Below are 62,885 nucleotides of genomic sequence, written 5' to 3' on the forward strand. Positions count from 1 at the left end.
ATTCTGTTCACTGCAAGAGGCAGACCTAACTACTGGCTGAATTCAATGAAGCATAAATGGCTCCCTCTGGACAGCGGCTGCCACACTGTGGACAGCAGCTCTACAGAAACACTGAGGAGACGGGTACCCCTGCCCGTGAGTTTCCTCTCCAAAGCACACATAAAGAAAACTCATACACCTCAACAGCAACAGCAAAGAAACAAGCCAGGCGTTCCCGTCGGGGGTCGGGGCGCAGCGGAAACAAAGCCGACCAGGAACCACGAGCTTGCGGGGCTGATCCCTGGCCTCGCTGAGGGGGTTAAGGATCCAGCGTTGCCGCGAGCTGGTGTCGGTCGCAGACACGGCTGGAGCAAAGGCGTCCCCCCCAGCACTGCCGACGCGAACGTACACTGGTACAACCACTACCGAAGACACCATGGAGGGGCCTCCGAAAACGGAACGCAGCACAGCATGCGACCCAGCAAGCCGAGCGAGCGCCCTGCAAGGTATCAGGACACACGTATCCAGGAAAAAGACACATGCCCCTGTGTGGTTATGGCGGCACCACTCACAACAGCCAGGACAGGGACGCCACCTCATGTCCACAGGCAGATGGATGGATCACGACGATGTGGTCCACATACACCATGGAATTCACGACTCAGCCAGAAAATCGAAGAAGAAACCAATGCCATTCAAAACAATGGGGGTGCATCGAGACATTCTCATACAAAGCGAAGTACGTGACAAAGAGAGAGAGCTCTCACTTAGATGTGGAGTCTAAACCATGGCACAAAGGAACCTGTCCACAAAACCCACGGACACAGAGAATAGACTTGTGGCTGTGAAGGGCACGGACTGGGAGTTTGGGGGGGGGGTCGATGCCACTACGGCACTGAGATGGAGCGACGACGAGGTCCTCCTGTTGCAGCGCACGGGGAACTAGATCCGATCTCCCGAAATCGACCGGGACGGACGATAACAGTCAAAAAGGAACCTGTGTTTATGCACACACACGCCTGGGGCATGTTGCTACACAGCAGAAAATGAAACCACACGGCACCTCAATGAACACAGAGACAAACAGAAAGGACAGTGTCTAACGAGCCACTGAATGGAAAGACAACCCGCAGAAGACGCTATCTGCAAACCTTACATTTGAAACACGGTCTCATGTCCAGAATCTGTGGGAAACAACGCCAAATCAGTTGACCCAAAGGCAAGTAACTCAGGTGTAGGTGAGCGGAAGCCTGGGAGACAGCCTCCGTCCCAGAAGACAACAGACAGCGGCACCACACGGAACGTTTCCCAAAGTCACCCACCACAACGGCAAGGCAAAGCAAAGGCACAACGAGCTATCACCTCCCTCCTGGTAGGACGCGGAGTGTTTTCAAGCGTGAAACAGATGTTTGCGAAGATGTGGCTACCTGGGACTTCTGTACGCTGTAGGAGGGAAGGTCAGCTGGCCCAGCCAGGACGGGAAACCCTATGGCAGGTCCTCAGGAAAAGCTGCCCACAGACCTAGCACGGGACCCTGCAGTCCCACTGCTGCGGGGACATCTAAAGGAAGAACCATCGGTGTCGGGTAAGAGACCCGCCATCCCAGGATCACGGCAGCGCCACCACACACAAGAGCCCAACAGAAACACAGCCCCAGTGCCCACGGGCACACAGACTGAGAAAGACAACGGGATGGATACAGACCACAGCAAGGTATTCCGTTGTCACAGAAGAAGGAAACCCTACCCATTGCAGCAGTGCACAGAGAACTGGAGGACATTACTCATCGATTCGTTCCGGGGTTTGAGGGCTGCCCCCGCGGCACACGGAAATTCCCAGGCGAGGCGGCAAATCAGAGCTGTAGCCACCGGCCGACACCCCAGCCGCAGCAAAGCTGGATACCAGCCGCGTCTGGGACCCTCTGCCGCACGCAGCTCACCGCAACGCTGGATTCTTCCCCCACTGAGCAAGGCCAAGGGTCGAACCCGCGTCCTCAGAGATACCAGTCGGGTTCATGACCCCTGAGCCTCGACAGGAACTCGCTGGAGGACAGCATTTCAAGCGAAGCAAGTCAGGCACAGAAGGACAGAGACTCTCTGATGTCATGCGCATCAAGTGTCTGACACACCACTCCTGAGCAGAGGCTGGAAGGGCGGCTGCCCAGAGTGGGCAGGGGGTGCGGGTGGAGCACAGCGTTCACAACACTCCTCGGGACACTCACAGCCTGAAGAGGCTCGAGTCCCTGCCACATGTTTGAAACAACGGTATGAGAGTCCACACAAGGCAGAGAGGGAAGCGAAGAGGAAAAGAAAGACCAACAGAGGAAGGAATGCCTTTCCCCCAAACCCTTGCTCCCAGCCGGTGCGGGCAGAACGAGGGAATGGACGGTTAGGCCTGCGGTCATCGTGAGACTCCTCAATTAGAAACTGGGCAGCTGTGTGGTGCTAAGTCACAAACGGCTCCCCACAGCACACACCCACTCACACTGATTCCCAATCACACCAGCAGGCCCTCACACGCACCACCCTCCCCCCCCCTCCCCTTGGCCCCCGACCCCTACCCACGCCATACAGAGAGCCTCCTTTCGTCCAGGGACCCTAGAACCTGGGGTGGCCCTTCTTGGGAAGTCCGTCTCTTTCACCCCATCCTTCACCCTCATTCCCAGGAGGAACCCAGAATCAGGGTGTCTCCGCAACCAAAGGAGCAGGAAAGCCCCCCCCCACCCCGCCTCCTCCCCCCCGATTCCTCAACACCTGGACTTCTCCTCAGCAGAGCCGGGCTCCAGAATACTCACAGCTTTCATCGTCCGCCCCGTCCACCTGTGAGGAGACAAGAGAAAACACGGTGAGTGTCACAGCATCCTCTGCACTGCGGCCACAGGTCTTCCTGCCGCTGGGCACCGCAGGCACGCAGACACAAGGCAGAGTTGAGTCAGTTTCCCCAAAAGAACACGGCGAAGACCCCTTTGGAAAAGGCGCCAGCTTTTCATGGAAGATCTCCCAAGTCCTCGTACATTTAACAAACATTCAGGCTTCTTTGGCGTTCCCATCGTGGCACAGTGGTTAACGAATCGGACCAAGAACCATGAGGTTGCGGGTTCGATCCCCGGCCTTGCTCGGTGGGTTAAGTATCCGGCGTTGCCCTGAGCCTCGTGGTGTAGGTGGCAGACGCGGCTCGGATCCCACGTTGCTGTGGCTCTGGCGTAGGCCGGTGGCTACAGCTCCGATCAGACCCCTAGCCTGGGAACCTCATCTCCATATGCCGCGGGAGGGGCCCTAGAAAAGGCAAAAAAAAGATGAACAAGACAAAACAACATTCCGGCTTCTTCAAAGACATATGCTCCCTACTGTACACTTGGGAACTGATGCGGTCCCCTTTTGCAAATGCCCCTTGGAAGGAGTTACTGCTTGGTACCAAACTTGGACTCGACATTCCTCCGCAGAGCAATCTGCATATATCATCGACAATGGACTTTCTCAGACTTCCATTTCTGAAGGAGGTACATCCAAGAAGAAAGGACGCGACCTTTTCCAACCTCACATCAAGAAAGGTGAGCTTACCTTGGGGCCAGGCTCGTCGTCCGGCTCAGCCCAGGCGATGGCTGGGGACTCCTGCTGGCCATTTCCACGGGGCCGGCCCGCCTCCTCCTCCTCCTCCACCTCAGGTACTGGGGCCGCCTCGTCCTCATCTTCCCCAGCCCGGGCCTCCTCCTCGGTCTTCTCACTCCCACCGGCCTCCACGACATCGTCGTGCATTGCTAGGGGGACACACAAGTCACTGTCAGCAGGGCGGTGGTGCTGCTCACGAGGTACTCTGGGCGCCCTCACCCGACTGGACATGGGCTGGGAGTCGAGGGCTGGGGGTGGGGGCGGGATGAGGCACGGACGGAGCTCCTCTTGGCCCATCCTCCTGGGGAAACGTCTTGAAGGAAGGCAGACAGCACCTTGAAAGACCTCAGAAAGGAGCCTCTGCCTCTCTTGCTAAAGGGAACCTCTCCGTGGCGTATTCCCCAGCTGAGAAATGGCCAACACGAGCATGCCGGCTCTGCTGCCACGAGAGAGCCTCCCGAGTCCTCCTGCCCATTTTCACCTCCGGCCACATTCCTCCCCACCTGCTGAAATGGCAGGAGATCATTTCGGCTTCCCTACTCTTCCCACAGGGTGCTCCTGTGTTCGCGCTCCATCCTCCGCAATGCTTCACCTCTCTTCTCTTCTTAGATACGTAATGCTGCTCTTTGGAATACTTTGGCAACAGGAGACTCAGGCAGGGGGAGGGAGAGCAGGCCTTCCCGATGCTACGTACTTTGCACCACTGTCCGTAACAACCTTTCTCGTCGTGACTCATAGGACCTCTGCACCCATGCAGGAATGACTGACTCCCCCTTCAGCCCTGCTGCCAGGTCTTAGCCATCTCTACTTTCCAGATCTGACAGTCTGCCTAGCCTAGTTGCCGCCTATGTGTTGAATTGCACGATATCTCTGTCGCTGTGCTGCCTGACTTCACCATTTTTTTTTCTTGTAATACTTGTCGCTTCCTTAGGGCCACACCCATGGCACATGGAGGTTCCCAGGCTAGGGGTCTCATCGGCGCTGTAGCTGCCGGCTTACGCCAGAGCCACAGCAAGGCAGGATCCCAGCCGCATCTGCCACCTACACCACAGCTCACGGCATCACCAGATCCTTATCCCACTGAGCGAGGAGGCCAGGGATCGAAACCCAGCAATCTCATGGTTTCCAGGTCGGACTCACTTCTGCCATGCCTCGATGGGAACTCCTCACTACTGTTAAACAGTGTTTTATTTTGGGTCCCCCATGTGATAACATAGTTAATAGTTTAATTTTGTTTCTGGTACAACACTGTTCTCTTCTGGGTACATAGCGCGTTTGATCTCTCCCCGATCTCGTCTTGTCCCTTGGGATTGGTTTCACTTTTTGGCTGTCGGGAATAACGCGCTGCTACAAATGGGAGTGTACACGTTCTCTATGGTAACATCCTGGGGACTCCTAATATTGCGCATGTGTCCAACCTCAACTAACGTCACAGCACAAAAAATGAACCTGAATGTACACGGGGAGCTTTTCATTAATTAAAACTGTATGACTCTTTTGCCGCTCAGTGTACCACGAGTTCCCCATTCAGTGCCGGACGTGTCAATGGTGGAAACTGGAGGAATGGGTTAGGGGAGCTTTCTGTGATAACTGTTCACCATTTCCTCTTAGTATGATCTTGTTGTTCTAAATCACGTCTAGTATTGTTTTCAAGTTGGGAAATGTGGTTCCGTGGAGGGATCTAGTACAACTAGAAACATCAAATATCAGCAAACGTCAAACCTGAGCTGAGGTCACCTTTGCTTTTAACCAGGAACCAATGTTGAGTTTAAATGAATCCTCATTTCCATGGTTGTGAAATTACCAACGGAGTTATTCAATTTGCTTTTTGTTTGGTTGGTTGGTTGGTTGGCTTTTGGCCATTTTGCCTATTCTAGGCCCGCTTCCCTTGGCATACGGAGGTTCCCAGGACAGGGGTCTAATCAGAGTTGTAGCCGCTGCCCTACGCCAGAGCCACTGCAACTCGGGATCCGAACCGCATCTGCGACCTACACCACAGCTCACGGCAACCCCGGATCCTTAACCCACTGAGCAAGGCCAGAGATCAAACTCGCAACCTCATGGTTCCTAGTCGGATTCGTTAACCACTGCGCCACGGCAGGAACTCCAAGTTAGTTCATTTGGATTTGCATCATGCAGTAAAAGAAAGATATGGCTTAGCATGTGTAGAGTTTGTTCGGAAATTTGGAACACTGAATGAACTAGAATCATTGTCCATGCCTGAATGTACTGAGTCAGGTCCCACAGTACCTTCATCTGCCTCAGTGGCAACGTGCACCCTGTTGTGTGGCCACCGGGGAATTATTCTAGCCAAGCTCGCAGAGGACAAACTTGTCCTCAGACTTTTGAAGCAAGATCCTTTGCTCCCAAAGCAACAATCTGGAAAATACATGACAACAGAGAGAACAAGTGATATACTGCTTGCAGAAGGCCACAGGGAAATGACTAACAGTTGACTCCCAGGCCAAGCCCTCAGTGCCCATAATCCCCACCTGCCCAGCAGAGCCTCCAGCATCCAAGTTCTACTTAGAAAGATCTTGCTCTTTGGGGTGCACTTCCAACCGTTACCTCCCCACACAGGGTTTGTGTGAAAATGCCTCTTGGGAGCGGAGACAACCAAGACAATGACCATGCAGAATGGTCTGAGCTCAATCCCACTGACTGATCGATTGACTGATTTTCACCACTCCCAGGGCATGCTGAAGTTCCCAGTCCAGGGCTTGAATCTGCACCACAGCAGGGATCGAACACTGGACCCTTAACCTATAGGACACTAGGGAACTCCTCACATCCCCTGTAGAAGAAAAAAATACCAGGGAAGGGGACGTAGATCTCTCTGTGCCTCAGGTCCCAGGTCGGGGGCATCCAACACTGGGAAGGCCGCTTCCCTCAGGACACACCGCGAGGACACACCAGGACAGGGAGGCCAGAAATCCCAAACGTGCGGAGGGAGAGACCTGCCTTCTCACCCGCCACCTGACACTCACTGGACAAACTTGGTCTCCAGGGTCAAGGCCCTAGGAGAGGGTTGCGTCCCACCCCATCAGGTCCCTCAAGGGCAACAAAGGAAACTAAGTCAACAGCTCTTGGGCACAGCACCCTCAGGGTGCGACCCACAAAGCAAGCTGGCCACAATGGCCAGACACAAGAGCTGCAAGGAGCGGCTTCGGGAGGGAAAAGCGATTCTCCCTCTCAAAGGAAGGAGACAGGAATCGAAACGCAGCACAACAAAGACCAGGGACCCAAGTCCTCTTCGGGTTATCAACTTCAGAGGGGAAAACACCACAGCGGAGGTCCGCTCGTTAGGCCACCCACCCAAGTCCTATCCCCCTCCCGCCCTCTCCCGGCAGCAGGTGGAACCCAGGTGCTCCCAGGAACCCTCTCCCCCTCGATCCCAGCTGCGTGCTCTTCCCTACCTGCAGCCTCCTCATCCTGGCGGCAGTCGGTGCTCTCCGCCACCGAGTCTGTAGAAACACACCGCGGGGAATCGAGGAGTTAGAAGGAGTGGCCCTCCCGTTTCCCCGGCTTCCCCGAGGTGACGGCGGGTCACAGAGCATCACCCTGGTTTTTCCTCCAGGTGCCCAGACCCTCCCTCTGCTCCAGGGACTGAGACCCGTCAACACAATGTGAGCACAGACGCCAACATTCGGGCATCTCATGCCTGCTCCCCCCTCCTTAGGAAAACAGGCGACGAACATCTTTACACCCAACTTCTTTCTGTTTTTCAACTGCAGACGCACCTGCCCCACCCTCCAAGCAGCAGGCATAACCCAAGTGTCCCGGGAACCCTCTCCCACTGGCTCCTACCTGAGAGCTGTTCTTACCCTCTATCACTTCGGCAAGGTTGCTCTCAGCGGAGGTCGGTCTCACACAGTCTCTCCACGATACATGCTGCAGAAGAAACACAGACACGAGGGAAGCGAGGTAGGTGTTAGTGACTGTACCCCACCCATGTCTCCTACTTAGGGTTGATGGGGCCACACACGCACCGCCCTGGCTTGTCCTCCGTGTGCTCAGAACGTCCCCCGTGCTCTATGGCCTCAGAAGCATCAATAAAACATTAGCCACAGTGGCAAACCGTCCGAGATTGTATCAGGACACACGTATCCAGGAAAAAGACACATGCCCCTGTGTGGTTATGGCTGCACCACTCACAACAGCCAGGACAGGGACGCCACCTCATGTCCACAGGCAGATGGATGGATCACGACGATGTGGTCCACATACACCATGGAATTCACGACTCAGCCAGAAAATCGAAGAAGAAAACCAATGCCATTCAAAACAATGGGGGTTGCATCGAGACATTCTCATACAAAGCGAAGTACGTTGACAGAGAGAGAGAGCTCTCACTTAGATGTGGAGTCTAAACCATGGCACAAAGGAACCTGTCCACAAACCCACGGACACAGAGAATAGACTTGTGGCTGTGAAGGGCACGGACTGGGAGTTTGGGGGGGGGTCGATGCCCACTACGGCACTGAGAATGGAGCGACGACGAGGTCCTCCTGTTGCAGCGCACGGGGAACTAGATCCGATCTCCCGAAATCGACCGGGACGGACGATAACAGTCAAAAGGAACCTGTGTTTATGCACACACACGCCTGGGGCATGTTGCTACACAGCAGAAAATGAAACCACACGGCACCTCAATGAACACAGAGACAAACAGAAAGGACAGTGTCTAACGAGCCACTGAATGGAAAGACAACCCGCAGAAGACGCTATCTGCAAACCTTACATTTGAAACACGGGCTCATGTCCAGAATCTGTGGGAAACAACGCCAAATCAGTTGACCCAAAAGGCAAGTAACTCAGGTGTAGGTGAGCGGAAGCCTGGGAGACAGCCTCCGTCCCAGAAGACAACAGACAGCGGCACACACACGGAACGTTTCCCAAAGTCACCCACCACAACGGCAAGGCAAAGCAAAGGCACAACGAGCTATCACCTCCCTCCTGGTAGGACGCGGAGTGTTTTCAAGCGTGAACAGATGTTTGCGAAGATGTGGCTACCTGGGACTTCTGTACGCTGTAGGAGGAAGGTCAGCTGGCCCAGCCAGGACGGGAAACCCTATGGCAGGTCCTCAGGAAAGCTGCCCACAGACCTAGCACGGGACCCTGCAGTCCCACTGCTGCGGGGACATCTAAAGGAAGAACCATCGGTGTCGGGTAAAGAGACCCGCCATCCCAGGATCACGGCAGCGCCACACACACAAGAGCCCAACAGAAACACAGCCCCAGTGCCCACGGGCACACAGACTGAGAAAGACAACGGGATGGATACAGACCACAGAAACCCTACCCATTGCAGCAGTGCACAGAGAACTGGAGGACATTACTCATCGATTCGTTCCGGGGTTTGAGGGCTGCCCCCGCGGCACACGGAAATTCCCAGGCGAGGCGGCAAATCAGAGCTGTAGCCACCGGCCGACACCCCAGCCGCAGCAAAGCTGGATACCAGCCGCGTCTGGGACCTCTGCCGCACGCAGCTCACCGCAACGCTGGATTCTTCCCCCACTGAGCAAGGCCAAGGGTCGAACCCGCGTCCTCAGAGATACCAGTCGGGTTCATGACCCCTGAGCCTCGACAGGAACTCGCTGGAGGACAGCATTTCAAGCGAAGCAAGTCAGGCACAGAAGGACAGAGACTCTCTGATGTCATGCGCATCAAGTGTCTGACACACCACTCCTGAGCAGAGGCTGGAAGGGCGGCTGCCCAGAGTGGGCAGGGGGTGCGGGTGGAGCACAGCGTTCACAACACTCCTCGGGACACTCACAGCCTGAAGAGGCTCGAGTCCCTGCCACATGTTTGAAACAACGGTATGAGAGTCCACACAAGGCAGAGAGGGAAGCGAAGAGGAAAAGAAAGACCAACAGAGGAAGGAATGCCTTTCCCCCAAACCCTTGCTCCCAGCCGGTGCGGGCAGAACGAGGGAATGGACGGTTAGCCAGCGGTCATCGTGAGACTCCTCAATTAGAAACTGGACAGCTGTGTGGTGCTAAGTCACAAACGGCTCCCCACAGCACACACCCCACTCACACTGATTCCCAATCACACCAGCAGGCCCTCACACGCACCACCCTCCCCCCCCCCCCCGTGTCCCCCGACACCTACCCACGCCATACAGAGAGCCTCCTTTCGTCCAGGGACCCTAGAACCTGGGGTGGCCCTTCTGTGGGAAGTCCGTCTCTTTCACCCCATCCTTCACCCTCATTCCCAGGAGGAACCCAGAATCAGGGTGTCTCCGCAACCAAAGGAGCAGGAAAGCCCCCCCCCCCACCCCGCCTCCTCCCCCCCCGATTCCTCAACACCTGGACTTCTCCTCAGCAGAGCCGGGCTCCAGAATACTCACAGCTTTCATCGTCCGCCCCGTCCACCTGTGAGGAGACAAGAGAAAACACGGTGAGTGTCACAGCATCCTCTGCACTGCGGCCACAGGTCTTCCTGCCGCTGGGCACCGCAGGCACGCAGACACAAGGCAGAGTTGAGTCAGTTTCCCCAAAAGAACACGGCGAAGACCCCTTTGGAAAAGGCGCCAGCTTTTCATGGAAGATCTCCCAAGTCCTCGTACATTTAACAAACATTCAGGCTTCTTTGGCGTTCCCATCGTGGCACAGTGGTTAACGAATCGGACCAAGAACCATGAGGTTGCGGGTTCGATCCCCGGCCTTGCTCGGTGGGTTAAGTATCCGGCGTTGCCCTGAGCTGTGGTGTAGGTGGCAGACGCGGCTCGGATCCCACGTTGCTGTGGCTCTGGCGTAGGCCGGTGGCTACAGCTCCGATCAGACCCCTAGCCTGGGAACCTCATCTCCATATGCCGCGGGAGGGGCCCTAGAAAAGGCAAAAAAAAAGATGAACAAGACAAAACAACATTCCGGCTTCTTCAAAGACATATGCTCCCTACTGTACACTTGGGAACTGATGCGGTCCCTTTTGCAAATGCCCCTTGGAAGGAGTTACTGCTTGGTACCAAACTTGGACTCGACATTCCTCCGCAGAGCAATCTGCATATATCATCGACAATGGACTTTCTCAGACTTCCATTTCTGAAGGAGGTACATCCAAGAAGAAAGGACGCGCCTTTTCCAACCTCACATCAAGAAAGGTGAGCTTACCTTGGGGCCAGGCTCGTCGTCCGGCTCAGCCCAGGCGATGGCTGGGGACTCCTGCTGGCCATTTCCACGGGGCCGGCCCGCCTCCTCCTCCTCCTCCACCTCAGGTACTGGGGCCGCCTCGTCCTCATCTTCCCCAGCCCGGGCCTCCTCCTCGGTCTTCTCACTCCCACCGGCCTCCACGACATCGTCGTGCATTGCTAGGGGGACACACAAGTCACTGTCAGCAAGGGCGGTGGTGCTGCTCACGAGGTACTCTGGGCGCCTCACCCGACTGGACATGGGCTGGGAGTCGAGGGCTGGGGGTGGGGGCGGGATGAGGCACGGACGGAGCTCCTCTTGGCCCATCCTCCTGGGGAAACGTCTTGAAGGAAGGCAGACAGCACCTTGAAAGACCTCAGAAAGGGAGCCTCTGCCTCTCTTGCTAAAGGGAACCTCTCCGTGGCGTATTCCCCAGCTGAGAAATGGCCAACACGAGCATGCCGGCTCTGCTGCCACGAGAGAGCCTCCCGAGTCCTCCTGCCCATTTTCACCTCCGGCCACATTCCTCCACCTGCTGAAATGGCAGGAGATCATTTCGGCTTCCCTACTCTTCCCACAGGGTGCTCCTGTGTTCGCGCTCCATCCTCCGCAATGCTTCACCTCTCTTCTCTTCTTAGATACGTAATGCTGCTCTTTGGAATACTTTGGCAACAGGAGACTCAGGCAGGGGGAGGGAGAGCAGGCCTTCCCGATGCTACGTACTTTGCACCACTGTCCGTAACAACCTTTCTCGTCGTGACTCATAGGACCTCTGCACCCATGCAGGAATGACTGACTCCCCCTTCAGCCCTGCTGCCAGGTCTTAGCCATCTCTACTTTCCAGCTCTGACAGTCTGCCTAGCCTAGTTGCCGCCTATGTGTTGAATTGCACGATATCTCTGTCGCTGTGCTGCCTGACTTCACCATTTTTTTTTTCTTGTAATACTTGTCGCTTCCTTAGGGCCACACCCATGGCATATGGAGGTTCCCAGGCTAGGGGTCTCATCGGCGCTGTAGCTGCCGGCTTACGCCAGAGCCACAGCAAGGCAGGATCCCAGCCGCATCTGCCACCTACACCACAGCTCACGGCATCCCCGGATCCTTAACCCACTGAGCGAGGAGGCCAGGGATCGAACCCGCAATCTCATCGTTCCAGGTCGGATTCGTTAACCACGCCTACTCCAAGGACGTCTCCTTCAACTCATCCAACTCTGGGAACGCCCCTTCCCTCAGCACACACCGCGAGGACACACCACGACAGGGAGGCCAGAAATCCCAAACGTGCAGAGGGAGAGACCTGCCTTCTCACCCGCCACCTGACACTCACTGGACAAACTTGGTCTCCAGGGTCAAGGCCCTAGGAGAGGGTTGCGTCCCACCCCATCAGGTCCCTCAAGGGCAACAAAGGAAACTAAGTCAACAGCTCTTGGGCACAGCACCCTCAGGGTGCGACCCACAAAGCAAGCTGGCACAATGGCCAGACACAAGAGCTGCAAGGAGCGGCTTCGGGAGGGAAAAGCGATTCTCCCTCTCAAAGGAAGGAGACAGGAATCCAAACGCAGCACAACAAAGACCAGGGACCCAAGTCAGTCCTTCGGGTTATCAACTTCAGAGGGAAAACACCACAGCGGAGGTCCGCTCGTTAGGCCACCCACCCAAGTCCTATCCCCCTCCCGCCCTCTCCCGGCAGCAGGTGGAACCCAGGTGCTCCCAGGAACCCTCTCCCCCTCGATCCCAGCTGCGTGCTCTTCCCTACCTGCAGCCTCCTCATCCTGGGGCAGTCGGTGCTCTCCGCCACCGAGTCTGTAGAAACACACCGCGGGGAATCGAGGAGTTAGAAGGAGTGGCCCTCCCGTTTTCCCCGGCTTCCCCGACGGGTGACGGCGGGTCACAGAGCATCACCCTGGTTTTTCCTCCAGGTGCCCAGACCCTCCCTCTGCTCCAGGGACTGAGACCCGTCAACACAATGTGAGCACAGACGCCAACATTCGGGCATCTCATGCCTGCTCCCCCCTCCTTAGGAAAAACAGGCGACGAACATCTTTACACCAACTTCTTTCTGTTTTTCAACTGCAGACGCACCTGCCCCACCCTCCAAGCAGCAGGCATAACCCAAGTGTCCCGGGAACCCTCTCCCACTGGCTCCTACCTGAGAGCTGTTCTTACCTCTATCACTTTCGGCAAGGTTGCTCTCAGCGAAGGTCGGTCTCACACACACTCTCCAAGCTCCATGCTGCAGAAACACAGACACGAGGAAGCGAGGGTGTTAGCGACCTGTCCCCCACCTCGTACCCCTACTTAGGGTTGATTGGGGCCACACAGCACCGCCCTGGCTTGTCCTCCGTGTGCTCAGAACTTCCCCGTGCTCTATGGCCTCAGAAGGCATCAATAAAACATTGGACACAGTGGCAAACCGTCCGAGATCGTGGGCTGCAGAGGGATGGAGCTTCACACGCCTCCCTTCTAGGAGTCCGTCCGGAGGCCTCAGCCCCAGCGTGACACACCTGAACTTCCAGCCGCACGGACACCCTTGCGTGCTGGCTCGTGGGAGTGAACCATTGGCTGCTTTATTCTGTTCACTGCAAGAGGCAGACCTAACTACTGGCTGAATTCAATGAAGCATAAATGGCTCCCTCTGGACAGCGGCTGCCACACTGTGGACAGCAGCTCTACAGAAACACTGAGGAGACGGGTACCCCTGCCCGTGAGTTTCCTCTCCAAAGCACACATAAAGAAAACTCATTACACCTCAACAGCAACAGCAAAGAAACAAGCCAGGCGTTCCCGTCGGGGCGTCGGGGCGCAGCGGAAAACAAAGCCGACCAGGAACCACGAGCTTGCGGGGCTGATCCCTGGCCTCGCTGAGGGGGTTAAGGATCCAGCGTTGCCGCGAGCGCTGGTGTCGGTCGCAGACACGGCTGGAGCAAAGGCGTCCCCCCCCAGCACTGCCGACGCGAACGTACACTGGTACAACCACTACCGAAGACACCATGGAGGGGCCTCCGAAAACGGAACGCAGCACAGCATGCGACCCCAGCAAGCCGAGCGAGCGCCCTGCAAGGTATCAGGACACACGTATCCAGGAAAAAGGACACATGCCCCTGTGTGGTTATGGCGGCACCACTCACAACAGCCAGGACAGGGACGCCACCTCATGTCCACAGGCAGATGGATGGATCACGACGATGTGGTCCACATTACACCATGGAATTCACGACTCAGCCAGAAAATCGAAGAAGAAACCAATGCCATTCAAAACAATGGGGGTGCATCGAGACATTCTCATACAAAGCGAAGTACGTGACAGAGAGAGAGCTCTCACTTAGATGTGGAGTCTAAACCATGGCACAAAGGAACCTGTCCACAAAACCCACGGACACAGAGAATAGACTTGTGGCTGTGAAGGGCACGGACTGGGAGTTTGGGGGGGGGGGGTCGATGCCCACTACGGCACTGAGAATGGAGCGACGACGAGGTCCTCCTGTTGCAGCGCACGGGGAACTAGATCCGATCTCCCGAAATCGGACCGGGACGGACGATAACAGTCAAAAAGGAACCTGTGTTTATGCACACACACGCCTGGGGCATGTTGCTACACAGCAGAAAATGAAACCACACGGCACCTCAATGACACAGAGACAAACAGAAAGGACAGTGTCTAACGAGCCACTGAATGGAAAGACAACCCGCAGAAGACGCTATCTGCAAACCTTACATTTGAAACACGGGCTCATGTCCAGAATCTGTGGGAAACAACGCCAAATCAGTTGACCCAAAAGGCAAGTAACTCAGGTGTAGGTGAGCGGAAGCCTGGGAGACAGCCTCCGTCCCAGAAGACAACAGACAGCGGCACACACACGGAACGTTTCCCAAAGTCACCCACCACAACGGCAAGGCAAAGCAAAGGCACAACGAGCTATCACCTCCCTCCTGGTAGGACGCGGAGTGTTTTCAAGCGTGAACAGATGTTTGCGAAGATGTGGCTACCTGGGACTTCTGTACGCTGTAGGAGGGAAGGTCAGCTGGCCCAGCCAGGACGGGAAACCCTATGGCAGGTCCTCAGGAAAGCTGCCCACAGACCTAGCACGGGACCCTGCAGTCCCACTGCTGCGGGGGACATCTAAAGGAAGAACCATCGGTGTCGGGTAAAGAGACCCGCCATCCCAGGATCACGGCAGCGCCACACCACACAAGAGCCCAACAGAACACAGCCCCAGTGTCCACGGGCACACAGACTGAGAAAGACAACGGGGTGGATACAGACCATAGCAAGGTATTCCGTTGTCACAGAAGAAGGAAACCCTACCCATTGCAGCAATGCACAGAGAACTGGAGGACATTACTCATCGATTCGTTCCGGGGTTTGAGGGCTGCCCCCGTGGCACACGGAAATTCCCAGGCGAGGCGGCAAATCAGAGCTGTAGCCACCGGCCGACACCCCAGCCGCAGCAAAGCTGGATACCAGCCGCGTCTGGGACCTCTGCCGCACGCAGCTCACCGCAACGCTGGATTCTTCCCCCACTGAGCAAGGCCAAGGGTCGAACCCGCGTCCTCAGAGATACCGGTCGGGTTCATGACCCCTGAGCCTCGACAGGAACTCGCTGGAGGACATCACTTCAAGTGAAGCAAGTCAGACACAGAAGGACAAAGACGCTCTGATGTCATGCGCAATCAAGTGTCTGAAAGACCACTCCTGAGCAGAGGCTGGAAGGGCGGCTGCCCAGAGTGGGCAGGGGGTGCGGGTGGAGCACAGCGTTCACAACACTCCTCGGGACACTCACAGCCTGAAGAGGCTCGAGTCCCTGCCACATGTTTGAAACAACGGTATGAGAGTCCACACAAGGCAGAGAGGGAAGCGAAGAGGAAAAGAAAGACCAACAGAGGAAGGAATGCCTTTTCCCCAAACCTTGCTCCCAGCCGGTGCGGGCAGAACGAGGGAATGGACGGTTAGCCTAGCGGTCATCGTGAGACTCCTCAATTAGAAACTGGACAGCTGTGTGGTGCTAAGTCACAAACGGCTCCCCACAGCACACACCCACTCACACTGATTCCCAATCACACCAGCAGGCCCTCACACGCACCACCCTCCCCCCCCACCCCCGTGTCCCCCGACACCTACCCACGCCATACAGAGAGCCTCCTTTCGTCCAGGGACCCTAGAACCTGGGGTGGCCCTTCTTGGGAAGCCCGTCTCTTTCACCCCATCCTTCACCCTCATTCCCAGGAGGAACCCAGAATCAGGGTGTCTCCGCAACCAAAGGAGCAGGAAAGCCCCCCCCCCCCACCCCGCCTCCTCCCCCCCGATTCCTCAACACCTGGACTTCTCCTCAGCAGAGCCGGGCTCCAGAATACTCCACAGCTTTCATCGTCCGCCCCGTCCACCTGTGAGGAGACAAGAGAAAACACGGTGAGTGTCACAGCATCCTCTGCACTGCGGCCACAGGTCTTCCTGCCGCTGGGCACCGCAGGCACGCAGACACAAGGCAGAGTTGAGTCAGTTTCCCCAAAAGAACACGGCGAAGACCCCTTTGGAAAAGGCGCCAGCTTTTCATGGAAGATCTCCCAAGTCCTCGTACATTTAACAAACATTCAGGCTTCTTTGGCGTTCCCATCGTGGCACAGTGGTTAACGAATCGGACCAAGAACCATGAGGTTGCGGGTTCGATCCCCTGGCCTTGCTCGGTGGGTTAAGTATCCGGCGTTGCCCTGAGCTGTGGTGTAGGTGGCAGACGCGGCTCGGATCCCACGTTGCTGTGGCTCTGGCGTAGGCCGGTGGCTACAGCTCCGATCAGACCCCTAGCCTGGGAACCTCATCTCCATATGCCTCGGGAGGGGCCCTAGAAAAGGCAAAAAAAAGATGAACAAGACAAAACAACATTCCGGCTTCTTCAAAGACATATGCTCCCTACTGTACACTTGGGAACTGATGCGGTCCCTTTTGCAAATGCCCCTTGGAAGGAGTTACTGCTTGGTACCAAACTTGGACTCGACATTCCTCCGCAGAGCAATCTGCATATATCATCGACAATGGACTTTCTCAGACTTCCATTTCTGAAGGAGGTACATCCAAGAAGAAAGGACGCGCCTTTTCCAACCTCACATCAAGAAAGGTGAGCTTACCTTGGGCCAGGCTCGTCGTCCGGCTCAGCCCGGGCGATGGCTGGGGACTCCTGCCTGGCCATTTCCACGGGGCCGGCCCGCCTCCTCCTCCTCCTCCACCTCAGGTACTGGGGCCGCCTCGTCCTCATCTTCCCAGCCCGGGCCTCCTCCTCGGTCTTCTCACTCCCACCGGCCTCCACGACATCGTCGTGCATTGCTAGGGGGACACACACAAGTCACTGTCAGCAAGGCGGTGGTGCTGCTCACGAGGTACTCTGGGCGCCTCACCCGACTGGACATGGGCTGGGAGTCGAGGGCTGGGGGTGGGGGGCGGGATGAGGCACGGATGGAGCTTCTCTTGGCCCATCCTCCTGGGGAAACGTCTTGAAGGAAGGCAGACAGCACCTTGAAAGACCTCAGAAAGGGAGCCTCTGCCTCTCTTGCTAAAGGGAACCTCTCCGTGGCGTATTCCCCAGCTGAGAAATGGCCAACACGAGCATGCCGGCTCTGCTGCCACGAGAGAGCCTCCCGAGTCCTCCTGCCCATTTTCACCTCCGGCCACATTCCTCCACCTGCTGAAATGGCAGGAGATCATTTCGGCTTCCCTACTCTTCCCACAGGGTGCTCCTGTGTTCGCGCTCCATCCTCCGCAATGCTTCACCTCTCTTCTCTTCTTAGATACGTAATGCTGCTCTTTGGAATACTTTGGCAACAGGAGACTCAGGCAGGGGGAGGGAGAGCAGGCCTTCCCGATGCTACGTACTTTGCACCACTGTCCGTAACAACCTTTCTCGTCGTGACTCATAGGACCTCTGCACCCATGCAGGAATGACTCCCCCTTCAGCCCTGCTGCCAGGTCTTAGCCATCTCTACTTTCCAGCTCTGACAGTCTGCCTAGCCTAGTTGCCGCCTATGTGTTGAATTGCACGATATCTCTGTCGCTGTGCTGCCTGACTTCACCATTTTTTTTTCTTGTAATACTTGTCGCTTCCTTAGGGCCACACGCATGGCATATGGAGGTTCCCAGGCTAGGGGTCTCATCGGCGCTGTAGCTGCCGGCTTACGCCAGAGCCACAGCAAGGCAGGATCCCAGCTGCATCTGCCACCTACACCACAGCTCATGGCATCACCAGATCCTTATCCCACTGAGCGAGGAGGGCCAGGGATCGAACCCGCAATCTCATGCGTTCCAGGTCGGACTCACTTCTGCCATGCCTCGATGGGAACTCCTCACTACTGTTAAACAGTGTTTTATTTTGGGTCCCCCATGTGATAACATAGTTAATAGTTTAATTTTGTTTCTGGTACAACACTGTTCTCTTCTGGGTACATAGCGCGTTTGATCTCTCCCCGATCTCGTCTTGTCCCTTGGGATTGGTTTCACTTTTTGGCTGTCGGGAATAACGTGCTTCTACAAATGGGAGTGTACACGTTCTCTATGGTAACATACTGGGGCCTCCTAATATTTTCCAAGTGTCCAACCTCAACTACTGTCACAGCACAAAAACTGAATCTGAATGTAAACGGGGAGCTTTTCATTAATTAAAACTGTATGACTCTTTTGCCGCTCAGTGTACCACGAGTTCCCCATTCAGTGCCGGACGTTGTCATTGGTGGAAACTGGAGGAATGGGTTTAGGGGAGCTTTCTGTGATAACTGTTCACCATTTCCTCTTAGTATGATCTTGTTGTTCTAAATCACGTCTAGTATTGTTTTCAAGTTGGGAAATGTGGTTCCGTGGAGGGATCTAGTACAACTAGAAACATCAAATATCAGCAAACGTCAAAACCTGAGTGAGGTCACCTTTGCTTTTAACCAGGAACCAAATGTTGAGTTTAAATGAATCCTCATTTCCATGGTTGTGAAATTACCAACGGAGTTATTCAATTTGCTTTTTGTTTGGTTGGTTGGTTGGTTGGCTTTTGGCCATTTTGCCTATTCTAGGCCCGCTTCCCTTGGCATACGGAGGTTCCCAGGACAGGGGTCTAATCAGAGTTGTAGCCGCTGCCCTACGCCAGAGCCACTGCAACTCGGGATCCGAACCGCATCTGCGACCTACACCACAGCTCACGGCAACCCCGGATCCTTAACCCACTGAGCAAGGCCAGAGATCAAACTCGCAACCTCATGGTTCCTAGTCGGATTCGTTAACCACTGCGCCACGGCAGGAACTCCAAGTTAGTTCATTTGGATTTGCATCATGCAGTAAAAGAAAGATATGGCTTAGCATGTGTAGAGTTTGTTCGGAAACTTTGGAACACTGAATGAACTAGAATCATTGTCCATGCCTGAATGTACTGAGTCAGGTCCCACAGTACCTTCATCTGCCTCAGTGGCAACGTGCACCCTGTTGTGTGGCCACCGGGGAATTATTCTAGCCAAGCTCGCAGAGGACAAACTTGTCCTCAGACTTTTGAAGCAAGATCCTTTGCTCCCAAAGCAACAATCTGGAAAATACATGACAACAGAGAGAACAAGTGATATACTGCTTGCAGAAGGCCACAGGGAAATGACTAACAGTTGACTCCCAGGCCAAGCCCTCAGTGCCCATAATCCCCACCTGCCCAGCAGAGCCTCCAGCATCCAAGTTCTACTTAGAAAGATCTTGCTCTTTGGGGTGCACTTCCAACCGTTACCTCCCCACACAGGGTTTGTGTGAAAATGCCTCTTGGGAGCGGAGACAACCAAGACAATGACCATGCAGAATGGTCTGAGCTCAATCCCACTGACTGATCGATTGACTGATTTTCACCACTCCCAGGGCATGCTGAAGTTCCCAGTCCAGGGCTTGAATCTGCACCACAGCAGGGATCGAACACTGGACCCTTAACCTATAGGACACTAGGGAACTCCTCACATCCCCTGTAGAAGAAAAAAATACCAGGGAAGGGGACGTAGATCTCTCTGTGCCTCAGGTCCCAGGTCGGGGCATCCAACACTGGGAAGGCCGCTTCCCTCAGGACACACCGCGAGGACACACCAGGACAGGGAGGCCAGAAATCCCAAACGTGCGGAGGGAGAGACCTGCCTTCTCACCCGCCACCTGACACTCACTGGACAAACTTGGTCTCCAGGGTCAAGGCCCTAGGAGAGGGTTGCGTCCCACCCCATCAGGTCCCTCAAGGGCAACAAAGGAAACTAAGTCAACAGCTCTTGGGCACAGCACCCTCAGGGTGCGACCCACAAAGCAAGCTGGCACAATGGCCAGACACAAGAGCTGCAAGGAGCGGCTTCGGGAGGGAAAAGCGATTCTCCCTCTCAAAGGAAGGAGACAGGAATCCAAACGCAGCACAACAAAGACCAGGGACCCAAGTCGTCTTCGGGTTATCAACTTCAGAGGGGAAAACACCACAGCGGAGGTCCGCTCGTTAGGCCACCCACCCAAGTCCTATCCCCCTCCCGCCCTCTCCCGGCAGCAGGTGGAACCCAGGTGCTCCCAGGAACCCTCTCCCCCTCGATCCCAGCTGCGTGCTCTTCCCTACCTGCAGCCTCCTCATCCTGGCGGCAGTCGGTGCTCTCCGCCACCGAGTCTGTAGAAACACACCGCGGGGAATCGAGGAGTTAGAAGGAGTGGCCCTCCCGTTTCCCCGGCTTCCCCGAGGTGACGGCGGGTCACAGAGCATCACCCTGGTTTTTCCTCCAGGTGCCCAGACCCTCCCTCTGCTCCAGGGACTGAGACCCGTCAACACAATGTGAGCACAGACGCCAACATTCGGGCATCTCATGCCTGCTCCCCCTCCTTAGGAAAACAGGCGACGAACATCTTTACACCAACTTCTTTCTGTTTTTCAACTGCAGACGCACCTGCCCCACCCTCCAAGCAGCAGGCATAACCCAAGTGTCCCGGGAACCCTCTCCCACTGGCTCCTACCTGAGAGCTGTTCTTACCTCTATCACTTTCGGCAAGGTTGCTCTCAGCGAGGTCGGTCTCACACAGTCTCTCCACGATACATGCTGCAGAAACACAGACACGAGGAAGCGAGGTAGGTGTTAGTGACTGTACCCCACCCATGTCTCCTACTTAGGGTTGATTGGGGCCACACAGCACCGCCCTGGCTTGTCCTCCGTGTGCTCAGAACGTCCCCGTGCTCTATGGCCTCAGAAGCATCAATAAAACATTAGCCACAGTGGCAAACCGTCCGAGATTGTATCAGGACACACGTATCCAGGAAAAGACACATGCCCCTGTGTGGTTATGGCGGCACCACTCACAACAGCCAGGACAGGGACGCCACCATCATGTCCACAGGCAGATGGATGGATCACGACGATGTGGTCCACATACACCATGGAATTCACGACTCAGCCAGAAATCGAAGGATGAAGAAACCAATGCCATTCAAAACAATTGGGGTGCATCGAGACATTCTCATACAAAGCGAAGTACGTTGACAGAGAGAGAGAGCTCTCACTTAGATGTGGAGTCTAAACCATGGCACAAAGGAACCTGTCCACAAAACCCACGGACACAGAGAATAGACTTGTGGCTGTGAAGGGCACGGACTGGGAGTTTGGGGGGGGGGGTCGATGCCCACTACGGCACTGAGAATGGAGCGACGACGAGGTCCTCCTGTTGCAGCGCACGGGGAACTAGATCCGATCTCCCGAAATCGACCGGGACGGACGATAACAGTCAAAAAGGAACCTGTGTTTATGCACACACACGCCTGGGGCATGTTGCTACACAGCAGAAAATGAAACCACACGGCACCTCAATGAACACAGAGACAAACAGAAAGGACAGTGTCTAACGAGCCACTGAATGGAAAGACAACCCGCAGAAGACGCTATCTGCAAACCTTACATTTGAAACACGGGCTCATGTCCAGAATCTGTGGGAAACAACGCCAAATCAGTTGACCCAAAAGGCAAGTAACTCAGGTGTAGGTGAGCGGAAGCCTGGGAGACAGCCTCCGTCCCAGAAGACAACAGACAGCAGCACACACACGGAACGTTTCCCAAAGTCACCCACCACAACGGCAAGGCAAAGCAAAGGCACAACGAGCTATCACCTCCCTCCTGGTAGGACGCGGAGTGTTTTCAAGCGTGAACAGATGTTTGCGAAGATGTGGCTACCTGGGACTTCTGTACGCTGTAGGAGGGAAGGTCAGCTGGCCCAGCCAGGACGGGAAACCCTATGGCAGGTCCTCAGGAAAGCTGCCCACAGACCTAGCACGGGACCCTGCAGTCCCACTGCTGCGGGGACATCTAAAGGAAGAACCATCGGTGTCGGGTAAAGAGACCCGCCATCCCAGGATCACGGCAGCGCCACCCACACAAGAGCCCAACAGAAACACAGCCCCAGTGCCCACGGGCACACAGACTGAGAAAGACAACGGGATGGATACAGACCACAGAAACCCTACCCATTGCAGCAGTGCACAGAGAACTGGAGGACATTACTCATCGATTCGTTCCGGGGTTTGAGGGCTGCCCCCGTGGCACACGGAAATTCCCAGGCGAGGCGGCAAATCAGAGCTGTAGCCACCGGCCGACACCCCAGCCGCAGCAAAGCTGGATACCAGCCGCGTCTGGGACCTCTGCCGCACGCAGCTCACCGCAACGCTGGATTCTTCCCCCACTGAGCAAGGCCAAGGGTCGAACCCGCGTCCTCAGAGATACCAGTCGGGTTCATGACCCCTGAGCCTCGACAGGAACTCGCTGGAGGACAGCATTTCAAGCGAAGCAAGTCAGGCACAGAAGGACAGAGACTCTCTGATGTCATGCGCATCAAGTGTCTGACACACCACTCCTGAGCAGAGGCTGGAAGGGCGGCTGCCCAGAGTGGGCAGGGGGTGCGGGTGGAGCACAGCGTTCACAACACTCCTCGGGACACTCACAGCCTGAAGAGGCTCGAGTCCCTGCCACATGTTTGAAACAACGGTATGAGAGTCCACACAAGGCAGAGAGGGAAGCGAAGAGGAAAAGAAAGACCAACAGAGGAAGGAATGCCTTTCCCCCAAACCTTGCTCCCAGCCGGTGCGGGCAGAACGAGGGAATGGACGGTTAGCCTGCGGTCATCGTGAGACTCCTCAATTAGAAACTGGACAGCTGTGTGGTGCTAAGTCACAAACGGCTCCCCACAGCACACACCCACTCACACTGATTCCCAATCACACCAGCAGGCCCTCACACGCACCACCCTCCCCCCCCCCTCCCCTTGGCCCCCGACCCCTACCCACGCCATACAGAGAGCCTCCTTTCGTCCAGGGACCCTAGAACCTGGGGTGGCCCTTCTGTGGGAAGTCCGTCTCTTTCACCCCATCCTTCACCCCCATTCCCAGGAGGAACCCAGAATCAGGGTGTCTCTGCAACCAAAGGGGCAGGAAAGCACCCCCCCCCCACCCCGCCTCCTCCCCCCCGATTCCTCAACACCTGGACTTCTCCTCAGCAGAGCCGGGCTCCAGAATACTCACAGCTTTCATCGTCCGCCCCGTCCACCTGTGAGGAGACAAGAGAAAACACGGTGAGTGTCACAGCATCCTCTGCACTGCGGCCACAGGTCTTCCTGCCGCTGGGCACCGCAGGCACGCAGACACAAGGCAGAGTTGAGTCAGTTTCCCCAAAAGAACACGGCGAAGACCCCTTTGGGAAAAGGCGCCAGCTTTTCATGGAAGATCTCCCAAGTCCTCGTACATTTAACAAACATTCAGGCTTCTTTGGCGTTCCCATCGTGGCACAGTGGTTAACGAATCGGACCAAGAACCATGAGGTTGCGGGTTCGATCCCCGGCCTTGCTCGGTGGGTTAAGTATCCGGCGTTGCCCTGAGCTGTGGTGTAGGTGGCAGACGCGGCTCGGATCCCACGTTGCTGTGGCTCTGGCGTAGGCCGGTGGCTACAGCTCCGATCAGACCCCTAGCCTGGGAACCTCATCTCCATATGCCACGGGAGGGGCCCTAGAAAAGGCAAAAAAAAGATGAACAAGACAAAACAACATTCCAGGCTTCTTCAAAGACATATGCTCCCTACTGTACACTTGGGAACTGATGCGGTCCCTTTTGCAAATGCCCCTTGGAAGGAGTTACTGCTTGGTACCAAACTTGGACTCGACATTCCTCCGCAGAGCAATCTGCATATATCATCGACAATGGACTTTCTCAGACTTCCATTTCTGAAGGAGGTACATCCAAGAAGAAAGGACGCGCCTTTTCCAACCTCACATCAAGAAAGGTGAGCTTACCTTGGGGCCAGGCTCGTCGTCCGGCTCAGCCCAGGCGATGGCTGGGGACTCCTGCTGGCCATTTCCACGGGGCCGGCCCGCCTCCTCCTCCTCCTCCACCTCAGGTACTGGGGCCGCCTCGTCCTCATCTTCCCCAGCCCGGGCCTCCTCCTCGGTCTTCTCACTCCCACCGGCCTCCACGACATCGTCGTGCATTGCTAGGGGGACACACAAGTCACTGTCAGCAGGGCGGTGGTGCTGCTCACGAGGTACTCTGGGCGCCTCACCCGACTGGACATGGGCTGGGAGTCGAGGGCTGGGGGTGGGGGCGGGATGAGGCACGGACGGAGCTCCTCTTGGCCCATCCTCCTGGGGAAACGTCTTGAAGGAAGGCAGACAGCACCTTGAAAGACCTCAGAAAGGGAGCCTCTGCCTCTCTTGCTAAAGGGAACCTCTCCGTGGCGTATTCCCCAGCTGAGAAATGGCCAACACGAGCATGCCGGCTCTGCTGCCACGAGAGAGCCTCCCGAGTCCTCCTGCCCATTTTCACCTCCGGCCACATTCCTCCACCTGCTGAAATGGCAGGAGATCATTTCGGCTTCCCTACTCTTCCCACAGGGTGCTCCTGTGTTCGCGCTCCATCCTCCGCAATGCTTCACCTCTCTTCTCTTCTTAGATACGTAATGCTGCTCTTTGGAATACTTTGGCAACAGGAGACTCAGGCAGGGGGAGGGAGAGCAGGCCTTCCCGATGCTACGTACTTTGCACCACTGTCCGTAACAACCTTTCTCGTCGTGACTCATAGGACCTCTGCACCCATGCAGGAATGACTGACTCCCCCTTCAGCCCTGCTGCCAGGTCTTAGCCATCTCTACTTTCCAGCTCTGACAGTCTGCCTAGCCTAGTTGCCGCCTATGTGTTGAATTGCACGATATCTCTGTCGCTGTGCTGCCTGACTTCACCATTTTTTTTTCCTTGTAATACTTGTCGCTTCCTTAGGGCCACACCCATGGCATATGGAGGTTCCCAGGCTAGGGGTCTCATCGGCGCTGTAGCTGCCGGCTTACGCCAGAGCCACAGCAAGGCAGGATCCCAGCCGCATCTGCCACCTACACCACAGCTCACGGCATCCCCGGATCCTTAACCCACTGAGCGAGGAGGCCAGGGATCGAACCCGCAATCTCATCGTTCCAGGTCGGATTTGTTAACCACGCCTACTCCAAGGACGTCTCCTTCAACTCATCCAACTCTGGGAACGCCCCTTCCCTCAGGACACACCACGAGGACACACCAGGACAGGGAGGCCAGAAATCCCAAACGTGCAGAGGGAGAGACCTGCCTTCTCACCCGCCACCTGACACTCACTGGACAAACTTGGTCTCCAGGGTCAAGGCCCTAGGAGAGGGTTGCGTCCCACCCCATCAGGTCCCTCAAGGGCAACAAAGGAAACTAAGTCAACAGCTCTTGGGCACAGCACCCTCAGGGTGCGACCCACAAAGCAAGCTGGCACAATGGCCAGACACAAGAGCTGCAAGGAGCGGCTTCGGGAGGGAAAAGCGATTCTCCCTCTCAAAGGAAGGAGACAGGAATCCAAACGCAGCACAACAAAGACCAGGGACCCAAGTCGTCCTCGGGTTATCAACTTCAGAGGGAAAACACCACAGCGGAGGTCCGCTCGTTAGGCCACCCACCCAAGTCCTATCCCCCTCCCGCCCTCTCCCGGCAGCAGGTGGAACCCAGGTGCTCCCAGGAACCCTCTCCCCCTCGATCCCAGCTGCGTGCTCTTCCCTACCTGCAGCCTCCTCATCCTGGCGGCAGTCGGTGCTCTCCGCCACCGAGTCTGTAGAAACACACCGCGGGGAATCGAGGAGTTAGAAGGAGTGGCCCTCCCGTTTCCCCGGCTTCCCCGAGGTGACGGCGGGTCACAGAGCATCACCCTGGTTTTTCCTCCAGGTGCCCAGACCCTCCCTCTGCTCCAGGGACTGAGACCCGTCAACACAATGTGAGCACAGACGCCAACATTCGGGCATCTCATGCCTGCTCCCCCTCCTTAGGAAAACAGGCGACGAACATCTTTACACCAACTTCTTTCTGTTTTTCAACTGCAGACGCACCTGCCCCACCCTCCAAGCAGCAGGCATAACCCAAGTGTCCCGGGAACCCTCTCCCACTGGCTCCTACCTGAGAGCTGTTCTTACCTCTATCACTTTCAGCAAGGTTGCTCTCAGCGAGGTCGGTCTCACACACATCTCTCCAAGCTCCATGCTGCAGAAACACAGACACGAGGAAGCGAGGTGTTAGCGACCGTCCCCCACTCGTACCCCTACTTAGGGTTGATTGGGGCCACACAGCACCGCCCTGGCTTGTCCTCCGTGTGCTCAGAACTTCCCCGTGCTCTATGGCCTCAGAAGGCATCAATAAAACATTGGCCACAGTGGCAAACCGTCCGAGATCGTGGGCTGCTGAGGGATGGAGCTTCACACGCCTCCCTTCTAGGAGTCCGTCCGGAGGCCTCAGCCCCAGCGTGACACACCTGAACTTCCAGCCGCACGGACACCCTTGCGTGCTGGCTCGTGGGAGTGAACCATTGGCTGCTTTATTCTGTTCACTGCAAGAGGCAGACCTAACTACTGGCTGAATTCAATGAAGCATAAATGGCTCCCTCTGGACAGCGGCTGCCACACTGTGGACAGCAGCTCTACAGAAACACTGAGGAGACGGGTACCCCTGCCCGTGAGTTTCCTCTCCAAAGCACACATAAAGAAAACTCATACACCTCAACAGCAACAGCAAAGAAACAAGCCAGGCGTTCCCGTCGGGGCGTCGGGGCGCAGCGGAAACAAAGCCGACCAGGAACCACGAGCTTGCGGGGCTGATCCCTGGCCTCGCTGAGGGGGTTAAGGATCCAGCGTTGCCGCGAGCGCTGGTGTCGGTCGCAGACACGGCTGGAGCAAAGGCGTCCCCCCCAGCACTGCCGACGCGAACGTACACTGGTACAACCACTACCGAAGACACCATGGAGGGGCCTCCGAAAACGGAACGCAGCACAGCATGCGACCCAGCAAGCCGAGCGAGCGCCCTGCAAGGTATCAGGACACACGTATCCAGGAAAAAGACACATGCCCCTGTGTGGTTATGGCGGCACCACTCACAACAGCCAGGACAGGGACGCCACCTCATGTCCACAGGCAGATGGATGGATCACGACGATGTGGTCCACATACACCATGGAATTCACGACTCAGCCAGAAAATCGAAGAAGAAACCAATGCCATTCAAAACAATGGGGGTGCATCGAGACATTCTCATACAAAGCGAAGTACGTGACAAAGAGAGAGAGCTCTCACTTAGATGTGGAGTCTAAACCATGGCACAAAGGAACCTGTCCACAAAACCCACGGACACAGAGAATAGACTTGTGGCTGTGAAGGGCACGGACTGGGAGTTTGGGGGGGGGGGTCGATGCCATCTACGGCACTGAGAGTGGAGCGACGACGAGGTCCTCCTGTTGCAGCGCACGGGGAACTAGATCCGATCTCCCGAAATCGACCGGGACGGACGATAACAGTCAAAAAGGAACCTGTGTTTATGCACACACACGCCTGGGGCATGTTGCTACACAGCAGAAAATGAAACCACACGGCACCTCAATGAACACAGAGACAAACAGAAAGGACAGTGTCTAACGAGCCACTGAATGGAAAGACAACCCGCAGAAGACGCTATCTGCAAACCTTACATTTGAAACACGGGCTCATGTCCAGAATCTGTGGGAAACAACGCCAAATCAGTTGACCCAAAAGGCAAGTAACTCAGGTGTAGGTGAGCGGAAGCCTGGGAGACAGCCTCCGTCCCAGAAGACAACAGACAGCGGCACACACACGGAACGTTTCCCAAAGTCACCCACCACAACGGCAAGGCAAAGCAAAGGCACAACGAGCTATCACCTCCCTCCTGGTAGGACGCGGAGTGTTTTCAAGCGTGAACAGATGTTTGCGAAGATGTGGCTACCTGGGACTTCTGTACGCTGTAGGAGGGAAGGTCAGCTGGCCCAGCCAGGACGGGAAACCCTATGGCAGGTCCTCAGGAAAGCTGCCCACAGACCTAGCACGGGACCCTGCAGTCCCACTGCTGCGGGGACATCTAAAGGAAGAACCATCGGTGTCGGGTAAAGAGACCCGCCATCCCAGGATCACGGCAGCGCCACACACACAAGAGCCCAACAGAAACACAGCCCCAGTGCCCACGGGCACACAGACTGAGAAAGACAACGGGATGGATACAGACCACAGAAACCCTACCCATTGCAGCAGTGCACAGAGAACTGGAGGACATTACTCATCGATTCGTTCCGGGGTTTGAGGGCTGCCCCCGCGGCACACGGAAATTCCCAGGCGAGGCGGCAAATCAGAGCTGTAGCCACCGGCCGACACCCCAGCCGCAGCAAAGCTGGATACCAGCCGCGTCTGGGACCTCTGCCGCACGCAGCTCACCGCAACGCTGGATTCTTCCCCCACTGAGCAAGGCCAAGGGTCGAACCCGCGTCCTCAGAGATACCAGTCGGGTTCATGACCCCTGAGCCTCGACAGGAACTCGCTGGAGGACAGCATTTCAAGCGAAGCAAGTCAGGCACAGAAGGACAGAGACTCTCTGATGTCATGCGCATCAAGTGTCTGACACACCACTCCTGAGCAGAGGCTGGAAGGGCGGCTGCCCAGAGTGGGCAGGGGGTGCGGGTGGAGCACAGCGTTCACAACACTCCTCGGGACACTCACAGCCTGAAGAGGCTCGAGTCCCTGCCACATGTTTGAAACAACGGTATGAGAGTCCACACAAGGCAGAGAGGGAAGCGAAGAGGAAAAGAAAGACCAACAGAGGAAGGAATGCCTTTCCCCCAAACCTTGCTCCCAGCCGGTGCGGGCAGAACGAGGGAATGGACGGTTAGCCTGCGGTCATCGTGAGACTCCTCAATTAGAAACTGGACAGCTGTGTGGTGCTAAGTCACAAACGGCTCCCCACAGCACACACCCACTCACACTGATTCCCAATCACACCAGCAGGCCCTCACACGCACCACCCTCCCCCCCACCCCCGTGTCCCCCGACCCCTACCCACGCCATACAGAGAGCCTCCTTTCGTCCAGGGACCCTAGAACCTGGGGTGGCCCTTCTTGGGAAGCCCGTCTCTTTCACCCCATCCTTCACCCTCATTCCCAGGAGGAACCCAGAATCAGGGTGTCTCCGCAACCAAAGGAGCAGGAAAGCCCCCCCCCCACCCCGCCTCCTCCCCCCGATTCCTCAACACCTGGACTTCTCCTCAGCAGAGCCGGGCTCCAGAATACTCACAGCTTTCATCGTCCGCCCCGTCCACCTGTGAGGAGACAAGAGAAAACACGGTGAGTGTCACAGCATCCTCTGCACTGCGGCCACAGGTCTTCCTGCCGCTGGGCACCGCAGGCACGCAGACACAAGGCAGAGTTGAGTCAGTTTCCCCAAAAGAACACGGCGAAGACCCCTTTGGAAAAGGCGCCAGCTTTTCATGGAAGATCTCCCAAGTCCTCGTACATTTAACAAACATTCAGGCTTCTTTGGCGTTCCCATCGTGGCACAGTGGTTAACGAATCGGACCAAGAACCATGAGGTTGCGGGTTCGATCCCCGGCCTTGCTCGGTGGGTTAAGTATCCGGCGTTGCCCTGAGCTGTGGTGTAGGTGGCAGACGCGGCTCGGATCCCACGTTGCTGTGGCTCTGGCGTAGGCCGGTGGCTACAGCTCCGATCAGACCCCTAGCCTGGGAACCTCATCTCCATATGCCACGGGAGGGGCCCTAGAAAAGGCAAAAAAAAGATGAACAAGACAAAACAACATTCCGGCTTCTTCAAAGACATATGCTCCCTACTGTACACTTGGGAACTGATGCGGTCCCTTTTGCAAATGCCCCTTGGAAGGAGTTACTGCTTGGTACCAAACTTGGACTCGACATTCCTCCGCAGAGCAATCTGCATATATCATCGACAATGGACTTTCTCAGACTTCCATTTCTGAAGGAGGTACATCCAAGAAGAAAGGACGCGCCTTTTCCAACCTCACATCAAGAAAGGTGAGCTTACCTTGGGGCCAGGCTCGTCGTCCGGCTCAGCCCGGGCGATGGCTGGGGACTCCTGCTGGCCATTTCCACGGGGCCGGCCCGCCTCCTCCTCCTCCTCCACCTCAGGTACTGGGGCCGCCTCGTCCTCATCTTCCCCAGCCCGGGCCTCCTCCTCGGTCTTCTCACTCCCACCGGCCTCCACGACATCGTCGTGCATTGCTAGGGGGACACACAAGTCACTGTCAGCAGGGCGGTGGTGCTGCTCACGAGGTACTCTGGGCGCCTCACCCGACTGGACATGGGCTGGGAGTCGAGGGCTGGGGGTGGGGGCGGGATGAGGCACGGACGGAGCTCCTCTTGGCCCATCCTCCTGGGGAAACGTCTTGAAGGAAGGCAGACAGCACCTTGAAAGACCTCAGAAAGGGAGCCTCTGCCTCTCTTGCTAAAGGGAACCTCTCCGTGGCGTATTCCCCAGCTGAGAAATGGCCAACACGAGCATGCCGGCTCTGCTGCCACGAGAGAGCCTCCCGAGTCCTCCTGCCCATTTTCACCTCCGGCCACATTCCTCCACCTGCTGAAATGGCAGGAGATCATTTCGGCTTCCCTACTCTTCCCACAGGGTGCTCCTGTGTTCGCGCTCCATCCTCCGCAATGCTTCACCTCTCTTCTCTTCTTAGATACGTAATGCTGCTCTTTGGAATACTTTGGCAACAGGAGACTCAGGGGGAGAGCAGGCCTTCCCGATGCTACGTACTTTGCACCACTGTCCGTAACAACCTTTCTCGTCGTGACTCATAGGACCTCTGCACCCATGCAGGAATGACTCCCCCTTCAGCCCTGCTGCCAGGTCTTAGCCATCTCTACTTTCCAGCTCTGACAGTCTGCCTAGCCTAGTTGCCGCCTATGTGTTGAATTGCACGATATCTCTGTCGCTGTGCTGCCTGACTTCACCATTTTTTTTTCTTGTAATACTTGTCGCTTCCTTAGGGCCACACCCATGGCACATGGAGGTTCCCAGGCTAGGGGTCTCATCGGCGCTGTAGCTGCCGGCTTACGCCAGAGCCACAGCAAGGCAGGATCCCAGCCGCATCTGCCACCTACACCACAGCTCACGGCATCCCCGGATCCTTAACCCACTGAGGGAGGCCAGGGATCGAACCCGCAATCTCATGGTTCCAGGTCGGACTCACTTCTGCCATGCCTCGATGGGAACTCCTCACTACTGTTAAACAGTGTTTTATTTTGGGTCCCCCATGTGATAACATAGTTAATAGTTTAATTTTGTTTCTGGTACAACACTGTTCTCTTCTGGGTACATAGCGCGTTTGATCTCTCCCCGATCTCGTCTTGTCCCTTGGGATTGGTTTCACTTTTTGGCTGTCGGGAATAACGCGCTGCTACAAATGGGAGTGTACACGTTCTCTATGGTAACATCCTGGGGACTCCTAATATTGCGCATGTGTCCAACCTCAACTAACGTCACAGCACAAAAAATGAACCTGAATGTACACGGGGAGCTTTTCATTAATTAAAACTGTATGACTCTTTTGCCGCTCAGTGTACCACGAGTTCCCCATTCAGTGCCGGACGTTGTCAATGGTGGAAACTGGAGGAATGGGTTAGGGGAGCTTTCTGTGATAACTGTTCACCATTTCCTCTTAGTATGATCTTGTTGTTCTAAATCACGTCTAGTATTGTTTTCAAGTTGGGAAATGTGGTTCCGTGGAGGGATCTAGTACAACTAGAAACATCAAATATCAGCAAACGTCAAAACCTGAGTGAGGTCACCTTTGCTTTTAACCAGGAACCAAATGTTGAGTTTAAATGAATCCTCATTTCCATGGTTGTGAAATTACCAACGGAGTTATTCAATTTGCTTTTTGTTTGGTTGGTTGGTTGGTTGGCTTTTGGCCATTTTGCCTATTCTAGGCCCGCTTCCCTTGGCATACGGAGGTTCCCAGGACAGGGGTCTAATCAGAGTTGTAGCCGCTGCCCTACGCCAGAGCCACTGCAACTCGGGATCCGAACCGCATCTGCGACCTACACCACAGCTCACGGCAACCCCGGATCCTTAACCCACTGAGCAAGGCCAGAGATCAAACTCGCAACCTCATGGTTCCTAGTCGGATTCGTTAACCACTGCGCCACGGCAGGAACTCCAAGTTAGTTCATTTGGATTTGCATCATGCAGTAAAAGAAAGATATGGCTTAGCATGTGTAGAGTTTGTTCGGAAATTTGGAACACTGAATGAACTAGAATCATTGTCCATGCCTGAATGTACTGAGTCAGGTCCCACAGTACCTTCATCTGCCTCAGTGGCAACGTGCACCCTGTTGTGTGGCCACCGGGGAATTATTCTAGCCAAGCTCGCAGAGGACAAACTTGTCCTCAGACTTTTGAAGCAAGATCCTTTGCTCCCAAAGCAACAATCTGGAAAATACATGACAACAGAGAGAACGAGTGATATACTGCTTGCAGAAGGCCACAGGGAAATGACTAACAGTTGACTCCCAGGCCAAGCCCTCAGTGCCCATAATCCCCACCTGCCCAGCAGAGCCTCCAGCATCCAAGTTCTACTTAGAAAGATCTTGCTCTTTGGGGTGCACTTCCAACCGTTACCTCCCCACACAGGGTTTGTGTGAAAATGCCTCTTGGGAGCGGAGACAACCAAGACAATGACCATGCAGAATGGTCTGAGCTCAATCCCACTGACTGATCGATTGACTGATTTTCACCACTCCCAGGGCATGCTGAAGTTCCCAGTCCAGGGCTTGAATCTGCACCACAGCAGGGATCGAACACTGGACCCTTAACCTATAGGACACTAGGGAACTCCTCACATCCCCTGTAGAAGAAAAAAATACCAGGGAAGGGGACGTAGATCTCTCTGTGCCTCAGGTCCCAGGTCGGGGCATCCAACACTGGGAAGGCCGCTTCCCTCAGGACACACCGCGAGGACACACCAGGACAGGGAGGCCAGAAATCCCAAACGTGCAGAGGGAGAGACCTGCCTTCTCACCCGCCACCTGACACTCACTGGACAAACTTGGTCTCCAGGGTCAAGGCCCTAGGAGAGGGTTGCGTCCCACCCCATCAGGTCCCTCAAGGGCAACAAAGGAAACTAAGTCAACAGCTCTTGGGCACAGCACCCTCAGGGTGCGACCCACAAAGCAAGCTGGCACAATGGCCAGACACAAGAGCTGCAAGGAGCGGCTTCGGGAGGGAAAAGCGATTCTCCCTCTCAAAGGAAGGAGACAGGAATCTAACCACAGCACAACAAAGACCAGGGACCCAAGTCGTCTTCGGGTTATCAACTTCAGAGGGGAAAACACCACAGCGGAGGTCCGCTCGTTAGGCCACCCACCCAAGTCCTATCCCCCTCCCGCCCTCTCCCGGCAGCAGGTGGAACCCAGGTGCTCCCAGGAACCCTCTCCCCCTCGATCCCAGCTGCGTGCTCTTCCCTACCTGCAGCCTCCTCATCCTGGCGGCAGTCGGTGCTCTCCGCCACCGAGTCTGTAGAAACACACCGCGGGGAATCGAGGAGTTAGAAGGAGTGGCCCTCCCGTTTCCCCGGCTTCCCCGAGGTGACGGCGGGTCACAGAGCATCACCCTGGTTTTTCCTCCAGGTGCCCAGACCCTCCCTCTGCTCCAGGGACTGAGACCCGTCAACACAATGTGAGCACAGACGCCAACATTCGGGCATCTCATGCCTGCTCCCCCTCCTTAGGAAAACAGGCGACGAACATCTTTACACCAACTTCTTTCTGTTTTTCAACTGCAGACGCACCTGCCCCACCCTCCAAGCAGCAGGCATAACCCAAGTGTCCCGGGAACCCTCTCCCACTGGCTCCTACCTGAGAGCTGTTCTTACCTCTATCACTTTCAGCAAGGTTGCTCTCAGCGAGGTCGGTCTCACACAGTCTCTCCACGATACATGCTGCAGCAACACAGACACGAGGAAGCGAGGTGTTAGTGACTGTACCCCACCCATGTCTCCTACTTAGGGTTGATTGGGGCCACACAGCACCGCCCTGGCTTGTCCTCCGTGTGCTCAGAACTTCCCCGTGCTCTATGGCCTCAGAAGCATCAATAAAACATTGGCCACAGTGGCAAACCGTCCGAGATCGTGGGCTGCTGAGGGATGGAGCTTCACACGCCTCCCTTCTAGGAGTCCGTCCGGAGGCCTCAGCCCCAGCGTGACACACCTGAACTTCCAGCCGCACGGACACCCTTGCGTGCTGGCTCGTGGGAGTGAACCATTGGCTGCTTTATTCTGTTCACTGCAAGAGGCAGACCTAACTACTGGCTGAATTCAATGAAGCATAAATGGCTCCCTCTGGACAGCGGCTGCCACACTGTGGACAGCAGCTCTACAGAAACACTGAGGAGACGGGTACCCCTGCCCGTGAGTTTCCTCTCCAAAGCACACATAAAGAAAACTCATACACCTCAACAGCAACAGCAAAGAAACAAGCCAGGCGTTCCCGTCGGGGCGTCGGGGCGCAGCGGAAACAAAGCCGACCAGGAACCACGAGCTTGCGGGGCTGATCCCTGGCCTCGCTGAGGGGGTTAAGGATCCAGCGTTGCCGCGAGCGCTGGTGTCGGTCGCAGACACGGCTGGAGCAAAGGCGTCCCCCCCAGCACTGCCGACGCGAACGTACACTGGTACAACCACTACCGAAGACACCATGGAGGGGCCTCCGAAAACGGAACGCAGCACAGCATGCGACCCAGCAAGCCGAGCGAGCGCCCTGCAAGGTATCAGGACACACGTATCCAGGAAAAAGACACATGCCCCTGTGTGGTTATGGCGGCACCACTCACAACAGCCAGGACAGGGACGCCACCTCATGTCCACAGGCAGATGGATGGATCACGACGATGTGGTCCACATACACCATGGAATTCACGACTCAGCCAGAAAATCGAAGAAGAAACCAATGCCATTCAAAACAATGGGGGTGCATCGAGACATTCTCATACAAAGCGAAGTACGTGACAAAGAGAGAGAGCTCTCACTTAGATGTGGAGTCTAAACCATGGCACAAAGGAACCTGTCCACAAAACCCACGGACACAGAGAATAGACTTGTGGCTGTGAAGGGCACGGACTGGGAGTTTGGGGGGGGGGGTCGATGCCCACTACGGCACTGAGAATGGAGCGACGACGAGGTCCTCCTGTTGCAGCGCACGGGGAACTAGATCCGATCTCCCGAAATCGACCGGGACGGACGATAACAGTCAAAAAGGAACCTGTGTTTATGCACACACACGCCTGGGGCATGTTGCTACACAGCAGAAAATGAAACCACACGGCACCTCAATGAACACAGAGACAAACAGAAAGGACAGTGTCTAACGAGCCACTGAATGGAAAGACAACCCGCAGAAGACGCTATCTGCAAACCTTACATTTGAAACACGGGCTCATGTCCAGAATCTGTGGGAAACAACGCCAAATCAGTTGACCCAAAAGGCAAGTAACTCAGGTGTAGGTGAGCGGAAGCCTGGGAGACAGCCTCCGTCCCAGAAGACAACAGACAGCGGCACACACACGGAACGTTTCCCAAAGTCACCCACCACAACGGCAAGGCAAAGCAAAGGCACAACGAGCTATCACCTCCCTCCTGGTAGGACGCGGAGTGTTTTCAAGCGTGAACAGATGTTTGCGAAGATGTGGCTACCTGGGACTTCTGTACGCTGTAGGAGGGAAGGTCAGCTGGCCCAGCCAGGACGGGAAACCCTATGGCAGGTCCTCAGGAAAGCTGCCCACAGACCTAGCACGGGACCCTGCAGTCCCACTGCTGCGGGGACATCTAAAGGAAGAACCATCGGTGTCGGGTAAAGAGACCCGCCATCCCAGGATCACGGCAGCGCCACACACACAAGAGCCCAACAGAAACACAGCCCCAGTGCCCACGGGCACACAGACTGAGAAAGACAACGGGATGGATACAGACCACAGAAACCCTACCCATTGCAGCAGTGCACAGAGAACTGGAGGACATTACTCATCGATTCGTTCCGGGGTTTGAGGGCTGCCCCCGCGGCACACGGAAATTCCCAGGCGAGGCGGCAAATCAGAGCTGTAGCCACCGGCCGACACCCCAGCCGCAGCAAAGCTGGATACCAGCCGCGTCTGGGACCTCTGCCGCACGCAGCTCACCGCAACGCTGGATTCTTCCCCCACTGAGCAAGGCCAAGGGTCGAACCCGCGTCCTCAGAGATACCAGTCGGGTTCATGACCCCTGAGCCTCGACAGGAACTCGCTGGAGGACAGCATTTCAAGCGAAGCAAGTCAGGCACAGAAGGACAGAGACTCTCTGATGTCATGCGCATCAAGTGTCTGACACACCACTCCTGAGCAGAGGCTGGAAGGGCGGCTGCCCAGAGTGGGCAGGGGGTGCGGGTGGAGCACAGCGTTCACAACACTCCTCGGGACACTCACAGCCTGAAGAGGCTCGAGTCCCTGCCACATGTTTGAAACAACGGTATGAGAGTCCACACAAGGCAGAGAGGGAAGCGAAGAGGAAAAGAAAGACCAACAGAGGAAGGAATGCCTTTCCCCCAAACCCTTGCTCCCAGCCGGTGCGGGCAGAACGAGGGAATGGACGGTTAGCCAGCGGTCATCGTGAGACTCCTCAATTAGAAACTGGACAGCTGTGTGGTGCTAAGTCACAAACGGCTCCCCACAGCACACACCCACTCACACTGATTCCCAATCACACCAGCAGGCCCTCACACGCACCACCCCCCCCCCCCACCCCCGTGTCCCCCGACACCTACCCACGCCATACAGAGAGCCTCCTTTCGTCCAGGGACCCTAGAACCTGGGGTGGCCCTTCTTGGGAAGCCCGTCTCTTTCACCCCATCCTTCACCCTCATTCCCAGGAGGAACCCAGAATCAGGGTGTCTCCGCAACCAAAGGAGCAGGAAAGCCCCCCCCCCACCCCGCCTCCTCCCCCCCGATTCCTCAACACCTGGACTTCTCCTCAGCAGAGCCGGGCTCCAGAATACTCACAGCTTTCATCGTCCGCCCCGTCCACCTGTGAGGAGACAAGAGAAAACACGGTGAGTGTCACAGCATCCTCTGCACTGCGGCCACAGGTCTTCCTGCCGCTGGGCACCGCAGGCACGCAGACACAAGGCAGAGTTGAGTCAGTTTCCCCAAAAGAACACGGCGAAGACCCCTTTGGAAAGGCGCCAGCTTTTCATGGAAGATCTCCCAAGTCCTCGTACATTTAACAAACATTCAGGCTTCTTTGGCGTTCCCATCGTGGCACAGTGGTTAACGAATCGGACCAAGAACCATGAGGTTGCGGGTTCGATCCCTGGCCTTGCTCGGTGGGTTAAGTATCCGGCGTTGCCCTGAGCTGTGGTGTAGGTGGCAGACGCGGCTCGGATCCCACGTTGCTGTGGCTCTGGCGTAGGCCGGTGGCTACAGCTCCGATCAGACCCCTAGCCTGGGAACCTCATCTCCATATGCCGCGGGAGGGGCCCTAGAAAAGGCAAAAAAAAGATGAACAAGACAAAACAACATTCCGGCTTCTTCAAAGACATATGCTCCCTACTGTACACTTGGGAACTGATGCGGTCCCTTTTGCAAATGCCCCTTGGAAGGAGTTACTGCTTGGTACCAAACTTGGACTCGACATTCCTCCGCAGAGCAATCTGCATATATCATCGACAATGGACTTTCTCAGACTTCCATTTCTGAAGGAGGTACATCCAAGAAGAAAGGACGCGCCTTTTCCAACCTCACATCAAGAAAGGTGAGCTTACCTTGGGGCCAGGCTCGTCTTCCGGCTCAGCCCGGGCGATGGCTGGGGACTCCTGCTGGCCATTTCCACGGGGCCGGCCCGCCTCCTCCTCCTCCTCCACCTCAGGTACTGGGGCCGCCTCGTCCTCATCTTCCCCAGCCCGGGCCTCCTCCTCGGTCTTCTCACTCCCACCGGCCTCCACGACATCGTCGTGCATTGCTAGGGGGACACACAAGTCACTGTCAGCAAGGCGGTGGTGCTGCTCACGAGGTACTCTGGGCGCCTCACCCGACTGGACATGGGCTGGGAGTCGAGGGCTGGGGGTGGGGGCGGGATGAGGCACGGACGGAGCTCCTCTTGGCCCATCCTCCTGGGGAAACGTCTTGAAGGAAGGCAGACAGCACCTTGAAAGACCTCAGAAAGGGAGCCTCTGCCTCTCTTGCTAAAGGGAACCTCTCCGTGGCGTATTCCCCAGCTGAGAAATGGCCAACACGAGCATGCCGGCTCTGCTGCCACGAGAGAGCCTCCCGAGTCCTCCTGCCCATTTTCACCTCCGGCCACATTCCTCCACCTGCTGAAATGGCAGGAGATCATTTCGGCTTCCCTACTCTTCCCACAGGGTGCTCCTGTGTTCGCGCTCCATCCTCCGCAATGCTTCACCTCTCTTCTCTTCTTAGATACGTAATGCTGCTCTTTGGAATACTTTGGCAACAGGAGACTCAGGCAGGGGGAGGGAGAGCAGGCCTTCCCGATGCTACGTACTTTGCACCACTGTCCGTAACAACCTTTCTCGTCGTGACTCATAGGACCTCTGCACCCATGCAGGAATGACTCCCCCTTCAGCCCTGCTGCCAGGTCTTAGCCATCTCTACTTTCCAGCTCTGACAGTCTGCCTAGCCTAGTTGCCGCCTATGTGTTGAATTGCACGATATCTCTGTCGCTGTGCTGCCTGACTTCACCATTTTTTTTTCTTGTAATACTTGTCGCTTCCTTAGGGCCACACCCATGGCACATGGAGGTTCCCAGGCTAGGGGTCTCATCGGCGCTGTAGCTGCCGGCTTACGCCAGAGCCACAGCAAGGCAGGATCCCAGCCGCATCTGCCACCTACACCACAGCTCACGGCATCCCCGGATCCTTAACCCACTGAGCGAGGAGGCCAGGGATCGAACCCACAATCTCATCGTTCCAGGTCGGACTCACTTCTGCCATGCCTCGATGGGAACTCCTCACTACTGTTAAACAGTGTTTTATTTTGGGTCCCCCATGTGATAACATAGTTAATAGTTTAATTTTGTTTCTGGTACAACACTGTTCTCTTCTGGGTACATAGCGCGTTTGATCTCTCCCCGATCTCGTCTTGTCCCTTGGGATTGGTTTCACTTTTTGGCTGTCGGGAATAACGCGCTGCTACAAATGGGAGTGTACACGTTCTCTATGGTAACATCCTGGGGACTCCTAATATTGCGCATGTGTCCAACCTCAACTAACGTCACAGCACAAAAAATGAACCTGAATGTACACGGGGAGCTTTTCATTAATTAAAACTGTATGACTCTTTTGCCGCTCAGTGTACCACGAGTTCCCCATTCAGTGCCGGACGTTGTCAATGGTGGAAACTGGAGGAATGGGTTAGGGGAGCTTTCTGTGATAACTGTTCACCATTTCCTCTTAGTATGATCTTGTTGTTCTAAATCACGTCTAGTATTGTTTTCAAGTTGGGAAATGTGGTTCCGTGGAGGGATCTAGTACAACTAGAAACATCAAATATCAGCAAACGTCAAAACCTGAGTGAGGTCACCTTTGCTTTTAACCAGGAACCAAATGTTGAGTTTAAATGAATCCTCATTTCCATGGTTGTGAAATTACCAACGGAGTTATTCAATTTGCTTTTTGTTTGGTTGGTTGGTTGGTTGGCTTTTGGCCATTTTGCCTATTCTAGGCCCGCTTCCCTTGGCATACGGAGGTTCCCAGGACAGGGGTCTAATCAGAGTTGTAGCCGCTGCCCTACGCCAGAGCCACTGCAACTCGGGATCCGAACCGCATCTGCGACCTACACCACAGCTCACGGCAACCCCGGATCCTTAACCCACTGAGCAAGGCCAGAGATCAAACTCGCAACCTCATGGTTCCTAGTCGGATTCGTTAACCACTGCGCCACGGCAGGAACTCCAAGTTAGTTCATTTGGATTTGCATCATGGAGTAAAAGAAAGATATGGCTTAGCATGTGTAGAGTTTGTTCGGAAATTTGGAACACTGAATGAACTAGAATCATTGTCCATGCCTGAATGTACTGAGTCAGGTCCCACAGTACCTTCATCTGCCTCAGTGGCAACGTGCACCCTGTTGTGTGGCCACCGGGGAATTATTCTAGCCAAGCTCGCAGAGGACAAACTTGTCCTCAGACTTTTGAAGCAAGATCCTTTGCTCCCAAAGCAACAATCTGGAAAATACATGACAACAGAGAGAACGAGTGATATACTGCTTGCAGAAGGCCACAGGGAAATGACTAACAGTTGACTCCCAGGCCAAGCCCTCAGTGCCCATAATCCCCACCTGCCCAGCAGAGCCTCCAGCATCCAAGTTCTACTTAGAAAGATCTTGCTCTTTGGGGTGCACTTCCAACCGTTACCTCCCCACACAGGGTTTGTGTGAAAATGCCTCTTGGGAGCGGAGACAACCAAGACAATGACCATGCAGAATGGTCTGAGCTCAATCCCACTGACTGATCGATTGACTGATTTTCACCACTCCCAGGGCATGCTGAAGTTCCCAGTCCAGGGCTTGAATCTGCACCACAGCAGGGATCGAACACTGGACCCTTAACCTATAGGACACTAGGGAACTCCTCACATCCCCTGTAGAAGAAAAAAATACCAGGGAAGGGGACGTAGATCTCTCTGTGCCTCAGGTCCCAGGTCGGGGCATCCAACACTGGGAAGGCCGCTTCCCTCAGGACACACCGCGAGGACACACCAGGACAGGGAGGCCAGAAATCCCAAACGTGCGGAGGGAGAGACCTGCCTTCTCACCCGCCACCTGACACTCACTGGACAAACTTGGTCTCCAGGGTCAAGGCCCTAGGAGAGGGTTGCGTCCCACCCCATCAGGTCCCTCAAGGGCAACAAAGGAAACTAAGTCAACAGCTCTTGGGCACAGCACCCTCAGGGTGCGACCCACAAAGCAAGCTGGCACAATGGCCAGACACAAGAGCTGCAAGGAGCGGCTTCGGGAGGGAAAAGCGATTCTCCCTCTCAAAGGAAGGAGACAGGAATCCAAACGCAGCACAACAAAGACCAGGGACCCAAGTCCTCTTCGGGTTATCAACTTCAGAGGGGAAAACACCACAGCGGAGGTCCGCTCGTTAGGCCACCCACCCAAGTCCTATCCCCCTCCCGCCCTCTCCCGGCAGCAGGTGGAACCCAGGTGCTCCCAGGAACCCTCTCCCCCTCGATCCCAGCTGCGTGCTCTTCCCTACCTGCAGCCTCCTCATCCTGGCGGCAGTCGGTGCTCTCCGCCACCGAGTCTGTAGAAACACACCGCGGGGAATCGAGGAGTTAGAAGGAGTGGCCCTCCCGTTTCCCCGGCTTCCCCGAGGTGACGGCGGGTCACAGAGCATCACCCTGGTTTTTCCTCCAGGTGCCCAGACCCTCCCTCTGCTCCAGGGACTGAGACCCGTCAACACAATGTGAGCACAGACGCCAACATTCGGGCATCTCATGCCTGCTCCCCCTCCTTAGGAAAACAGGCGACGAACATCTTTACACCAACTTCTTTCTGTTTTTCAACTGCAGACGCACCTGCCCCACCCTCCAAGCAGCAGGCATAACCCAAGTGTCCCGGGAACCCTCTCCCACTGGCTCCTACCTGAGAGCTGTTCTTACCTCTATCACTTTCAGGCAAGGTTGCTCTCAGCGAGGTCGGTCTCACACACACTCTCCAAGCTCCATGCTGCAGAAACACAGACACGAGGAAGCGAGGTGTTAGCGACCGTCCCCCACTCGTACCCCTACTTAGGGTTGATTGGGGCCACACAGCACCGCCCTGGCTTGTCCTCCGTGTGCTCAGAACTTCCCCGTGCTCTATGGCCTCAGAAGGCATCAATAAAACATTGGCCACAGTGGCAAACCGTCCGAGATCGTGGGCTGCTGAGGGATGGAGCTTCACACGCCTCCCTTCTAGGAGTCCGTCCGGAGGCCTCAGCCCCAGCGTGACACACCTGAACTTCCAGCCGCACGGACACCCTTGCGTGCTGGCTCGTGGGAGTGAACCATTGGCTGCTTTATTCTGTTCACTGCAAGAGGCAGACCTAACTACTGGCTGAATTCAATGAAGCATAAATGGCTCCCTCTGGACAGCGGCTGCCACACTGTGGACAGCAGCTCTACAGAAACACTGAGGAGACGGGTACCCCTGCCCGTGAGTTTCCTCTCCAAAGCACACATAAAGAAAACTCATACACCTCAACAGCAACAGCAAAGAAACAAGCCAGGCGTTCCCGTCGGGGCGTCGGGGCGCAGCGGAAACAAAGCCGACCAGGAACCACGAGCTTGCGGGGCTGATCCCTGGCCTCGCTGAGGGGGTTAAGGATCCAGCGTTGCCGCGAGCGCTGGTGTCGGTCGCAGACACGGCTGGAGCAAAGGCGTCCCCCCCAGCACTGCCGACGCGAACGTACACTGGTACAAACCACTACCGAAGACACCATGGAGGGGCCTCCGAAAACGGAACGCAGCACAGCATGCGACCCAGCAAGCCGAGCGAGCGCCCTGCAAGGTATCAGGACACACGTATCCAGGAAAAAGACACATGCCCCTGTGTGGTTATGGCGGCACCACTCACAACAGCCAGGACAGGGACGCCACCTCATGTCCACAGGCAGATGGATGGATCACGACGATGTGGTCCACATACACCATGGAATTCACGACTCAGCCAGAAAATCGAAGAAGAAACCAATGCCATTCAAAACAATGGGGGTGCATCGAGACATTCTCATACAAAGCGAAGTACGTGACAAGAGAGAGAGCTCTCACTTAGATGTGGAGTCTAAACCATGGCACAAAGGAACCTGTCCACAAAACCCACGGACACAGAGAATAGACTTGTGGCTGTGAAGGGCACGGACTGGGAGTTTGGGGGGGGGGGGTCGATGCCCACTACGGCACTGAGAATGGAGCGACGACGAGGTCCTCCTGTTGCAGCGCACGGGGAACTAGATCCGATCTCCCGAAATCGACCGGGACGGACGATAACAGTCAAAAAGGAACCTGTGTTTATGCACACACACGCCTGGGGCATGTTGCTACACAGCAGAAAATGAAACCACACGGCACCTCAATGAACACAGAGACAAACAGAAAGGACAGTGTCTAACGAGCCACTGAATGGAAAGACAACCCGCAGAAGACGCTATCTGCAAACCTTACATTTGAAACACGGGCTCATGTCCAGAATCTGTGGGAAACAACGCCAAATCAGTTGACCCAAAAGGCAAGTAACTCAGGTGTAGGTGAGCGGAAGCCTGGGAGACAGCCTCCGTCCCAGAAGACAACAGACAGCGGCACACACACGGAACGTTTCCCAAAGTCACCCACCACAACGGCAAGGCAAAGCAAAGGCACAACGAGCTATCACCTCCCTCCTGGTAGGACGCGGAGTGTTTTCAAGCGTGAACAGATGTTTGCGAAGATGTGGCTACCTGGGACTTCTGTACGCTGTAGGAGGGAAGGTCAGCTGGCCCAGCCAGGACGGGAAACCCTATGGCAGGTCCTCAGGAAAGCTGCCCACAGACCTAGCACGGGACCCTGCAGTCCCACTGCTGCGGGGACATCTAAAGGAAGAACCATCGGTGTCGGGTAAAGAGACCCGCCATCCCAGGATCACGGCAGCGCCACACACACAAGAGCCCAACAGAAACACAGCCCCAGTGCCCACGGGCACACAGACTGAGAAAGACAACGGGATGGATACAGACCACAGAAACCCTACCCATTGCAGCAGTGCACAGAGAACTGGAGGACATTACTCATCGATTCGTTCCGGGGTTTGAGGGCTGCCCCCGCGGCACACGGAAATTCCCAGGCGAGGCGGCAAATCAGAGCTGTAGCCACCGGCCGACACCCCAGCCGCAGCAAAGCTGGATACCAGCCGCGTCTGGGACCTCTGCCGCACGCAGCTCACCGCAACGCTGGATTCTTCCCCCACTGAGCAAGGCCAAGGGTCGAACCCGCGTCCTCAGAGATACCAGTCGGGTTCATGACCCCTGAGCCTCGACAGGAACTCGCTGGAGGACAGCATTTCAAGCGAAGCAAGTCAGGCACAGAAGGACAGAGACTCTCTGATGTCATGCGCATCAAGTGTCTGACACACCACTCCTGAGCAGAGGCTGGAAGGGCGGCTGCCCAGAGTGGGCAGGGGGTGCGGGTGGAGCACAGCGTTCACAACACTCCTCGGGACACTCACAGCCTGAAGAGGCTCGAGTCCCTGCCACATGTTTGAAACAACGGTATGAGAGTCCACACAAGGCAGAGAGGGAAGCGAAGAGGAAAAGAAAGACCAACAGAGGAAGGAATGCCTTTCCCCCAAACCCTTGCTCCCAGCCGGTGCGGGCAGAACGAGGGAATGGACGGTTAGCCAGCGGTCATCGTGAGACTCCTCAATTAGAAACTGGACAGCTGTGTGGTGCTAAGTCACAAACGGCTCCCCACAGCACACACCCACTCACACTGATTCCCAATCACACCAGCAGGCCCTCACACGCACACCCCCCGTGTCCCCCGACACCTACCCACGCCATACAGAGAGCCTCCTTTCGTCCAGGGACCCTAGAACCTGGGGTGGCCCTTCTTGGGAAGCCCGTCTCTTTCACCCCATCCTTCACCCTCATTCCCAGGAGGAACCCAGAATCAGGGTGTCTCCGCAACCAAAGGAGCAGGAAAGCCCCCCCCCCACCCCGCCTCCTCCCCCCCGATTCCTCAACACCTGGACTTCTCCTCAGCAGAGCCGGGCTCCAGAATACTCACAGCTTTCATCGTCCGCCCCGTCCACCTGTGAGGAGACAAGAGAAAACACGGTGAGTGTCACAGCATCCTCTGCACTGCGGCCACAGGTCTTCCTGCCGCTGGGCACCGCAGGCACGCAGACACAAGGCAGAGTTGAGTCAGTTTCCCCAAAAGAACACGGCGAAGACCCCTTTGGAAAAGGCGCCAGCTTTTCATGGAAGATCTCCCAAGTCCTCGTACATTTAACAAACATTCAGGCTTCTTTGGCGTTCCCATCGTGGCACAGTGGTTAACGAATCGGACCAAGAACCATGAGGTTGCGGGTTCGATCCCTGGCCTTGCTCGGTGGGTTAAGTATCCGGCGTTGCCCTGAGCTGTGGTGTAGGTGGCAGACGCGGCTCGGATCCCACGTTGCTGTGGCTCTGGCGTAGGCCGGTGGCTACAGCTCCGATCAGACCCCTAGCCTGGGAACCTCATCTCCATATGCCACGGGAGGGGCCCTAGAAAAGGCAAAAAAAAGATGAACAAGACAAAACAACATTCCGGCTTCTTCAAAGACATATGCTCCCTACTGTACACTTGGGAACTGATGCGGTCCCTTTTGCAAATGCCCCTTGGAAGGAGTTACTGCTTGGTACCAAACTTGGACTCGACATTCCTCCGCAGAGCAATCTGCATATATCATCGACAATGGACTTTCTCAGACTTCCATTTCTGAAGGAGGTACATCCAAGAAGAAAGGACGCGCCTTTTCCAACCTCACATCAAGAAAGGTGAGCTTACCTTGGGGCCAGGCTCGTCGTCCGGCTCAGCCCGGGCGATGGCTGGGGACTCCTGCTGGCCATTTCCACGGGGCCGGCCCGCCTCCTCCTCCTCCTCCACCTCAGGTACTGGGGCCGCCTCGTCCTCATCTTCCCCAGCCCGGGCCTCCTCCTCGGTCTTCTCACTCCCACCGGCCTCCACGACATCGTCGTGCATTGCTAGGGGGACACACAAGTCACTGTCAGCAAGGCGGTGGTGCTGCTCACGAGGTACTCTGGGCGCCTCACCCGACTGGACATGGGCTGGGAGTCGAGGGCTGGGGGTGGGGGCGGGATGAGGCACGGACGGAGCTCCTCTTGGCCCATCCTCCTGGGGAAACGTCTTGAAGGAAGGCAGACAGCACCTTGAAAGACCTCAGAAAGGGAGCCTCTGCCTCTCTTGCTAAAGGGAACCTCTCCGTGGCGTATTCCCCAGCTGAGAAATGGCCAACACGAGCATGCCGGCTCTGCTGCCACGAGAGAGCCTCCCGAGTCCTCCTGCCCATTTTCACCTCCGGCCACATTCCTCCACCTGCTGAAATGGCAGGAGATCATTTCGGCTTCCCTACTCTTCCCACAGGGTGCTCCTGTGTTCGCGCTCCATCCTCCGCAATGCTTCACCTCTCTTCTCTTCTTAGATACGTAATGCTGCTCTTTGGAATACTTTGGCAACAGGAGACTCAGGCAGGGGGAGGGAGAGCAGGCCTTCCCGATGCTACGTACTTTGCACCACTGTCCGTAACAACCTTTCTCGTCGTGACTCATAGGACCTCTGCACCCATGCAGGAATGACTCCCCCTTCAGCCCTGCTGCCAGGTCTTAGCCATCTCTACTTTCCAGCTCTGACAGTCTGCCTAGCCTAGTTGCCGCCTATGTGTTGAATTGCACGATATCTCTGTCGCTGTGCTGCCTGACTTCACCATTTTTTTTTCTTGTAATACTTGTCGCTTCCTTAGGGCCACATGCATGGCATACGGAGGTTCCCAGGCTAGTGTCTAATAGGAGCTGTAGCTGCCATTTTATGTCAGAGCCACAGCAAGGCAGGATCCCAGCCGCATCTGCCACCTACACCACAGCTCACGGCATCCCCGGATCCTTAACCCACTGAGCGAGGAGGCCAGGGATCGAACCCGCAATCTCATCGTTCCAGGTCGGACTCACTTCTGCCATGCCTCGATGGGAACTCCTCACTACTGTTAAACAGTGTTTTATTTTGGGTCCCCCATGTGATAACATAGTTAATAGTTTAATTTTGTTTCTGGTACAACACTGTTCTCTTCTGGGTACATAGCGCGTTTGATCTCTCCCCGATCTCGTCTTGTCCCTTGGGATTGGTTTCACTTTTTGGCTGTCGGGAATAACGCGCTGCTACAAATGGGAGTGTACACGTTCTCTATGGTAACATCCTGGGGACTCCTAATATTGCGCATGTGTCCAACCTCAACTAACGTCACAGCACAAAAAATGAACCTGAATGTACACGGGGAGCTTTTCATTAATTAAAACTGTATGACTCTTTTGCCGCTCAGTGTACCACGAGTTCCCCATTCAGTGCCGGACGTTGTCAATGGTGGAAACTGGAGGAATGGGTTAGGGGAGCTTTCTGTGGATACTGTTCACCATTTCCTCTTAGTATGATCTTGTTGTTCTAAATCACGTCTAGTATTGTTTTCAAGTTGGGAAATGTGGTTCCGTGGAGGGATCTAGTACAACTAGAAACATCAAATATCAGCAAACGTCAAAACCTGAGTGAGGTCACCTTTGCTTTTAACCAGGAACCAAATGTTGAGTTTAAATGAATCCTCATTTCCATGGTTGTGAAATTACCAACGGAGTTATTCAATTTGCTTTTTGTTTGGTTGGTTGGTTGGTTGGCTTTTGGCCATTTTGCCTATTCTAGGCCCGCTTCCCTTGGCATACGGAGGTTCCCAGGACAGGGGTCTAATCAGAGTTGTAGCCGCTGCCCTACGCCAGAGCCACTGCAACTCGGGATCCGAACCGCATCTGCGACCTACACCACAGCTCACGGCAACCCCGGATCCTTAACCCACTGAGCAAGGCCAGAGATCAAACTCGCAACCTCATGGTTCCTAGTCGGATTCGTTAACCACTGCGCCACGGCAGGAACTCCAAGTTAGTTCATTTGGATTTGCATCATGCAGTAAAAGAAAGATATGGCTTAGCATGTGTAGAGTTTGTTCGGAAACTTGGAACACTGAATGAACTAGAATCATTGTCCATGCCTGAATGTACTGAGTCAGGTCCCACAGTACCTTCATCTGCCTCAGTGGCAACGTGCACCCTGTTGTGTGGCCACCGGGGAATTATTCTAGCCAAGCTCGCAGAGGACAAACTTGTCCTCAGACTTTTGAAGCAAGATCCTTTGCTCCCAAAGCAACAATCTGGAAAATACATGACAACAGAGAGAACAAGTGATATACTGCTTGCAGAAGGCCACAGGGAAATGACTAACAGTTGACTCCCAGGCCAAGCCCTCAGTGCCCATAATCCCCACCTGCCCAGCAGAGCCTCCAGCATCCAAGTTCTACTTAGAAAGATCTTGCTCTTTGGGGTGCACTTCCAACCGTTACCTCCCCACACAGGGTTTGTGTGAAAATGCCTCTTGGGAGCGGAGACAACCAAGACAATGACCATGCAGAATGGTCTGAGCTCAATCCCACTGACTGATCGATTGACTGATTTTCACCACTCCCAGGGCATGCTGAAGTTCCCAGTCCAGGGCTTGAATCTGCACCACAGCAGGGATCGAACACTGGACCCTTAACCTATAGGACACTAGGGAACTCCTCACATCCCCTGTAGAAGAAAAAAATACCAGGGAAGGGGACGTAGATCTCTCTGTGCCTCAGGTCCCAGGTCGGGGCATCCAACACTGGGAAGGCCGCTTCCCTCAGGACACACCGCGAGGACACACCAGGACAGGGAGGCCAGAAATCCCAAACGTGCAGAGGGAGAGACCTGCCTTCTCACCCGCCACCTGACACTCACTGGACAAACTTGGTCTCCAGGGTCAAGGCCCTAGGAGAGGGTTGCGTCCCACCCCATCAGGTCCCTCAAGGGCAACAAAGGAAACTAAGTCAACAGCTCTTGGGCACAGCACCCTCAGGGTGCGACCCACAAAGCAAGCTGGCACAATGGCCAGACACAAGAGCTGCAAGGAGCGGCTTCGGGAGGGAAAAGCGATTCTCCCTCTCAAAGGAAGGAGAAAGGAATCTAACCACAGCACAACAAAGACCAGGGACCCAAGTCCTCTTCGGGTTATCAACTTCAGAGGGGAAAACACCACAGCGGAGGTCCGCTCGTTAGGCCACCCACCCAAGTCCTATCCCCCTCCCGCCCTCTCCCGGCAGCAGGTGGAACCCAGGTGCTCCCAGGAACCCTCTCCCCCTCGATCCCAGCTGCGTGCTCTTCCCTACCTGCAGCCTCCTCATCCTGGCGGCAGTCGGTGCTCTCCGCCACCGAGTCTGTAGAAACACACCGCGGGGAATCGAGGAGTTAGAAGGAGTGGCCCTCCCGTTTCCCCGGCTTCCCCGAGGTGACGGCGGGTCACAGAGCATCACCCTGGTTTTTCCTCCAGGTGCCCAGACCCTCCCTCTGCTCCAGGGACTGAGACCCGTCAACACAATGTGAGCACAGACGCCAACATTCGGGCATCTCATGCCTGCTCCCCCTCCTTAGGAAAACAGGCGACGAACATCTTTACACCAACTTCTTTCTGTTTTTCAACTGCAGACGCACCTGCCCCACCCTCCAAGCAGCAGGCATAACCCAAGTGTCCCGGGAACCCTCTCCCACTGGCTCCTACCTGAGAGCTGTTCTTACCTCTATCACTTTCAGCAAGGTTGCTCTCAGCGAGGTCGGTCTCACACACAGCTCTCCACGATACATGCTGCAGAAACACAGACACGAGGAAGCGAGGTAGGTGTTAGTGACCTGTACCCCACCATCGTACCCTACTTAGGGTTGATTGGGGCCACACAGCACCGCCCTGGCTTGTCCTCCGTGTGCTCAGAACTTCCCCGTGCTCTATGGCCTCAGAGGCATCAATAAAACAGTTGGCCACAGTGGCAAACCGTCCGAGATCGTGGGCTGCAGAGGGATGGAGCTTCACACGCCTCCCTTCTAGGAGTCCGTCCGGAGGCCTCAGCCCCAGCGTGACACACCTGAACTTCCAGCCGCACGGACACCCTTGCGTGCTGGCTCGTGGGAGTGAACCATTGGCTGCTTTATTCTGTTCACTGCAAGAGGCAGACCTAACTACTGGCTGAATTCAATGAAGCATAAATGGCTCCCTCTGGACAGCGGCTGCCACACTGTGGACAGCAGCTCTACAGAAACACTGAGGAGACGGGTACCCCTGCCCGTGAGTTTCCTCTCCAAAGCACACATAAAGAAAACTCATACACCTCAACAGCAACAGCAAAGAAACAAGCCAGGCGTTCCCGTCGGGGCGTCGGGGCGCAGCGGAAACAAAGCCGACCAGGAACCACGAGCTTGCGGGGCTGATCCCTGGCCTCGCTGAGGGGGTTAAGGATCCAGCGTTGCCGCGAGCGCTGGTGTCGGTCGCAGACACGGCTGGAGCAAAGGCGTCCCCCCCAGCACTGCCGACGCGAACGTACACTGGTACAACCACTACCGAAGACACCATGGAGGGGCCTCCGAAAACGGAACGCAGCACAGCATGCGACCCAGCAAGCCGAGCGAGCGCCCTGCAAGGTATCAGGACACACGTATCCAGGAAAAAGACACATGCCCCTGTGTGGTTATGGCGGCACCACTCACAACAGCCAGGACAGGGACGCCACCTCATGTCCACAGGCAGATGGATGGATCACGACGATGTGGTCCACATACACCATGGAATTCACGACTCAGCCAGAAAATCGAAGAAGAAACCAATGCCATTCAAAACAATGGGGGTGCATCGAGACATTCTCATACAAAGCGAAGTACGTGACAGAGAGAGAGCTCTCACTTAGATGTGGAGTCTAAACCATGGCACAAAGGAACCTGTCCACAAAACCCACGGACACAGAGAATAGACTTGTGGCTGTGAAGGGCACGGACTGGGAGTTTGGGGGGGGGGGGTCGATGCCCACTACGGCACTGAGAATGGAGCGACGACGAGGTCCTCCTGTTGCAGCGCACGGGGAACTAGATCCGATCTCCCGAAATCGACCGGGACGGACGATAACAGTCAAAAAGGAACCTGTGTTTATGCACACACACGCCTGGGGCATGTTGCTACACAGCAGAAAATGAAACCACACGGCACCTCAATGAACACAGAGACAAACAGAAAGGACAGTGTCTAACGAGCCACTGAATGGAAAGACAACCCGCAGAAGACGCTATCTGCAAACCTTACATTTGAAACACGGGCTCATGTCCAGAATCTGTGGGAAACAACGCCAAATCAGTTGACCCAAAAGGCAAGTAACTCAGGTGTAGGTGAGCGGAAGCCTGGGAGACAGCCTCCGTCCCAGAAGACAACAGACAGCGGCACACACACGGAACGTTTCCCAAAGTCACCCACCACAACGGCAAGGCAAAGCAAAGGCACAACGAGCTATCACCTCCCTCCTGGTAGGACGCGGAGTGTTTTCAAGCGTGAACAGATGTTTGCGAAGATGTGGCTACCTGGGACTTCTGTACGCTGTAGGAGGGAAGGTCAGCTGGCCCAGCCAGGACGGGAAACCCTATGGCAGGTCCTCAGGAAAGCTGCCCACAGACCTAGCACGGGACCCTGCAGTCCCACTGCTGCGGGGACATCTAAAGGAAGAACCATCGGTGTCGGGTAAAGAGACCCGCCATCCCAGGATCACGGCAGCGCCACACACACAAGAGCCCAACAGAAACACAGCCCCAGTGCCCACGGGCACACAGACTGAGAAAGACAACGGGATGGATACAGACCACAGAAACCCTACCCATTGCAGCAGTGCACAGAGAACTGGAGGACATTACTCATCGATTCGTTCCGGGGTTTGAGGGCTGCCCCCGCGGCACACGGAAATTCCCAGGCGAGGCGGCAAATCAGAGCTGTAGCCACCGGCCGACACCCCAGCCGCAGCAAAGCTGGATACCAGCCGCGTCTGGGACCTCTGCCGCACGCAGCTCACCGCAACGCTGGATTCTTCCCCCACTGAGCAAGGCCAAGGGTCGAACCCGCGTCCTCAGAGATACCAGTCGGGTTCATGACCCCTGAGCCTCGACAGGAACTCGCTGGAGGACAGCATTTCAAGCGAAGCAAGTCAGGCACAGAAGGACAGAGACTCTCTGATGTCATGCGCATCAAGTGTCTGACACACCACTCCTGAGCAGAGGCTGGAAGGGCGGCTGCCCAGAGTGGGCAGGGGGTGCGGGTGGAGCACAGCGTTCACAACACTCCTCGGGACACTCACAGCCTGAAGAGGCTCGAGTCCCTGCCACATGTTTGAAACAACGGTATGAGAGTCCACACAAGGCAGAGAGGGAAGCGAAGAGGAAAAGAAAGACCAACAGAGGAAGGAATGCCTTTCCCCCAAACCCTTGCTCCCAGCCGGTGCGGGCAGAACGAGGGAATGGACGGTTAGCCAGCGGTCATCGTGAGACTCCTCAATTAGAAACTGGACAGCTGTGTGGTGCTAAGTCACAAACGGCTCCCCACAGCACACACCCACTCACACCGATTCCCAATCACACCAGCAGGCCCTCACACGCACCACCCTCCCCCCCCCCCCCCGTGTCCCCCGACACCTACCCACGCCATACAGAGAGCCTCCTTTCGTCCAGGGACCCTAGAACCTGGGGTGGCCCTTCTGTGGGAAGTCCGTCTCTTTCACCCCATCCTTCACCCTCATTCCCAGGAGGAACCCAGAATCAGGGTGTCTCCGCAACCAAAGGAGCAGGAAAGCCCCCCCCCCACCCCGCCTCCTCCCCCCCGATTCCTCAACACCTGGACTTCTCCTCAGCAGAGCCGGGCTCCAGAATACTCACAGCTTTCATCGTCCGCCCCGTCCACCTGTGAGGAGACAAGAGAAAACACGGTGAGTGTCACAGCATCCTCTGCACTGCGGCCACAGGTCTTCCTGCCGCGGGGCACCGCAGGCACGCAGACACAAGGCAGAGTTGAGTCAGTTTCCCCAAAAGAACACGGCGAAGACCCCTTTGGAAAAGGCGCCAGCTTTTCATGGAAGATCTCCCAAGTCCTCGTACATTTAACAAACATTCAGGCTTCTTTGGCGTTCCCATCGTGGCACAGTGGTTAACGAATCGGACCAAGAACCATGAGGTTGCGGGTTCGATCCCCGGCCTTGCTCGGTGGGTTAAGTATCCGGCGTTGCCCTGAGCTGTGGTGTAGGTGGCAGACGCGGCTCGGATCCCACGTTGCTGTGGCTCTGGCGTAGGCCGGTGGCTACAGCTCCGATCAGACCCCTAGCCTGGGAACCTCATCTCCATATGCCACGGGAGGGGCCCTAGAAAAGGCAAAAAAAAGATGAACAAGACAAAACAACATTCCGGCTTCTTCAAAGACATATGCTCCCCACTGTACACTTGGGAACTGATGCGGTCCCTTTTGCAAATGCCCCTTGGAAGGAGTTACTGCTTGGTACCAAACTTGGACTCGACATTCCTCCGCAGAGCAATCTGCATATATCATCGACAATGGACTTTCTCAGACTTCCATTTCTGAAGGAGGTACATCCAAGAAGAAAGGACGCGCCTTTTCCAACCTCACATCAAGAAAGGTGAGCTTACCTTGGGGCCAGGCTCGTCGTCCGGCTCAGCCCGGGCGATGGCTGGGGACTCCTCCTGGCCATTTCCACGGGGCCGGCCCGCCTCCTCCTCCTCCTCCACCTCAGGTACTGGGGCCGCCTCGTCCTCATCTTCCCCAGCCCGGGCCTCCTCCTCGGTCTTCTCACTCCCACCGGCCTCCACGACATCGTCGTGCATTGCTAGGGGGACACACAAGTCACTGTCAGCAAGGCGGTGGTGCTGCTCACGAGGTACTCTGGGCGCCTCACCCGACTGGACATGGGCTGGGAGTCGAGGGCTGGGGGTGGGGGCGGGATGAGGCACGGACGGAGCTCCTCTTGGCCCATCCTCCTGGGGAAACGTCTTGAAGGAAGGCAGACAGCACCTTGAAAGACCTCAGAAAGGGAGCCTCTGCCTCTCTTGCTAAAGGGAACCTCTCCGTGGCGTATTCCCCAGCTGAGAAATGGCCAACACGAGCATGCCGGCTCTGCTGCCACGAGAGAGCCTCCCGAGTCCTCCTGCCCATTTTCACCTCCGGCCACATTCCTCCACCTGCTGAAATGGCAGGAGATCATTTCGGCTTCCCTACTCTTCCCACAGGGTGCTCCTGTGTTCGCGCTCCATCCTCCGCAATGCTTCACCTCTCTTCTCTTCTTAGATACGTAATGCTTCTCTTTGGAATACTTTCGGCAACAGGAGACTCAGGCAGGGGGAGGGAGAGCAGGCCTTCCCGATGCTACGTACTTTGCACCACTGTCCGTAACAACCTTTCTCGTCGTGACTCATAGGACCTCTGCACCCATGCAGGAATGACTGACTCCCCCTTCAGCCCTGCTGCCAGGTCTTAGCCATCTCTACTTTCCAGCTCTGACAGTCTGCCTAGCCTAGTTGCCGCCTATGTGTTGAATTGCACGATATCTCTGTCGCTGTGCTGCCTGACTTCACCATTTTTTTTTCCTTGTAATACTTGTCGCTTCCTTAGGGCCACACCCATGGCATATGGAGGTTCCCAGGCTAGGGGTCTCATCGGCGCTGTAGCTGCCGGCTTACGCCAGAGCCACAGCAAGGCAGGATCCCAGCCGCATCTGCCACCTACACCACAGCTCACGGCATCCCCGGATCCTTAACCCACTGAGCGAGGAGGCCAGGGATCGAACCCGCAATCTCATGGCTCCAGGTCGGATTCGTCAACCACGCCTACTCCAAGGACGTCTCCTTCAACTCATCCAACTCTGGGAACGCCCCTTCCCTCAGGACACACCGCGAGGACACACCACGACAGGGAGGCCAGAAATCCCAAACGTGCAGAGGGAGAGACCTGCCTTCTCACCCGCCACCTGACACTCACTGGACAAACTTGGTCTCCAGGGTCAAGGCCCTAGGAGAGGGTTGCGTCCCACCCCATCAGGTCCCTCAAGGGCAACAAAGGAAACTAAGTCAACAGCTCTTGGGCACAGCACCCTCAGGGTGCGACCCACAAAGCAAGCTGGCACAATGGCCAGACACAAGAGCTGCAAGGAGCGGCTTCGGGAGGGAAAAGCGATTCTCCCTCTCAAAGGAAGGAGACAGGAATCCAAACGCAGCACAACAAAGACCAGGGACCCAAGTCATCCTCGGGTTATCAACTTCAGAGGGGAAAACACCACAGCGGAGGTCCGCTCGTTAGGCCACCCACCCAAGTCCTATCCCCCTCCCGCCCTCTCCCGGCAGCAGGTGGAACCCAGGTGCTCCCAGGAACCCTCTCCCCCTCGATCCCAGCTGCGTGCTCTCCCCTATCCTGGCGGCAGTCGGTGCTCTCCGCCACCGAGTCTGTAGAAACACACCGCGGGGAATCGAGGAGTTAGAAGGAGTGGCCCTCCCGTTTCCCCGGCTTCCCCGAGGTGACGGCGGGTCACAGAGCATCACCCTGGTTTTTCCTCCAGGTGCCCAGACCCTCCCTCTGCTCCAGGGACTGAGACCCGTCAACACAATGTGAGCACAGACGCCAACATTCGGGCATCTCATGCCTGCTCCCCCTCCTTAGGAAAACAGGCGACGAACATCTTTACACCAACTTCTTTCTGTTTTTCAACTGCAGACGCACCTGCCCCACCCTCCAAGCAGCAGGCATAACCCAAGTGTCCCGGGAACCCTCTCCCACTGGCTCCTACCTGAGAGCTGTTCTTACCTCTATCACTTTCAGCAAGGTTGCTCTCAGCGAGGTCGGTCTCACACACACTCTCCAAGCTCCATGCTGCAGAAACACAGACACGAGGAAGCGAGGTAGGTGTTAGTGACTGTACCCCACTCGTACCCCTACTTAGGGTTGATTGGGGCCACACAGCACCGCCCTGGCTTGTCCTCCGTGTGCTCAGAACTTCCCCGTGCTCTATGGCCTCAGAGGCATCAATAAAACGTTGGACACAGTGGCAAACCGTCCGAGATCGTGGGCTGCAGAGGGATGGAGCTTCACACGCCTCCCTTCTAGGAGTCCGTCCGGAGGCCTCAGCCCCAGCGTGACACACCTGAACTTCCAGCCGCACGGACACCCTTGCGTGCTGGCTCGTGGGAGTGAACCATTGGCTGCTTTATTCTGTTCACTGCAAGAGGCAGACCTAACTACTGGCTGAATTCAATGAAGCATAAATGGCTCCCTCTGGACAGCGGCTGCCACACTGTGGACAGCAGCTCTACAGAAACACTGAGGAGACGGGTACCCCTGCCCGTGAGTTTCCTCTCCAAAGCACACATAAAGAAAACTCATACACCTCAACAGCAACAGCAAAGAAACAAGCCAGGCGTTCCCGTCGGGGCGTCGGGGCGCAGCGGAAACAAAGCCGACCAGGAACCACGAGCTTGCGGGGCTGATCCCTGGCCTCGCTGAGGGGGTTAAGGACCCAGCGTTGCCGCGAGCGCTGGTGTCGGTCGCAGACACGGCTGGAGCAAAGGCGTCCCCCCCAGCACTGCCGACGCGAACGTACACTGGTACAACCACTACCGAAGACACCATGGAGGGGCCTCCGAAAACGGAACGCAGCACAGCATGCGACCCAGCAAGCCGAGCGAGCGCCCTGCAAGGTATCAGGACACACGTATCCAGGAAAAAGACACATGCCGCTGTGTGGTTATGGCGGCACCACTCACAACAGCCAGGACAGGGACGCCACCTCATGTCCACAGGCAGATGGATGGATCACGACGATGTGGTCCACATACACCATGGAATTCACGACTCAGCCAGAAAATCGAAGAAGAAACCAATGCCATTCAAAACAATGGGGGTGCATCGAGACATTCTCATACAAAGCGAAGTACGTGACAAGAGAGAGAGCTCTCACTTAGATGTGGAGTCTAAACCATGGCACAAAGGAACCTGTCCACAAAACCCACGGACACAGAGAATAGACTTGTGGCTGTGAAGGGCACGGACTGGGAGTTTGCGGGGGGGGGGGTCGATGCCATCTACGGCACTGAGAGTGGAGCGACGACGAGGTCCTCCTGTTGCAGCGCACGGGGAACTAGATCCGATCTCCCGAAATCGACCGGGACGGACGATAACAGTCAAAAAGGAACCTGTGTTTATGCACACACACGCCTGGGGCATGTTGCTACACAGCAGAAAATGAAACCACACGGCACCTCAATGAACACAGAGACAAACAGAAAGGACAGTGTCTAACGAGCCACTGAATGGAAAGACAACCCGCAGAAGACGCTATCTGCAAACCTTACATTTGAAACACGGGCTCATGTCCAGAATCTGTGGGAAACAACGCCAATCAGTTGACCCAAAAGGCAAGTAACTCAGGTGTAGGTGAGCGGAAGCCTGGGAGACAGCCTCCGTCCCAGAAGACAACAGGACAGCGGCACCACACACGGAACGTTTCCCAAAGTCACCCACCACAACGGCAAGGCAAAGCAAAGGCACAACGAGCTATCACCTCCCTCCTGGTAGGACGCGGAGTGTTTTTCAAGCGTGAACAGATGTTTGCGAAGATGTGTGGCTACCTGGGACTTCTGTACGCTGTAGGAGGGAAGGTCAGCTGGCCCAGCCAGGACGGGAAACCCTATGGCAGGTCCTCAGGAAAGCTGCCCACAGACCTAGCACGGGACCCTGCAGTCCCACTGCTGCGGGGACATCTAAAGGAAGAACCATCGGTGTCGGGTAAAGAGACCCGCCATCCCAGGATCACGGCAGCGCCACCCACACAAGAGCCCAACAGAAACACAGCCCCAGTGCCCACGGGCACACAGACTGAGAAAGACAACGGGATGGATACAGACCACAGCAAGGTATTCCGTTGTCACAGAAGAAGGAAACCCTACCCATTGCAGCAGTGCACAGAGAACTGGAGGACATTACTCATCGATTCGTTCCGGGGTTTGAGGGCTGCCCCCGCTGGCACACGGAATTCCCAGGCGAGGCGGCAAATCAGAGCTGTAGCCACCGGCCGACACCCCAGCCGCAGCAAAGCTGGATTACCAGCCGCGGTCTGGGACCTCTGCCGCACGCAGCTCACCGCAACGCTGGATTCTTCCCCCACTGAGCAAGGCCAAGGGTCGAAACCCGCGTCCTCAGAGATACCAGTCGGGTTCATGACCCCTGAGCCTCGACAGGAACTCGCTGGAGGACAGCATTTCAAGCGAAGCAAGTCAGGCACAGAAGGACAGAGACTCTCTGATGTCATGCGCATCAAGTGTCTGACACACCACTCCTGAGCAGAGGCTGGAAGGGCGGCTGCCCAGAGTGGGGCAGGGGGTGCGGGTGGAGCACAGCGTTCACAACACTCCTCGGGACACTTACAGCCTGAAGAGGCTCGAGTTCATGGCACATGTTTGAAACAACAGCATGAAAGTCTGCACCAAGCAGAGGGGGAAGCAAAGAGGAAAAGAAAGACCAACAGAGGAAGGAATACCTTTTCCCCAAACCTTGCTCCCAGCGGGTGCAGGGAGAATGAGGGAATGGACGGTAGCCTGCGGTCATCGTGAGACTCCTCAATTAGAAACTGGACAGCTGTGTGGTGCTAAGTCACAAACGGCTCCCCACAGCACACACCCACTCACACTGATTCCCAATCACACCAGCAGGCCCTCACACGCACCACCCTCCCCCCCACCCCCGTGTCCCCCGACACCTACCCACACCATACAAAGAGCCTCCTTTCGTCCAGGGACCCTAGAACTTGGGATGGCCCTTTTGTGGGAAGTCAGTCTCTTTCACCCCATCCTTCACCCCCATTCCCAGGAGGAACCCAGAATCAGGGTGTCTCCGCAACCAAGGAGCAGGAAAGCCCCCCCCCACCCCGCCTCCTCCCCCCCCGATTCCTCAACACCTGGACTTCTCCTCAGCAGAGCCGGGCTCCAGAATACTCACAGCTTTCATCGTCCGCCCCGTCCACCTGTGAGGAGACAAGAGAAAACACGGTGAGTGTCACAGCATCCTCTGCACTGTGGCCACAGGTCTTCCTGCGGCTGGGCACCGCAGGCACGCCGACACAAGGCAGAGTTGAGTCAGTTTCCCCAAAAGAACACGGCGAAGACCCCTTTGGGAAAAGGCGCCAGCTTTTCATGGAAGACCTCCCAAGTCCACGTTCATTTAAAAAACATCCAGGCTTCTTTGGAGTTCCCGTCGTGGCGCAGTGGTTAACGAATCCGACCAGGAACCATGAGGTTGCGGGTTCGATCCCTGGCCTTGCTCGGTGGGTTAAGTATCCGGCGTTGCCCTGAGCTGTGGTGTAGGTGGCAGGACGCGGGTCGGATCCCACGTTGCTGTGGCTCTGGCGTAGGCCGGTGGCTACAGCTCCGATCAGACCCCTAGCCTGGGAACCTCATCTCCATATGCCACGGGAGGGGCCCTAGAAAGGCAAAAAAAAAGATGAACAAGACAAAACAACATTCCGGCTTCTTCAAAGACATATGCTCCCTACTGTACACTTGGGAACTGATTGCGGTCCCTTTTGCAAATGCCCCTTGGAAGGAGTTTACTGCTTGGTACCAAACTTGGACTCGACATTCCTCCGCAGAGCAATCTGCATATATCATCGACAATGGACTTTCTCAGACTTCCATTTCTGAAGGAGGGTACATCCAAGAAGAAAGGACGCGCCTTTTCCAACCTCACATCAAGAAAGGTGAGCCTTACCTTGGGGCCAGGCTCGTCGTCCGGCTCAGCCCGGGCGATGGCTGGGGACTCCTGCCTGGCCATTTCCACGGGGCCCGGCCCGCCTCTCCTCCTCCTCCTCCACCTCAGGTACTGGGGCCGCCTCGTCCTCATCTTCCCCAGCCGGGCCTCCTCCTCGGTCTTCTCACTCCCACCGGCCTCCACGACATCGTCGTGCATTGCTAGGGGGAGACACACAAGTCACTGTCAGCAAGGCGGTGGTGCTGCTCACGAGGTACTCTGGGCGCCTCACCCGACTGGACATGGGCTGGGAGTCGAGGGCTGGGGGTGGGGGCGGGATGAGGCACGGACGGAGCTCCTCTTGGCCCATCCTCCTGGGGAACACGTCTTGAAGGAGGCAGCAGCACCTTGAAAGACCTCAGAAAGGGAGCCTCTGCCTCTCTTGCTAAAGGGAACCTCTCCGTGGCGTATTCCCCAGCTGAGAAAATGGCCAACACGAGCATGCCGGCTCTGCTGCCACGAGAGAGCCTCCCGAGTCCTCCTGCCCATTTTCACCTCCGGCCACATTCCTCCACCTGCTGAAATGGCAGGAGATCATTTCGGCTTCCCTACTCTTCCCACAGGGTGCTCCTGTGTTCGCGGCTCCATCCTCCGCAATGCTTCACCTCTCTTCTCTTCTTAGATACGTAATGCTGCTATTTGGAATACTTTGGCAACAGGAGACTCAGGCAGGGGGGAGGGAGAGCAGGCCTTCCCGATGCTACCGTACTTTGCACACTGTCCGTAACAACCTTTCTCGTCGTGACTATAGGACCTCTGCACCCATGCAGGAATGACTGACTCCCCCTCAGCCCTGCTGCAGGTCTTAGCATCTCTACTTTCCAGCTCTGACAGTCTGCCTAGCCTAGTTGCGCCTATGTGTTGAATTGCACGATATCTCTGTCGCTGTGCTGCCTGACTTCACCATTTTTTTTTCTTGTAATACTTGTCGCTTCCTTAGGGCCACACCATGGCACATGGAGGTTCCCAGGCTAGGGTCTCATCGGCGCTGTAGCTGCCGGCTTACGCCAGAGCCACAGCAAGGCAGGATCCCAGCCGCATCTGCCACCTACCCACAGCTCACGGCATCCCCGGATCCTTAACCCACTGAGCGAGGAGGCCAGGGATCGAACCCGCAATCTCATGGTTCCAGGTCGGACTCACTTCTGCCATGCCTCGATGGGAACTCCTCACTACTGTTAAACAGTGTTTTATTTTGGGTCCCCCATGTGATAACATAGTTAATAGTTTAATTTTGTTTCTGGTACAACACTGTTCTCTTCTGGGTACATAGCGCGTTTGATCTCCCCGATCTCGTCTTGTCCCTTGGGATTGGTTTCACTTTTTGGCTGTCGGGAATAACGCGCTGCTACAAATGGGAGTGTACACGTTCTCTATGGTAACATCCTGGGGACTCCTAATATTGCGCATGTGTCCAACCTCAACTAACGTCACAGCACAAAAAATGAACCTGAATGTACACGGGGAGCTTTTCATTAATTAAAACTGTATGACTCTTTTGCCGCTCAGTGTACCACGAGTTCCCCATTCAGTGCCGGACGTTGTCAATGGTGGAAACTGGAGGAATGGGTTAGGGGAGCTTTCTGTGGTATCTGTTCACCATTTCCTCTTAGTATGATCTTGTTGTTCTAAATCACGTCTAGTATTGTTTTCAAGTTGGGAAATGTGGTTCCGTGGAGGGATCTAGTACAACTAGAAACATCAAATATCAGCAACGTCAAAACCTGAGTGAGGTCACCTTTGCTTTAACCAGGAACCAAATGTTGAGTTTAAATGAATCCTCATTTCCATGGTTGTGAAATTACCAACGGAGTTATTCAATTTGCTTTTTGTTTGGTTGGTTGGTTGGTTGGCTTTTGGCCATTTTGCCTATTCTAGGCCCGCTTCCCTTGGCATACGGAGGTTCCCAGGACAGGGGTCTAATCAGAGTTGTAGCCGCTGCCCTACGCCAGAGCCACTGCAACTCGGGATCCGAACCGCATCTGCGACCTACACCACAGCTCACGGCAACCCGGATCCTTAACCCATGAGCAAGGCCAGAGATCAAACTCGCAACCTCATGGTTCCTAGTCGGATTCGTTAACCACTGCGCCACGGCAGGAACTCCAAGTTAGTTCATTTGGATTGCATCATGCAGTAAAGAAAAGAAAGATCTTGGCATGTGTAGAGTTTGTTCGGAAACTTGGAACACTGAATGAACTAGAATCATTGTCCATGCCTGAATGTACTGAGTCAGGTCCCACAGTACCTTCATCTGCCTCAGTGGCAACGTGCACCCTGTTGTGTGGCCACCGGGGAATTATTCTAGCCAAGCTCGCAGAGGACAAACTTGTCCTCAGACTTTTGAAGCAAGATCCTTTGCTCCCAAAGCAACAATCTGGAAAATACATGACAACAGAGAGAACAAGTGATATACTGCTTGCAGAAGGCCACAGGGAAATGACTAACAGTTGACTCCCAGGCCAAGCCCTCAGTGCCCATAATCCCCACCTGCCCAGCAGAGCCTCCAGCATCCAAGTTCTACTTAGAAAGATCTTGCTCTTTGGGGTGCACTTCCAACCGTTACCTCCCCACACAGGGTTTGTGTGAAAATGCCTCTTGGGAGCGGAGACAACCAAGACAATGACCATGCAGAATGGTCTGAGCTCAATCCCACTGACTGATCGATTGACTGATTTCACCACTCCCAGGGCATGCTGAAGTTCCCAGTCCAGGGCTTGAATCTGCACCACAGCAGGGATCGAACACTGGACCCTTAACCTATAGGACACTAGGGAACTCCTCACATCCCCTGTAGAAGAAAAAAATACCAGGGAAGGGGACGTAGATCTCTCTGTGCCTCAGGTCCCAGGTCGGGGCATCCAACACTGGGAAGGCCGCTTCCCTCAGGACACACCGCGAGGACACACCAGGACAGGGAGGCCAGAAATCCCAAACGTGCGAGGGAGAGACTGCCTTCTCACCCGCCACCTGACACTCATGGACAAACTTGGTCTCCAGGGTCAAGGCCCTAGGAGAGGGTTGCGTCCCACCCCATCAGGTCCCTCAAGGGCAACAAAGGAAACTAAGTCAACAGCTCTGGGCACAGCACCTCAGGGTGCGACCCACAAAGCAAGCTGGCACAATGGCCAGACACAAGAGCTGCAAGGAGCGGCTTCGGGAGGGAAAAGCGATTCTCCCTCTCAAAGGAAGGAGAAGGAATCTAACACAGCACAACAAAGACCAGGGACCCAAGTCTCTTCGGGTTATCAACTTCAGAGGGGAAAACACCACAGGGGGTCCGCTCGTTAGGCCACCAACCCAAGTCTATCCCCTCCCGCCTATCCCGGCAGCAGGTGGAACCA

At 55.8% G+C, this 62,885-nt stretch overlaps 2 protein-coding genes and 1 long non-coding RNA gene across 3 annotated transcripts; all 3 read right to left on the minus strand.

Annotated features, from left to right (window-relative positions):
* Positions 1–3,565: 3,565 nt before the first annotated feature.
* Positions 3,566–7,180, minus strand: LOC125119332 (uncharacterized). The gene is made up of 3 exons (XR_007133072.1): positions 7,004–7,180; positions 5,838–5,966; positions 3,566–3,736 (listed from the first exon to the last, which is right to left on the minus strand). It is a non-coding gene; the product is annotated as an uncharacterized LOC125119332 (long non-coding RNA).
* A 19,037-nt stretch (positions 7,181–26,217) lies between these two features.
* LOC125119330 (glutamic acid-rich protein-like) lies at positions 26,218–41,477 on the minus strand. Its single transcript, XM_047766173.1, has 9 exons — positions 41,301–41,477; positions 40,137–40,265; positions 37,846–38,042; positions 37,085–37,109; positions 33,936–34,001; positions 33,530–33,577; positions 30,086–30,282; positions 29,324–29,348; positions 26,218–26,243 (listed from the first exon to the last, which is right to left on the minus strand). Exons 3-9 carry the CDS (start codon positions 38,038–38,040, stop codon positions 26,218–26,220), a joined length of 582 nt encoding a protein of 193 aa, XP_047622129.1. The 5' UTR covers positions 38,041–38,042; positions 40,137–40,265; positions 41,301–41,477.
* Positions 41,478–41,717: 240 nt separating this feature from the next.
* Positions 41,718–59,549, minus strand: LOC125119331 (uncharacterized). Its single transcript, XM_047766175.1, has 10 exons — positions 59,503–59,549; positions 58,735–58,759; positions 55,549–55,614; positions 53,385–53,581; positions 52,623–52,647; positions 49,467–49,533; positions 49,061–49,108; positions 45,607–45,803; positions 44,845–44,869; positions 41,718–41,773 (listed from the first exon to the last, which is right to left on the minus strand). The coding sequence occupies exons 2-10, from the start codon at positions 58,741–58,743 to the stop codon at positions 41,718–41,720; spliced, it is 690 nt and encodes a 229-aa protein (XP_047622131.1). The 5' UTR covers positions 58,744–58,759; positions 59,503–59,549.
* Between the last annotated feature and the right edge of the window lie 3,336 nt (positions 59,550–62,885).

This window comes from Phacochoerus africanus, unplaced genomic scaffold (genome assembly GCF_016906955.1).
Source record: "Phacochoerus africanus isolate WHEZ1 unplaced genomic scaffold, ROS_Pafr_v1 Scaffold_58, whole genome shotgun sequence".
In the NCBI taxonomy this organism is placed as follows: domain Eukaryota; kingdom Metazoa; phylum Chordata; class Mammalia; order Artiodactyla; family Suidae; genus Phacochoerus; species Phacochoerus africanus.

Excerpts from the sequence above, each read along its gene's own strand:
- LOC125119330 (XM_047766173.1), bottom strand. The coding sequence starts at position 38,040 with ATGCACGACGATGTCGTGGAGGCCGGTGGGAGTGAGAAGACCGAGGAG. Across the intron at positions 34,002-37,084 it reads CGGGGCGGACGATGAAAGCT|CATGTATCGTGGAGAGACTG; the intron begins GTGAGTATTCTG and ends GTGTTGCTGCAG. Across the intron at positions 29,349-30,085 it reads ACGACGAGCCTGGCCCCAAG|GTGGACGGGGCGGACGATGA; the intron begins GTAAGCTCACCT and ends GTCTCCTCACAG.
- LOC125119331 (XM_047766175.1), bottom strand. Across the intron at positions 45,804-49,060 it reads CCAGGATGAGGAGGCTGCAG|CAATGCACGACGATGTCGTG; the intron begins GTAGGGAAGAGC and ends GTGTCCCCCTAG. Across the intron at positions 41,774-44,844 it reads CGGGGCGGACGATGAAAGCT|CATGGAGCTTGGAGAGTGTG; the intron begins GTGAGTATTCTG and ends GTGTTTCTGCAG.